Genomic DNA, 72,089 nt, shown 5'->3' on the forward strand with positions numbered 1-72,089 from the left:
TCTTACAATTACCGTTAAGAAAAAATAAGAAATAAAAAAGTGTCGCATTGCATTATAATGATATCCATCCTTTATTTGCTGTCTACTTTTGTGTTTGTCGAAGTTGTATTAATATTTTTATTAATAATAAGGTAAAATAACTGGAAAATGATTAAATTAATAGATTAATCATAAACACGTCATTCGGCGCAAACCGAGCCGCATTAGAGAGCAAACGAAAAATACGTCGACGTAGTATGCAGTGATTTAACCTAAAAATTTTTAACTTCTTAACAACAGATTGCTAACCTCAAAATATGTAATTAAATATAATTACTTAAAACAGTTTCAAAGTTTTGTTCATATTTACCAACTGATGAACAATGGCATTTTTAAATTTTTAAAAAGATTTGATCCATTTTGTATAACAGGCCACATGTTAGAGAATTTTTTCAGATTTTTCGATCGTAAAATGTGATCACAAAAAATAGAGAACGTAAAAACAAAACGGAAAGTTGCAAATTTTTCGGAAATGACACATCTTGTCTTCGCCATTTTAATTCTATCGGAGGATATTGCCAAAAGCAGCAATCTCTGATGTTGTCAGCAATCTCTGCCAGATTTTTTGTGGGGGTGAAACAATATTATAAAAAATAAAAACCAAACTTTCGACATTTTCTCCATACTTAACTTGGTTAAGTATAATATTGTCCACTTAATAAGTATATTATGCAGTATTAAACGGTTTTACATTTAAAGAAACGATTACTTAACTAGGAACACGAAATTCAAGATATGAAACTATGATATGCGTGATATACAAAATCTTCGTTATGATTACAACGTCGTTGGTTGATGGAGCGAGCGAGATACGAGTCTTTTGAACGTTGTGCGAGCGCCGATGAGGCTAATTTTTTTCATAAGTATTGCTCTTTCTCGATTTTTTTCAAAATTAAGTTCTTAATGTTTTAAATATATTTCGGATAAAGATATAGGCAAAAGTAATTTTTGAGCATTTTTTATTCCATCGTTTACCCGAATGTATATACTTCTTATTACAGTTTTATTTCACATTCTTTATATTAAATAGATACATGTGACTCCCATTAATATTCGGACACGATATTATTAGAAAAATTATTGCTCCCTTTTATTGTTTATGGTAGTATTATTGAATCGTTTCCTCATATAATAAAGCACTTCTTAAAGTAAGTAGAAAAATAAATTTTGTTTATTTATTGCACATGTTCTTTTGTATAACAAGCGATAAACAAGATTGTGACAGAATTTAACGTCGCAAAAATATTCGGACACAACATCTTAGATGCCAGAGTAAAATATTGTATTACATTGACGACGCCGCTAACACATATTGTTTATAAATAAATAAAAATTCGTTGTAAGAACTCGGTACCACAGAAATTATTGGTGATATCAGACGCTTTACTTGTGAAAATGGGATGAAAAGGAAGAAATACGTCTTTTGAAATCCGACAATTGGTTATTTATCACAAGGGAATGGGATCTTTTAACAATAAAGCAGAATTAATGGAAACAATCACGAAAATATGACCAGAAATTCTGACTGAATTTATGCCACACAGATGCAATGCAGTCCTCAAATCCAAGGGTTCTCCAACATCTTATTAGACTGTTATGAAAACTACAGTCAATGATACATCGCTGTTTTTCATTAAAAGTGATTATATAACTTAAGCGGCGTATGTTTCTATGCATTCGTAGGTACCGAACAATTCTATCAGAAGCTTATACTATTTCTTTCGTCCTTTCCTAATTCAATGGGATCTCGATGTTGCGAGCCATCCTTGTCCTGCTCGCCTCTAGCGTACACATGTTCGTATCTATTGTCTCGAGTCGTCTGTAAGTCATTCCTCTGACGGCTTGATTGTTCTCGTCGGAGACCCTAAACGAGAAAGCCACTTGAAGGTGCCATAAAATAGTATTCCCTGCAATTGCTGTCAAGGACGGAAGGACTGTCCTGAAACTATGCTTATCGTAAACGAGAATTTCGAAGCATTGCACAGCATATGGTGTATCTCGACGTATTTCGTTTCTTTTTTATGAAACCATTTCTAAATAAACCATAGACCTTTCCTAATATATTAAAGAATTTTGTCAGCTTCTTCTTTGTTGAAAATTGTGGTTCAAAATAATGAGGAAGAAAAATAATTGATATGTTTCTTTCTTTTTCGCAGGAATAGAGAAAAGACTGTTCCTCAATACATAATCTATTGCAATCAGTGTTTCAAATTTTTCAGATTTTCTGGTAGGGTTTGATCGTATTAGTCTACTTGGACTAAATGATATTAACGAAACTAAGGGAATCGTGAAAATAATATAAAATTTCGAGTTACTGCAGTAGCTGTGTGTGTGTGTGTGCAATGTAATTTAAGTTGTAATTTTTTCCATAATTTAAATATTTAATCTTTTTAACTTACTTCTAATAAACGAATTTTATTATGTCTGACGGTGCATTATTTTTTAATACAATATTAATCGATCTCGTAGTAATATGACTGAAACTTTTGGATCGATTAAATATATGTACTACTCGATTAAAAACATCTAGCATTTAACATTTTCAACTATTTCATCATAAATACTGTACGATATTTTTGCAGTATAATTTATGCTGAAATTCATTTGCATCTTGTAATTGCGAAACAAATGACAACCTAGCAGAGTTGTACATTATTTAGATAATAAATTATAGAAATGTTACGAAGAAAAGATATTTCTTCATCTTTATGCAATATTGTGGAGGGTCCTAATAAAATAAGTATCTTTATTCGATGTGTTTGAAATAAATAATTTTATTAGTCGAGAATTTGTCCGACAAATAAAAATACCACTTAATTATCAACACGTAACTACATTGTTCCAGAACAAAAACAAATCAATATTCATAGAATCGTTTTTCAAATAAAGATAGGAAAGTGTCGAATATGTGGATGCTTGGTCTCAAGTTTCCGATTATGCTCTCTAGTTTTCATTTCGGGGTAATACAGTATCTAACAAAAAGATAACATACTTTAAAACTAATGTAATTTTTATTTATGTAACATTACAACTAAAATACTGTTTCTATATAAATTGGCAAAATACCACTATAAACATACACAAATGAAATAAAATTGCATTTCGCAAGTGTAAACAATTTTATTTAAAAAAAGAGAATTTTTATGCAAATACAGTCGGACAAAATGTTAGCACACTTAACTAAAAATTATGTATGTCAATAAATCAAGCAATAATATTGAATGCCTAATGTTTTGTGGCTTCATCTTTCCACTTATTAACAGTCGTCATTATCTACGAAGTTTCTTTATTAGTTTTTTGTTCTAATTGTTTCTTATCATCTTAAATACATTTTTATCATTCGGCAATCTTTTGAAATTATCTGCCATTTGCATAATGCATGGTTATGATTTTCGCAACAATTTTCAACGATATGATCTTGCTGATTAATCCTCGAGAAAAAAATTCGCGGCATCACCCTGTTGAAAAATATGTACAGGGTATTCCTGAAACTATATACAAGCGGTCACCGGGTTATTCTTCATAAAAAAGAAATGAAAAAGATATAGAGTGACTTCTTTTTTTTTAGGATTTCGTTTTTGAGAAAACCAGGTTTTAAACCTTGCTTTGTACATACGCTTTTCCGGCTATAAGCGATGTACAGCGCTTAGCAAATTTTCAATCTCGATTTTCTCGAAAACTAAATCCTAAACAAAAAAATATTTTATTTTACACTTTTTTCATGTTTTTTTTTATTTGGAATTACATGGAGTCGCAACATAATTCTTAGTGAAATATGCCATCATTATTTTCCACCGTATTTCCAAAAAAATTCTTTTTTTCTAAGTAAAATTGTTTAAACTGGCGTAACGTAATTTTATTTTATTTGTGTATGTTCATAACAGTAATTTACAAATCTATATAGTATTAGAATCTCGGCTATTACCTTAAATAAATCTAAATTACGTTAATTTTAAAGTGTGCTATCTATTCGTCCGGCACTGTAGCTCGTTGAGTTTCTTCTTCTTTGAGCTTCTTCACATGTCGCGAAGTAAAGATATTTTTCTATCAGAAAGTATCAGTGCACATTTCTTTTTACATCCATTTCCAATACATACATTTTTTATTCAAAGCGTATTTATTCGTGGCGTTGAATATAATTTTCATCTTTTATCTTTATCTTTATATGAAGGCTACGAATAGATTTGCGGATAACTTTTGCCAGAATTTTGAAGATTCAAACTTTTACATTCTTGAATATACCTTCATAAAGCAGAGATTGAAAACAATTATGACATCGGTTTCAGTTCGTGAAAGAATTATGGAGAATCCAAAAATTCTCATCAAACAGTTTCCATTGTTTAATGATGGAAATAAACAAAAAGCACAATACCGCGTATCCAATTAAATAATGATATTTTATTCGAAGTATGCACACGTGCTATTTTATGTCCTTTATATCCGTTTATGTAACTGCGACAGGCTGACTAGAACGCGCTGTTTGACCCATCAATTGAAACAAAAAACTCAACGCACACAAAATAACTGCCGAGTAGCGACGATGTCTTCGAGCACCAAGGAGAAATGTGATAGTTGAATGCCGACATTTAAAATCGATATTATGTATATAGGTCCATAACTGTTAATTTTCAGTTCTGTATGATAGCCAGATAGGATTAGTATGTCACTTACTGTGCCCATTAAAGTGGCGTCTGAAGTTTTCGATAAATTATATGATTTTCTATGTTGATGTCTTTTATGTTGTTGATGTCATATATGTTGATGTCTTTTACATAACTACTAATTTTATTATAATTGAAATATATAAGGAACATAAAATATTTAACAAAATATAAATAGTAGTTTTCGATCGAGTTACTGTGCCTTGTAAGAATGAAAAGTTTACTACTGCGTGCTATTTGAGCCGTTCAGTGCATACATCGATTAACTCCACTTTCTGAAAAATCTTAAATTTATGTGTCAAAGCACTTGCTATAGTCATAACTTTTTATATTTATAATAACTTCCCTGTGTAATAAAAATTAACACCATTAAACGGCAACATTTTTTTGGCCATTGAAAAATAAGTAATTTATTTCAGAAGTCATTTTGATTTACTCCATACCCTAATGTAATCGTTGCTTTATTGTCATGCATCAACGCTTTGTTTTAAACAGCCGAAGATGCTTTCCCCCCTCTCAATAATATTGGTAATAAAATCGCATCGACAAACAGATTAAAAAAAAGCGCAATGCAAACGGTAGTTAGTATAACAGTGATCTCGCACGCTGAATGTTACTGTCTACTTCACCATTACTGCACGGCCTACATATTTTCTTGGTCTTTTCATCATTACTCCCAGATTGTTTTTAAAGAAATAAATATTATACCGTTATAACCAAGATGAGTGAGACTAATAACAACGTGGATGACGAAAACAGTGATGGTTCTTCAATACGATTTATTAACAGAAAGTGTGGTTCAAGAAGACGTTTATCGTTTTCCTCGGATTCATCTGATTGCAACAGTACAAATTTCGCAACAAACACGTTGATCGGGAGGAAAAGAAGTTGTAATCCTGATAAATGGACACGAAATTTACAAAAGCATAACAGAACAAAAGGTTTGGCATATAGGAATAGGGGAGGAAATTTAATACCTGCAAAAACATTTGTCGATATAAAATGCAGATGCCGCCAAAAGTGCAACCAAAAAATTTTTTCAAATGAGAGAGAGACTGCCATGAAGGCATTTTATAGATTACATAGTCAGCTTGACCAAAATATTTTCTTAAGAGGTTGTATTAAAGTCAACGAAATAAAAAGAAGGCGCCCCACGAATGAAACTAAAGAACGAAGATCACATTCTTTTACATATTACTTTCGAAAAGACACACGTGATATTCTCGTTTGCAAAAAATATTTTAGAGACACTTATCAGGTGAGCGATGGGCGGATATACAAATGTTGTCCTAAAGAACAAGTTACATCTTTGGTTGATACCGTAGTCACTACACTAGAGCTCATAATCCAAGACGACAATATTTAGATCCTGACTTAAATATTAAGAAGATGTGTGAACTATACGTCACAGAATGTGAAAAGGAAAATGTAGTACCAGTGAAAGAAAAGTATTACTATAATGTGTTCTCTACAAAATTTAATTTACATTTTAAACAACCATCAAAGGATACGTGTCAAAATTGTGATGCTTTGCAAATAAAAATTCAATCCTCAGACGGTGAGGCAAAGAAGATGGCAGAAATTGAAAAGGAAACTCACTTAGAAGAGGCTAAACGGGCTCGCAGCCAAATGGCTGCCGACCGAATGGCAACATCAGAAAAAGTTTTCTTATTTTCTTTCGACTTGGAAGAAGCTTTGTCCTTTCCCAAGCTGACCACATCCGTAGCTTATTATAAGCGTAATTTATGTGTTTATAATTTCGGATGTCATGAATTCATTAAAAATATAAGCCACATGTTTGTTTGGCCAGAAACTGAAGGATCTCGTGGGTCTCAAGAAATTTCATCTTGTCTAATAAAGTACATAAAGACTTACGCTACAAACTTTGAAAAAATAATAACATATTCGGATTCGTGTACCGGGCAAAACAGAAATATTAAAACTGTCTTAAGTTTATTGAAACTTGTTCAGAGTATGGAAATAAGAGCTGAGTCAATTGAAATGAAATTTTTGGTAAGTGGGCACAGCTATTTGCCTAATGACTCAGATTTTGCCATTATTGAGTCACGTGCGAAAAAAATCAAAACATTTTTTCACCAGATGATTGGTACAATATAATCAAAACATGTAAAAAGAAAGCTCCATTTCATCTAATCCAAATGACCCACCAAGATATTTTTTCAACAAAACCTTTAGAACAATCAATCATTAACAGAAAAGTAACCGTCACAGGCTTTCCAGTAAATTGGCTTAAAATACGCTGGATAAAATTAGAAAGGTCCAAACCCCATCTCATACAATTCAAATGTGATTATAATGAAGATACAGAATTTAAAGCCATTAATTTAAGAAAATCTGTATCAGGTAGACCGCAAAGTTTGAAAAATATATATCAGCCTTTATTATATCCTAAAGGCAGAACTGTGACAAGGGAAAAATGGAGAGACATGATGGACCTGCTAAAATACATTCCTCCTGTTGAACATGATTACTATAAAAACTTGACAACAAATCGAAATGACGAATCCTCACATCCAGCTGATGAAGAAGACATTATTTATAATATTTCTGATGAATTAATTACAAATAATATAATATAACAGAACTGTGAACATTCATGTTTATGCAAAAGCTGTAATAAAAATATATAATAACTAACTTTTTCTGTAATAAAAAACTTAAAAATTTAAAGACTGAATTTAACTTTACTACTTTTTTTCAGTTGCCAAATTGATTAACTCCACCAGTCACATAAAAGCTGTAACATTACTGACGATTATTTTTTGGCTATTCTTTCTTATTAATTTTATACAGCGTCAGATGAAAGCTATATCTGTATTTATGCACTCTACATTATATGTGTGAATCTATATTATAACAGGAATTTTAGAAAACAATGTACATCGTTTCATCGCGTTTCTCAACTTTTTCTTTTATGGAGTTAAGCGATATGTGCACTGAACGGTTCATTTACTGAGCCTTTTCTAGTTATCATCTGCACACTCATCTAATTACTATATGTCAATCTCTGTGCACTGATCTAATCACTATAAAGAGTGCTAGGTAAATACTAAAGTTCGAAAATTGTATGAGCTTTGGGTATCATAATTTATTACACATGTTCAGTACAATCACGTATAGCGTATACACATTTCACGGACAAAAAAAGTAATCTTAAATGTAACACGTAGTTTGCTATAAGAGGGCTCAGTCTAGACTGTTTTTCTGCAATTTGGTAGAGTTTTTTGAATATAATAATTTATTTTTTTGTTTTGTGGAAAACATGATTTTTGTATTTTTTTTATCTTTATTTGCAAAGTGATTAGTAAGTCTTTTAACAAAATCAGGAAAGAAGGAAATTCTGCGGCTGGAAGAAAAAACACTGAATGTCACATGTTTTCACTTTCGAGATGTTTGTCCTTTAAAGTTCTTACAGAAACCAATTTCTTTCTTGGTTTTCCATTTATTGAGCTTATCGTATTTGCATAAACTGAAATTTCTTGAAATTGTAACATGTTGCGGTGTTCTCTACAGTCACTGAATTATGCCGCGAGATCTAGGACGCTCGGAGCGTGGGCTGAGTCGAATGGTGCCGGCCCTGAGCAACGGCGAGTGCGCGTAGGGTTTGTGCGTCGTGCCGAGCCGTGAGTCTGGGGAGTGGGGAATGCCTCGTTTCTGGCTGAGGAAGCGATCTGCCGAGAACGAGGATCACTGTCGCGTAGACCGTAGCGTTGGGTATTTGGAAGAAATAAGTGTAACTGTGACAATTCGAGCCGAGATTAATTCATACGAAATGAAGGAAGATAGCCGCTAAAGACCATAGGGCAGCAGGCGAAATAATAAAGGACAGTGCTGGCAACAACTGGCAGCGACCGTTCCAAAGATATGGCAAGACTAGTGACCGGCCAGAAGCCGCATTCGTAACTGGGAATTTCTGATCAGTTTTTCGGTAAGTCTCATTATCAGTACGAATTTCTTCATTTACATTTCAATGGCTCGGACACCTTCTCTCGGATGGGCTAATTATTCGCCAGTGCAAATTATTACACGCCACGTGCGTTACGCATATGGCGTCTCGAGAAAGCTTGCGAAACTGGAAGCACGTGTCTTCCACGTGGGCAATCGGTTCTTGCGGATATATGGCGTCGCGGCCATATTTATTTATATTAATATTCGGACAACTTTTAAAACGCCATAACTTGCTTAGAACTGGACTGAACAACTTGAATTTTGTTATTGCTTAGAATGATTAAAGAAAATAATATATGACGAAATATATATAACGATGATTTAAGAAATGCATTTCGTAGATCTCGGTAATTTATATGCATGTTGAAAATTTCAGCGGAATCGGTTGACTTTGGTATAAGCGGTAAACAATTAAAGATCGCAAAAATCGCAGTTTTGTCCTGATTTTTAATATTTCTGTCCAATAATTGTGAGAAAGTTGCTGTTTTAAAATTTGTTTAATGCTCGTAACTATGACCTTGCGTTAACTGATTTCGATGAAATTTTCGGCATGCATGTAACTTATCGAGATCTACAATTCCTAATATATTTTCTTTGCAATATGTAAGCTTATTTTCTAATAAAATGTCGCTTTATGGGCATGTCTTGTATTTATTTCTTTATTTCTAGATATCTGAAACTGTTTCTTAAGTTGTTTAATGTAAGTATTGTATAACATACTGTATAGCGTACCTGATTATACATTCACTTCAGATTGATCCTCTATAACTTGAGATATTATTTTATTGTCGTTAAGAATATGAAATCCTTTATCATTTCCATCATTTTTAATCACATTTTCTACATCGCACTCTACGCAGTGTGAAATGCACCTTGCAACATTATATATATATAACTTTGTGATTACGGTTTGTTCGCTATCTGATCTTTCATGCAAAGATGAATTACTTTCACCGACTTTTAGAAGCTGTTATTCATTTTTATTCCTCTATTCGTGTTTGCTGCATCATCTTCTTTGCATTTTAATATGTTATCTTTATAATTTTTTTATGATATATACAGTAAATCTACCAATGTTATATTTACGAGACAAGAGATTAATTGTTTCTGAAGCGTCTATTAATTTCAAATTTTTCTTCAATACAAAGCACCACTCTTTTTCTCTTTTCGTTTGATTTGTGTGAAGACGTAATGAGAATATAGTTTCTGGACGAATCACATAGATACAAGTAACTGAATTAAATCGTTACTTATCTTACATTCTATGCAGGAAGACTATGCTAGAATTTCTAACTAAGAAACAAAAACAGTGTGTTGTATAATGGGTATGTCGCGTAGACTGGAGTTGGATAAGAGGAGCATCGTTCCTGACATCCAATTGTTGGTAACGGGTTACTATGTTGGATAAACACAGTCCAGATAAACGGTGTTTTACTAGTTCTTGTACTAGTTGTTCTATCATTAGTATTTATTTAAGATTGATGTCGTTTTTAAATCTCTATTTTATACGATTTTAAGATTTGTTTATAGTATGTATTTTTTTTGTTGCAACTTGAATGTCCGAATTATATATAATATATATTATATATTATCAAATATTTCAAGATTTAATGAAAAGTATTTGTTTAATATAATGTTTTACATGTAGTGTATAAACAAGGATTCGGACCTGGACAAACTAATCTAAATTGGAATCGAAATTGCGTAGGAACCGTATTTTATTAGGCTTCCCTCAATTTATTTTCTTTATTACATCACCGCCCAATGCTTCATCCTGTAGCAAATGATAAAATGTCATGGTTAATAGTAAATCAAAGACCTATGCATATAAACTGTGAATCGTTTAATAGAGTTCGATGATGTACCTGCGCTGTTGTCTGTTTTTGAGTTGAAGTAAATTACCTCTCAGATGTTATACCAACAGAACTTTTATGATTTTCATTATTTTTATCGGTTTCTTTGCTTTTGTTACATGCTCCACTGCCATTAGCTTTATCTGTTTTTTCCGCTTCTTCTTCATCGTTACTACTACTGACAATAACTATTATCTCGTCATTATTGAAGGGTTTTACCGGTCTATTAGCAAATAATGTTTGCATCTATAAAATAGCATGCGATTATCCAATCTGTCAAATCTGATAGTATATTATCATTTTTAAATGAGTTTGTTTGCAAGTATACATATACTTCTGTCTTTTCTTTTTGTGCTTCCTCCTTTCTCTTATCACAATAATTTTTAATTTCTTTCCTGATATTTCCAATATCTGCAGTTGTTTCAGTAGTTTCCAAACATAGCACAAGTTCTTTTATTTCACGACTATATGTAAAGAATTAATTGTAACAATACAATCGAGCTTATAATGGCAAATCAATATTTTGAAATATTACATTGTATATGCTTGACCTCTGTAGGTTATTAAAAGCGTTAGTGTTATTTTTGTTAACAAATTTACCTAATGCTTTATTTAGATCATTCACTGTTAGTATTGTTCATAGGTTTTTATTTTCAACCAAACTGGTGTCCTTTTAGTTTTGCTTGTATGTGGTTTCCACAAAACCTTAATTCTCCTAATTAAAAAACCAAACACAAATTTTACCTTCGAGCATCTTGTAGAATATCGCAATTTTTGTTTACCTCAGTATAGCTCATAATGTCAGTCGTATCCTGGAGTACTTACCGGAACTTCTTGTTTTACAGAATACAATTAATTCGTGAGAATTAGCAACTTTATCACAATATTTCTGTGCCAATCTAAAATACACATATTATTTATTTCCATTTATTAGAATCTTACCTGGTCGAATCGAACCGTTCTTTATCTTTCAAGTAAATTACTTTCAATCGAATATACGGCAAGACCGGTTGCTTCAATTCATTTTCTATGCGTCGGTCGACGATATTAAAAACTGATTCTGATAGCAATCTATCATTGTTACTTTTTATATTTGTATCATTAAGGACCAGAGTGTCAAACACAAATGGTCTAACGGTTTTTAATTTCAATTTCTTCAACTTAAACTTATTACCGTTTACGCTAAGTATGACAATGTGTTTGGCCTTTGATTCGCCTTCGCATAAAGAAATCGCAATCTGTAAGTGCGTTTCTTAAGCAGTAGTTTCTTATTTTTCATGCATCATAATTAATAAATAAATCTAAAAATATACCTGTTTGAGAAATGTAGTATTGTCTTTTAGAGTTAAACACGTGTGTGATACAACATTCCTGTTCCCCTCCCCACACGACAAAGTCAACAAAAGAGGGAAGGTGGGCTTCCGAAGTATATCCACGTTTAAGACATGGTGCACGTTTTTTATGTAAAACAAACAAATTAAAGCATTTCACCTATGAATGAAAATCATTTGCAATAAAAAAAAATGGAAAGACCTCTCAATACATATATGGATCTCATAAGTTCACCTTAAAATCGTTCAACATCCGTATTAATTTATCATCGTTCATGCAGCTTAAACCAAAAATTGCAACATGGGTATTACCCATTTTTATCATCAGTGGAGGAATGATCATTTTAGGGGTGGCTGTCCATTTTCCAAAATAATTTATGAAACCAGACACAGACAACAAGTCCATTTGGCCCATTTATTCCACAACCTATAATTTTGATTATAATTACTAATGGCTGAATCAATGTTGAAAAATCACTGTACTTAAACTATTGATATTATATTTCTTACTTGGATGGTCGTTTTTCCCGTGAATGGAAAATATTAGCATGTCAATATTAAAATTTGGATCCTAAAAATTTACAGTTTTAAAAGTACAGTGTGGGAATGTTAATTCTGGCTCGCTCAAAAATTGGATGTTAATTGCTCTGATGAAAAAACAATCATTAATATTTGTCGTACTTCAAATACCATCTTATATTGATATTATCATATCTTGCTAACCTGGGACCCATACAGTATTTATTTAACAATTCCATACATTTTAATTCATCAGAAGTTGTTGGTTTCGCATCGTGAAATAAATCTCCACAATGAAATATAAGGTCTACATTTTTTTCCTTGCTACATTGAAGTATTTCTTCAAAAGTATTAATGCTCTCATCCGATGACTCTCCTGCTTGTATAAATTAATTATTTGCAGTATATATGTGCGTGTGTTGCTGTCAACGGTCATGATGCTACCACTGAGTAACCACATCAATGGCCTTGCCATTTTTTAATTACTGTAATGTCTCCAGTTACATTTCGAAATATGTATTCTTCGATGCATTCTCGGCATCGACTAGCGTTTGATGTTTCCAGGATTACAGAACCATATCCTTCACAATGACAATCTGCCTCACTTCTGTGGTTTCCTGCGATGATATGCCAGCAGCCTTCAGGAAATAATTCTCTTTCTTCTGCTGCCACTCGAGACCAACATTTTTCACACAATTTGTATTCTTCAGCTTCAAACACGAGTTGCATTTTCCTTATACATTGGCATATTAAGAGATCCTCGTGCACCTCTGGATAATCAGCGGGATTTACTTCATCCTGAAATTGATTCCAATTTTTAATTTGTGTCGGACGAACTATCGAAGACGAAGGAGTGTTTTAATTTATCCTGATGTTTCGCGATTAGGTGTCCGGTCGCATCTGTTTTTAAAATTGCATTATTTATATCCGACATCTACTATCTCGTATGGCCCGATGTAACATGGATCGAATTTACTTGTTTCAGGTTCTTTTTACACATGGACGTATTACTCCACCATAAGTTATGTCGGATTAGCTCACTTATCGTAATTCCCGAAGATTAATTCGTGGGGTGTGAAATTCGTAGCTTCGTGGACGGAGGTATTTATATGAAATCATGGCAAATGGTAAGTAGAGGTCCCATTCTTCATATGACTCGATGTATTGTTTTAGATGTTCTGTTAATACAATATATGGCTCCTTTTTAACGATCCATCTCGGCAACATGTAGCATTAGTTTCCCAAGAAACTAGTGTTTTCATCTATCGAAATGGATTTTGGTGTCTCACGTATTGCAATGAAATGACTCGCGGACGCGTCAGCTATTATCATGGCTTTAATATCTGATAAAGCAACTGCTAACCAATACTTTTTTAAATTGTCTCGCATAGTTAAAATGTAGCGATTTCCATTGATTGTTTTTGGAAGTAGTCCAAATGTGTCGATGGCAAGTTCGTCAAAAGGTTCCAGAGATGTGTCCGTAATAATCACGGGTTGACGGGTTTTGTTCTGATAAGTGAACGAATGAATTCTTGTGAATCTTTTCTCATTTCGGGGCAGTGATATTTTTCTTTTAACCCTTTCGTTACGGAGGACCTGGCCGCGGTTATACATTCGTGGAACGAGGAAGTTTTTCGCAAGAGTGGTTGCTCTGTCCGACAGCGTAAACCGCGAAAACATGTTTTGCGGCATTCATAGAAATCTCGAGCGTGATTGACACTAAACTTTTCATTCGGACCGCGACATCGGTGACTGACGCGGAATTTAACGTGTTTGAAAAACATTTCTAAAATGTTTATACTGCTTAGTCGTAACCTAAACCAATCCTCGGCAGAAAACCGATTTCGACGGTATCTTATCTCGCCGATCAGACGGAAGGACAGACAACAAAACAGGCATGGCGCTTAACGTTTTAAAATCATATCTTTTTCTTTACAGTACATTAATTAAAGTAAATGGCATTGATATAAATAATATGGTCCAATATTACAAAATTAAAATAAATAACAAAATTAATAGTGTAACATAATAAATAATAAAACTAATAGTGAAATATAATCAACGACAAAACTAATAGTGTAACTTGGTGTGATAGTTTTCGAAACAAGGGGAAACGCGCAAGCCCACATTACATTGTTCGCACTGATACTTGGATTCACGTCTCACACCACCAGCCGCACATACAACACATCTTCGTTTTCGATCTTTTTTCCCCGACTGATATATCGAAGGAAAATGTCCCCCTGTGAGCCGATGATATTCATGATTCTTGTGTTATTTTTCTAATATTTCCTTAATCAACTGAAGGTGAAATTTCGCCATTGGGATTTGTTTTTTTGTGGTGTGCTTATATAGGCAGTATGCGTTTTGGGCTTTAGGACAATTTCATTTTTTCTTGACTTCTTAGGTACTTCTGCAAATTCTGCGGTTTGGATAGTGAAAAGCATATAAAATTTCTTTCTATCAAACCATTTCATTGCAAACAGATTTTCAGATGAGCGGAACACTGCCTTTCCTTTTTTCAATTTATCAGTTATTTTAAGCATCTCTTTCCGTCTTCTTTGCACAGTGCCACAAGCGTTCGTACTTTTTTCGTGGGGTAGGTTGAACAATATGGGACTGGAAAACCAGTTATCCAGATAAATACAATAGTCTTAGTTACCAACCCAATGGCCTTTGTTTAGAAAAGGTTGCAAAAGCGACATTACAAAGTTCCCTGGCTTTCCAATATATTGATATTCGGTAGCTACAGTAGCACTAGCCCCACAATAAATGATTATATCTTGGATATAATCCGTCTTGCAGTCACAAAGTGGGAATGATTTTATACCAAACCTACTCCTTTTCGAGGGAATATATTGTTTAAATGAGAGACGGCCTTTGTAGAGGAGTAGACTTTCGTCTATACATAACCGCTGGTATGGCTGAAATGCATTGATAAAAAGATGTTCGTAGCATTTCCACTACTTCATTTATTTTGTATAAACGATCAGCAGTGCGACCGACTATGTCCGTAAAATGCAACACTTTCAATAATGAAAAGTAGCGATCTCTACTCATAATTTGACTGAATATATCGCTTCGGAGAAGCTTATCTTTAGACCAATATTCATTTAAGGATAGCTTTTTGGTTCGCGTCATTAATAACGACGCAGCAATAAAACAATATAATTCATCCACTTCCATCCCTTCTGAACCCTTCTGTCGACACCAGTAATTGTTTGTTTTTTCCACAATAAATTTAACTAAATCTTCAGAAAAAAGTAGTCTGAAGTAATCCAAAATTCTCGACGAACGATTTAAATTGTTCCCAACTACTCCCGAATGATGTGGCGTAACATCATGAATTTTTGGACTGAGCTTCTTTGATGTCCATTTGATGCTAGAAGGAGTATCAATTCGTACTTCAGGCTCTTCTGCTTCTTCAGATTCTGAGGTGCTAAGTACACGTGCTCGATTGTTCCTCCTTTTGCGAAATGCTAAATTATATTGATTTTCTTCATCAGAATCTCTTTTGGAATCAATGATTTCTTTTATTCATTGTTCTCCTTTCAAGCGTTTTACACTCATCCTGAAGGGAACTAAATTCAAATTGTAAGTTATACATTAAAAAAATTAACGATATAAGCAAACATTCCAATTTGTTTTTCGTAGCTTATCTATATATTATAAAACATATATAATTAAGGCACGCTGTTGACTGTTACTAATTATATATTATAATGGAACGATTAGAACAGCCGGGAATTTTAAACACAGAATAGTAAAGTAATGTGTACTATAGAGAGTAATCATACCCACATAACTTTCCGTTGGTGCTGTTCACGGTGTCCACATAAAGTGCCCACATAACTTTCCGTGGATGCCGCCAATAGGCGGCGGTAGTACCGAAAGGGTTAATTGATTTAAGGTTTCCGTTACACCCTTGTGACCTGCGATTAATCTACTGCAAGCTTCTCCTATTAATTTTCATCGAATTTCATCTGCTGGTGTGACAATGTTATTCGTGTTCGTAGGTTGTGGCAAAACTGGGCTAATATCTGGTTCGTCTCCATCAGTTGAACTGCTGTTCTCCTGGGATTTAGATTCGCAATCAGGTATAGACTAAGTTATACTTGGTTCACTGATCTTGGCAGGTGAGATTATTGGTAGATGTAATGGCGTAGATGAGGCTCCTGGGAGATTGTAGATGAGTGGTGTTTGCATCATTGTTTCTTCTAATCTTGGCTTCGCTGTTATCACAGTTTCATCTATTGAATTGCGTTTGCAAAAGATGCTTGGGTCGTCGATTTGGTTATTTGGATATTTGGACGTTTGGCTCTCATCGAGAGTGTGGGTTGTGGATGTCTTAAATGAATTTAACGCTGTCTTAAATTCCCACGTTTTCGACGTTATGTTCGACGTTCTTTTCCTGTGGCTGAATAATTATTCTTGAGCGAATTTAAAGTACGTGAAAGATAAGCTATGAAAAATATGTCAGGAATGTTCTTCGTATGTCACACTTCCAGTGAGCATTTTCTATGACTTCAATCAACTTTCTACTTGACATTATTAAAACCCCAGAGTAACCATGAGAAGAAAATAAAATAAAACATTTGTCTACAAACTCCTATTAAAATTTGGACGAAACACGCAATAGAAATTACAAAAATATTAGTTTGTATAATTGCCTAAGTATTCTCCATGTTTTTTATTATGTTGACTTATATGACTAGACATTTTCGGAATAATAGAGAATGTTACCTTTCATCTTTTGTAATACACTGGTTTACACTAACCGATGATTTTCGAAAAAGGATTTCATAATTTTGGTATTTTAAATAATGTTGTACACATAATAAATCACCTCATAGGTGTACTTTAAAAGTAGCTGAAAAAATTCTTTTTAATGATAATATAATAATTTAAATCTCTGTAGTTTCGGGAAAATACTCTTTATATTATACTATGTTGTAATACCACATAGTGTTTGTTTTAATTAGTTTTATTTAATCTGATCTTATTTTTATTAATAAATATTTAGCGTTATTTATGAAACTTACATTTATAGGATAGTAATGCATAAATGCCAGCTGAAAACGTGATCATTTTCTTATATCATTATACTCGAGGTAGGAAAGTTAATTCTTAATTCTATCAATTCAAACGAATTCTGCAGTATTTATGGAGTATTTTTTGTTTCCAATAGATCATTTTGGACATATGTTGCACAATGTAGTCATCGAGACGAGTTTTTATATTTTTTCGATCGGATGTATAATTTACACATTTTTGTCCCGATGTCGCGTTCAGTTATGGTTCGTGAAAGAAATTATTCGTAATAAGACTTAATTCTGTTTGTACTATGCACAGTATTGAACTATAAGAATTATACATATATCTGTTTGAACTGTTCAAACGAACACGGTAACATACAGTGTATTTGTATGTATGATAATAAGTTTGCTCGAAAAAATTTGAACGCAAATTGTTATATTAATTTTAATGTACAATTCATAACTCCTACTATCGTATAGTTTAAAGCTAACGAGAAGACTTTTGCGACGAACATGCCCGCGCTGTTTATAGTCATCTCCTCGTCAAATCTGAATAGTGCATATAGCGGCTTGAGTACGAATCATGCATAATTAAAGTGTGGATAGTAAAGTATTATTATACTACTTTCATGCTTACTATAGCGAAGACAACCTGCAAAATTGACATCACTTTTTTCATCACTTTTTTAAATCGTGGGTTTAAACATCAATGTAGAGTATTATCAGAATCTGAATCATAATGTTTTATGTGAAATATTATATAATAGAATGAACCATCTACATCTCACAGTTGTATGTATTTACGTAACCGGAGGATGAAGTTTTGGAAATATGTAGTACCCGGGAAGGCTCATAAAGTGCAGAAATAAGTTAAATGTTCGACAATTTCCAAAATTACTAGTTTATTATTCTTCTCAAATTTCCAAATATGTTGCAAATGTATCTTTTCGTTGGGAAGGATGAATTGGAGGAAGGATTGGAAGGATGAATTGGATAGTGGACTGTATGGTAAAAAACGCTGGTGTAATAACGCTAAATATGTTTTAACCAATAAGATTCGTACAGAGGAGGTTATAGATGATATACAATAGAATGATGAAATGTGACGATGTGTCGTGAAGGTCATGAATGATACGATTAAGCGATCAATTTATGGCTACAAAGCTGTATCGAAATTTGCAAGCGCAATCGGTTGTAGCGAAGCTAGGCTGCAAGCGCAAAAGTATTACAAGCGTAACGTGAATCGCGTGCACAATAGCAGAGAAGAATTACAAGCGTAACTATATGTATCTACGTAACAGTAGCTGCTAACTCATGACAAATGAAAACTAACCACGGTCGCGGTGTGAGGGCCTATTTATTTCGTTGTGAATATTGAAAACTAAGCAGAACTGAATGTTCGTTACAGTGTACGATGGCAATGCCCTAACGAACAACGTTGCATGGGAAACGACGGAAAATAAATAATGGTCGCGCTAGAATTCTTATGCATCGATCCAAGTGATACCAGTAAAGAGGAGGTAATCGGCTGGCGATTTAAAATTGATCGATTTGATTTTAGACACACGAGACTATTTTCTTCAGCGTACTGGATCTGTATTGGAAAATTTATAGTTGGGTCGGGTTGTTGCTTGACAAATTTCCAATATTCGGAATCAGCAACGGAATCGCCAACATCTAATTTCACCACAAATGAAGAGTTGCATTAAATGGAACATTCAGATTGAGAATACTCCATTTTTTATTACTGCAGAGCTGTGCATTCTTGGTAGTTTGCAGGTCATTTCTTGTACTCTACGCGCCCGAAATAACTAAATGAGTTTCTGTAGTGGTTATGATATAGAGGAAGAAAAGCAGTGCAACACCCACTCTTATGTTATTCATCGAAACCAAATTATTCGAAATGCATTAATGATACTACTGCAGCTTGGTTTCAGTAGTCGAAGAAAACTATGGCTGGGCTATTAATTATCTCATATCTTTCGATATTGGAGCGATGCTTCCCTAAGTATTAATTATAGGTAAATATAGCCATTTTCAAAGCATGTTCACAACTATCAATCTCAATTTCCAAAGTATTTGGAAATTTGGTTCCATAATTTCAAATAGTGTGATATACATAACCAGAAATGTAACCTGCAGTGGATACATTCTCAATAAACGGGCAACAAATATTAATCGCATAATGAAAAATACCAAGATTGCACGATTCCTACTAAACATTCAAGTGGAAATTTAGAAAGCAGGAATTTGTTTGCTTGAAGATTTACGGCTTTAATCGTCACCAAAAACCGATTGGATCAATATGGAGATTGAGTGATGCAGTTTTCATGTCAAGATTCACGTCAGTGTTCAGCAGATATCTAGAAGACTGGTTCTTCTGCTTGAGACTTTGTATGGCGCGATTGCGGAAGTAATCAACAAGAAAAGGAAGACTACATTGATCTGAATTTCGATGTACTTTTGGAGCAAGGATTTGAGATTTGATGTTGGATCTTTCATACCGAACTTTCCTGAATTTGGTTAACAGTCTGAAACATTTACTTCTCGGGGTGAACAGGATCGGAAGTGATTGTGCGAAGTCGTGTATATTATCTATGAATCAAATTGTGCAGTAATGGCACTAAACGTCATGTAGAAGCAAACTTGAAATCTGAATCGGTAATTTTTATTTACACGTCATTATTTGCTGTTGCTTTCCATTAGTTAAAAACTTGCAACCATGTTTGGATAACAAGCAATACAGCTTCAGAGGATTGATTGCCTTGCTACTTATTTCTACATTCAAATCCTACTGTCACTAGAGATATTGCTTTCTTGAGTACGTTGATCAATTTACCGTCTGCTTCCGATTCTGACACGATTAAATCAAATACTCTAGATTTATAAAAATCCATGTTTATATGATCAATTTGGAACATTCATTCGATGAAATTGATAATGCAGATTTTCTAGTTGTAGCAAATTTTGCGAGGATATAACCTTGTTGTCTATTAAGTAAGCTAGAGTAGGTATGTCGAATCTTTTCGAGCAAACTCAAGCATTTATAGTATTACAGAGTTAATGCAATTAATAAACTTATTCCTGAGGTTTTTCATAGTAGTGTTATTGGTTTAAATAGGTCTATGATTTATATCGAACAGTATTTATCGCAGTTATTCTTGTGAAATGGAATCGCGTTGTATATTATGTGTTTGAGTACGAACGCTGTGTATTTCGAACCTGCAATTTGGTACTATCACTGATTGTGAGACACTGCATTGGTTTAGGTTGAAGTACGGAAAAGACTCGGTCAGGAAAGTAATTTTTCATTCTTATTGGAGGTTTTGTAAACGTTTTTAAAAAAGACAGAAATGGTAAATGTTTATTGTTTACATAACAGTGCAATAGATTTCTCGCAATATTTTGGGTCGTAACATTCCAATTTCAAAAAATCCTTCTCGCTAACATTGTTTCTATGTGAAATGAAGTTATTTGCATAATTTGGGCTTGATCGAGTTTCGGAAATGCGTTCGAGACTAGTTTCGGAATGACAATATTTTTTAAGTAATTTTGACATTTTCGAATTTTGTGAACCTCATAGATTATTTAAAACATTATATTTTATTTAGGACAGTAATTTAAATTGTTAGAATATTCAAAAATCTTATTTCTCTATAATCAAAAATAATAAATTATCTTTGATATAATTAATCAAGTTAATGCGAATGAACTCCTGGGGCGAATTTTACTTCTCTATTATATCGTATTCTATAGATGCTATTTTTATCGTTGCTATATAGGATGCTCTTTTCTACTGGTACGTTTCGAAATGTGGTTCTGATGTTTTCATGACACTCAACAACTATCTGCTACCATCACGGAAGTTGTCGAGTCGTCTCATCGGATACAGATAACGGCTTTGATTGTGGTAGGCTTCAGCGAGGTTCGTCGTGATTTGGTAGAATGACATCATCCATTGGTTCGTTGAATTCCAAGAAATTTCTGAGAATTTACCTTGTCTTGGTACTGGAATTTTAAAGTCTAATGAACATTCGTTGATACGTAATACATATGTGGCATTATTGTTAATTGTACCGTTATTTGTTAATTAAATTTAGATCTTACATGTGCAATTTTCAATTTGTTAGTGTGTACTATACGTAGATTACCTCCAATTAGTATTTCTATTCGGCAAGATTTCTACAACTTTGTGTGGACTACTATATTGGTTACAAAATTTTCCTATTTTAGACTCTTTCATAAGTTAAATTAAATCTAATGGTTTATAAACTTCTTTAATTTGCAAATTTGAATTTTGTCGTCGTTTTCTATTTAACATTTCATCATGATTTTTAGGACTAGAATTTATTATATCGTTCGTCGATAATTGTTCGACAGGGATTTCAGGTTGTGACGGTGCTTCTTGAGCTTCGGGAGTTGGGATGCGTAGATTATCTTCTCTTTGAAGATAATCAATATTATCGTTTTGATAATCTTGAGAAGACAGATCGACATCGAAAGTTAATGGTTCGCTATTGTGTTCGTCGCGGCCTAAATCATTTTGCGGGATATTTTCGGAGGGAACGTTCTTTACGGCAGACTTTTGAATGTCGTTCGCGCTGAAATTTTCGAGGAACTTTACATCGCGCGCGATTTCTACCCGTTTTGCATCCTTATTTCATATTCGATATCCCTTCGAACATTCGGAATACCCGACGAAAGTCCCCTTTCGCGAAGGTGGTTCAAACTTCCCTTTATTCGGATCGTTATTTAGAAAATAGACGTCGCATCTGAAATCGCGAAAGTGTTTAACGACGGGCAGCTTCCCGTAAAGCCTCTCAAAAGGAGATTTTCTGGCTGTAGCTCTTGACGGACATCGATTACGAATATGATTCGCCGTCGATACGGCTTCTGCCCAATAAGATCGCGGTAGACCGGATTGCGCGATTAGACATCTCGCCGTTTCTACTATCGTCCGATTCTTCCACTCGGCTACCCCGTTTTGCTGTGGATTGTATGCGACCGATAACCTACGTTTAATCACGTTATCGCTTAAGAACTTATCAAACCGCGAATTTATATACTCCTTCCCATTATCCGATTGTAGGAATTTCATCTTGCGACCGGTCTGATTTTATATATAGTTCTTGAATTCTCGGAACGCATCAAATACTTGGTCCTTTGACCTTATAAACCGAACTTCGCACCACCTAGAATAATCGTCAATGAACGTGACGAAATATCTGTTACCTGCGTGTGAGTGCGTTCGCATGGGGCCGCAGACATCGCTGTGAATTATTTCTAAGACTTCCGTCGCACGCTTCGATTGTTCCGCAAACGGCGTTTGCGTCATCTTATTTTCGATACAAATTTCGCAACACAATGTCCGTTTAAAATCTTCAACGTTGCCACTCGGTATGATGCACTTCCGCCTCGCTTCCAGTAGATCCTGTTGATTTAAATGTCCAAGCCGCCTGTGCCATATCTCGAGCTCGTTGTTCCGTTGCGACTTCGCTGCGTCCTCGTCTGCTGCCATGGCCCTGTGTGTGGACCCTTTTTTCGTCACGTAATATAGGCCATTTTTACGAATGGCGGTCAAATTGTTATTGCCTTTACCATCGATGACTTTGGCTTGATCTTTTGTGAAAAGCACTCTGTATCCACGATCCGTTATTTTCCCGACCGATAACAGGTTTGTTCTTAGGTCCGGTACTTGCAGAGCGTCTTCTAGCGTCAAGTTCTTTTCTGAACCCCTTTCATCGATAACTACGCGCAAAGTTCCACTCGCGTTAATGTTTGTCGACGCATTGTTTGCAAGATTTAATTTTCCATGCAGCCTTTTGTCGATATATTCGAAGCTATTTAGATCCTTGCACAGGTGAGGCGTGCTGCCACTATCCGTCGCTCACCCCGTTATTCACTCGTGTTATTTCGCATTTTTGCCCGAATTCCGACGTTGTGTAGAAGGAGATATCGCTGCTAGCACCTTTAGCCGAGTGTCTCGTGTTTCTACCCTTGCGGCACTCGGATGCTATATGGCCGAATTTCCGACATCGAAAACATTTCGGTTTTGAGCGGTCCTCATCGGTATATTTTCCGCAGCTCTGTTATAATTATTTTTCCCATAATTTGGTCTTACACGTCTTCCGGCAACCATAGCGTTAGGCACTGTGTCACACGATTCATTTTTGCGTGCGTCGCTTTCTTCGATGATCTTAATTCGAAGAGTATCGGGAGGTGGCAACTCATCACGCGACTCAATTGCACAGCGTAAAATTTCGAAACTCTGTGGCAAACTAAACAGCAACAAAATTGCCAGCAAATCTGCGTTGATATCCACGTCCATTTCGTGTAGTTTGTCGACAGTATCAAAGAATTTCCTGAGGTGTTCGCGAACATCTTCGCCCTCGTTCATGCGCGTAGCTTTACGCGCAGGCCCCCGTGATTGATAGATCTGCTCGAGTTTCCGCCATACCTCGTTCGATGTTCTACAATCCTTTATTTGTTTTAATTCCGACGGATTGATCGACAGTATTATATCAGATTTTGTCTTTTTTTTTTTTTTTTTAAAGTAAGTTTATTTTTCTCATTTCAGTCATAATATACAGAAAATAATCCTACTCAAAAATACTTTTAACATTAATAATAAAAATTTTGATAGCCATTAGTTATCAATTTGGATAAACTCTATAGCTAGCTATGGTAATATGATATGTTTTAGGCACGTTATTAGGGCGAGAGATTTATATGCTATCAGTCTTGTATCGTTAGTTGTTAGTAAAAGAAAAGGAAGAGTCTTAAAAAAACTTTTACCATCTATCTTAAATATGACTTAGGCTAATTAAAACATAAATAAATAAGGCAGTAGGTGTGGGGTGAGGAGTTGGGATGGGTGGGTTAGGGTTCGGAGGATCTATTTACAAGGGAACTTAAAACTAATGTTGCTGTTAAGCATTTTGCGCTATTTAAGGATTGTATACAGGTCTTAAGACAATCACTGATAATAACTAATGACCTTTGTTTTTCCGGAACTTAGTCTATTTTTTCACTTTTTACGGGTTCTTCTGCGGAGTTCGTCAATGTGCCTGGCGTCGTTAGCTAGCTAGGAGTAATCTTTGTTTAGTCTATCCCTGTCCATTTTGTCCTTGATAGAGAGTGCTGTTGAGTAGTTGGATTGTTATCGTATGTATTTGTTGTCGTCTGGATTGATTTTCTTATTAGCGGAGTGTCTATTCCTATGGTAGATTATGGGTAAGTTATGTTGATCTTGGATTATTCCATTATGGTCACAGAAGAGGAACAGCTCTGGGGTATGTAACCTGAGCTTAACTTGTTGGGGGTCGTCTCTTCTTCCGTTTTCATTGTGTCTATTATTATTTGATTTTTGGTGTGGCCAATCCTGCTGAAGTAATTTCGGATGAGTTTTAAGTTGAAGCAGTCTATTCTTGGTATATCAGCTTTTGTGTATATTTTAATGTTACTGATTCTTTTGGTGTAATTTGATTCAGCTGTTCTATATCGGCCGAGGCATGTTCTTAAGCATGATCTTTCAAATCTTCTTATTTTTTCTATAATTGTTGGCCCGGTGTTCCAGAATATGGGTGCGGCATACGTTAATATGGGTCTAACTAATAGCTGGTAGCAAATAAGTTTGGCTTTGGTGGAAAGATTTTTGTTGTAGAAAAGTCTAGAGTTAGCTTTGAAGGTTCTTCTGGCTTTGTCCAGTTGCGTAATGTGGTGTTTGTTCAGTCTTAGTAGATGATCCAGTTGTACTCCTAGATATTTTACTAGCTTTTTGGGGGGGATTTCAACAGTTTCGTTAGTGTGAATGTTTTTAGCTGTGATTGTTGCTTTTTCTATCTTTACTACGTTTGAGTATTTGATTTGTTTTACCGGTCTGCGGAAGAATATTAGCTCACTTTTGGTGGGATTAATTTTCAAGTTCCAGTTTTTATAGTAGTCAGTGATGTGGTTTAATGTCATTTGTAGTGAGTTTTTGATTTGTCCTACGTCCGTGTCAGCTTTGTAGATTATTAAGTCGTCCGCGTAGGCAATCGAGTGTAGTCTGTCTACGGTGTTGAGTCCGAATTCGTTTATAACTTCGCTATTATAAATGTTGAAGAGTATTGGTGATGTTACTGTTCCTTGTTGTAGGCCTTCTGAGATTTTGAATGTGGTGGTAGACATTTTCGTTCCGTCCCATATGCGGAACGTTTTTCCTTTGGTCATATTTGCTATTAGTAGGATTAGTCCTGCTGGAAATTGGTATTTGTCTAGTTTATGAATTAGCCCATTATGCCAAACTGAATAGAATGCTTTTTCAAGGTCTAGCAATATTGCCCCCACTGTCAGTCCGTTGTGTAGGTAATTGTTGAGGTCAGAAGTTAATTTGTGAATTGCGTGTGTGGTAGAAAGTTTATTCTTAAATCCGAATTGGTTATCTGGTATAATATTGTGTTCAAATGTTCGTAGTGAGACTAATGGGTCTGTAGCTTTGTGGCTCTTCTGGGTTTTTACCTTTTTTTAGTATCGGTAGGATTTTAGCTTGTTTCCATCTGTTTGGGTAATAGGCGTGGTCAATTGCATTATTAAAGAGTATCGTGTATTCTATTATGATGGTTGTCGGTAGATTTTTGATGGCAATTGATGGGATGTTGTCCAGCCCTGACGAAGTCTTATTATTTAGCTTTTTGATAATTTCGCTTACTTCACTGCAAGAAATGAAATGATTGGTTTCTTTATCCAGGTGTACTGGCCTGTATGCTGGGTTAGCGTCTGTGAATGTTGTAAAAGTTGCCTTTGTATCTGTCATTCTTTTTGCTATTTTGCTGTATTTGTCTGTTGTTTCGTCGTATCTTGGTGAATTTATTCTTTCCAGATACTTTCCTATTATCTCGAGTTTAGTAATCGGATCTGTAATGTAAAGTTCGTTGTTGTCGGTCCTGTCTGGTAAAGTTTTCGCTACTTCTTTGTTAAATTCGTTTTTGTTAATATTAAGTCTGAGGTTTTCGATGCTAATGTGTTTTTGTGGTCTCAGTATCCTGTTAATGGTCGGGAAAAATTCATTGGCGTTCTTGAAGTTTATATTTTTAATGATGGAGGCCCAGTATGCGGTTGCAGCTTTAGAGATTTCAATGTGGAGTTTTTTATTGAGTATTTTTATTGTCCGTTTAATTCTGTTTGTCTCTTGTCTGCTGTGCTTGCTCGAGCTTTGGTACCTGATGAAATACAACTTTGATACTAGGAATGACTTTGCCGCGTGTAGTTTTTTTTAGTGTTATTGCTAATGTATTTTTGACAATAATTTGTATTGCTAGGTTTATTTGTTGAGACTATTTCTTTAATTGTTTTTGTGATAAGCAGTTCGAGGTAGCTGATACCTTCGTCTATTTCATTTATCGCGAGATTCCTATTATCCGGTAGTTTATTTTTTAGGTACTTATCGGCCCGTTTGGCGTATTTTCGCCAATTAGTTTTTTTATAGTTGAATGAGTGGGGTTTAGGAGGAGTTGGTGTTATTCCTTGGAACAGTGTGGTTGGTTCTATTGCGAATGTTAGTGCATTATGATCGCTATCGTATGGGTTTGTCCTTATTTTGTTGTTGTTGAGGTTCAGTATTTCTAATCTGCTGTCTGTTATGCAGTAATCCAGGAAAGAGTTTGCTTTGGTGTACGTAGGGTTGGCAGCTGCGTAGATTGTTGTTTAATGTGATATACTGTTGTCGACCTCCCATTGTAGTAATCGTCTGCCCCTTTCATTCGTGTTTGAATCACCCCATTGTGTATTTCTGGCGTTTATGTCGCCGGCTATGATGAAGAAACTGTTTTCGTTGTCCAGATGAAAGTCTTTGTAAAGTTGTTCGAACTCGATTATGAATGTGTTTTTTGTGGATTGTGGGGCGTATATGCTGAAGATGAGTAATGTTTTTTTTGAGTTTACTATTATTTTTATCACTGTGTATTCTATGATTCTATTTTTCTTTGAGTTTGGGTATGGGACCATGGTGTAATTGATGTTGTTTTTTATAACTATTGCAGTACCTCCGCCTCTCGAGTTTGGAGCTCTGTCTGTCCTAATTATGTCGTAGTTGTTTAATTTCAGTTTGTGTTTGTTGTTAAGTTTGGCTTCTGAGATCAGTATAATGTCGTGTTTGTAAGCTTCAATATATTTTTGTAAGTCTAGTCTTTTCTTAATTGTGCACAGTGAATTTACATTTATCGCTGATATTTTGATTGGGTTGCTGGTGGTTGTGTGAGCCATTACTCGATTGACCATTGTGCTAAGTAATCGATTCTCAGTGTATTTTGGGTGATTTTATTATTGAAATCGACTAGTTGCTCTTTGATTTCGTCTAAGCTACTTCTGAATATATCGAGTATTTGGCTTATATTTATGTTGTTGTGGTTATTATTGTCCGTTACTTGAAATTGTGTTCTTTCGTTGCTGTTGGTCAGCATTCTTGGGGGGGGGGAGGTGAGCCTTTCGTTTCTGGTGTGTGTTTCGGGTTGTGCCATATGTTGTGTGTATGGAATTCTATTGTTTTTTGTGATGTTTGCGTATGAAATACTCGGGTCAATTTGTCTGTGAATTTTTTGTGTTTTTTCGAAAGCTTTTCTGTTTTTGTTTTCGTGTTCTTGCTTCTTCATGTTCATTATCATAAACATATATGGGCAGCCCAGGTAAGAGGCCGGGTGCCCATTTTCCCCGCAGTTAGCACATTTTAGCACGTTTTTATTACCTGATTTCTCGATTTTGCATTTTCCCGGTTTATGGCTTTGTGCGCATTTGACGCACCTGTACTCCATGTTGCAGTTAGACCTGGCGTGACCTACTCTTTGGCAGTTTTTGCATTGGAAAATTTTAGGCTTTCTAAGCCTTTCCCATCTTATTGATTGGCTTAGCAGTTTTTTGATTTTGAGTAGCTCCGGATGATTGCTATTTTTGTCTATTTGCACTATAAAATGGTATTTATTGCTATTTGTGCGGTCAAATTGTAGTTTGTTAATTTTGGTTATGCTTATGTTATTGATTTTGAGTTCTAATGCAGCCATTACCTCAGCTTCATTGAAGCCCCCTCGAATGCCCTTAAGGACGAATGATTTGTTTTTAAGATGGCTTGGGGTGAAGGAGTGGAATTGGAGGTTATTTTCCTTCAGGATTTCCATGCTTTTAACCACTTGCGGTGCAAAGAAATTCTCGGTTGCGCGTGCCAGAACAATCGAGCGGGAATCACTTCGCGGCGCGTTCAGCGGGTGAGTTCCAGAAGAGAATATAAAGAGGCAGAAGGATAAAATTACATCTGTATCAATACTAAATTTATTTATTAATAATCTTGTAGGGTGTGATACTTTTCAAAACAACTTGGAATGTGTAACGCTACAAGACATGTTTTACACTCCCATATAGTTTCACTCCGTTTTTTATGTTTAGCGCATACTACGCACCTCCGTTGTGGATTTTTTTTGGCGTTTGTAGGTGGTATATTTCTTGGGAAATGTCCCCATTGCTTCGCTTGTAAGCGACTCGGAGCATTTCCAGCAGACATCCTTCCACGTCTTTGGTAATCAGGAAGACATACTGTTTCTAAAATCTGTTCGGCTACATCGATTCGAAACTTCGAAAAAGAATACTTTTTACATTTTGGTATTTCCATTTTTTTGCAATATAAAATATATGAATTGAGCAGTGCCATATCTGCTACGTAAAAAAATATTTTTTTATAAGTTTTAACGTATTTTCTCATTAATTTAAAAGATGATAAATAACTATCTTGCAGATCCACTCCACCCATACCCTCATTGTACTCCAAAACGATGTTAGGCTTTGTTGTAAGGCTATTATTATTTTTCCACCTCTTTTTTTCCACTTCGATCATCTCAATTTTTGTATGTTTCGTGGACATTACATATATGTCTTTTTTGTCTTTCCATTTTGCAACCAAAATTCCATTACAGGAGCGCGATATCACGTCAGAACGTTTTAGTTTTGCAGCTGCGAGTTCTTTAGGCATATTCTTCCTATTGCATCTCACTGTTCCTGTGGCATTAATTTTTCTAGACTGTAACTTTTGAAATAGGCTTGGCGAAGAATACCAATTGTCCAAAAATAGAGTATGCCCGTAACCAGTTAGTACTGTGGACATAAGCATTGTGACGCTTTCGGAGACACCTACATTCGCATTTCTGTCTAAATCTTGACCAGTGTAGATTTTGAATTTAATGCAATAACCCGATTTGGATTCACATAACTTATAAAATTTCACTCCAAAACGTGCTCTTTTGGACGGATTATACTGTTTGTACGAGATCCGACCCGTGTACTTCATTAGCGACTCATCTAACGAAATGTATTCCGCGGGAGTGCAAATATTTTGAAATTTCTCATTAAAATAATCGATTACACTCCGCACTTTACATAAACGATCGTCATTATCGTTTACAACTTCGTTATCAGTAAAGTGCAAAAAGCGCGAAATTTGTGCAAATCTCCAATAGGGCATTGTTTTTCGAAATATTGGTGTCTCGATTACGCTTCTTTTAGACCAATATGACTGCACAGTAGATTTTTTGACTTGGGACATCAAAATGCACAAAGCAAAATACGCATGTACTTCATCTATATTGGTGTCCCACCAAATGTCTTCAAATTTTCGTAATTTGCGGTTTTCATTTTGTAGTGTTTGACTGGCGTAACGATTAATTTCTGTCACAATAATTTTCCAAAAGTCTTCTGCTAATACTTCTCTTGTCATTTGTAAAGCTGTGACATTTTGCCCAACAAGAATATGTATTCTAGATATTCTTGAATATTCCCATACTTGCGTTATATTTTCCGCGTCTTTCCAAATCCATTCCTGGGATGAAACATTCCTTTCTCTATTCTCATTCTGAACATCTTCCTCGTCGTCAGATATAATTCTACGCCGATTCCGACGTGGAAAAACAATTTGTTCTAAATCACTGTCAGATTCTACATTGTCTTGTCTTTTCCGTTTATTTATAGAAATAACATCACTGGCTTCGCTATCACTTTCCATTTTACAGTCTGGGGTCAATACTAATAACTTTACACGATGAAGAGCAAGCAGAAACTGTGCCTCGGTAAAGAATTTTATTGAACAGTGGACATGCCACGCACGTCATTTATCTTTCTGTAACAATAGCCCAACGACGTGCGTAACACGTCGCTGGCGTTCCGGTAACAAAAGCATGTTGACGTGCGTGGCACGTCTTTCCACCACAAGTGGTTAAAGTGAGCAGACTCATCACTGGCGTTGAGCCTCACAGTATCTTCGTCTAGTTGTTTTACCATAAATGACTCTGTGTTAAGTTTATTTTCTGAAATCAATGCTATTATAGCTTTTATCTTTGATTTTGTTATATATATTGGTGGCATTCTGCCCTTCCCTTTTGGTGTGGTGACATTTTCGGGAGTCCCCTGCGTTTCTTTGTTCTCAGCGCACTCTGCCGCGAGGAGATTGTAAAGGGTGTCCCAAAATTCACGCAAGAAATAATTTTGATAGAAAACACAGGTTTATAATTAAAAATTGTAAATTTTTTATTGATTTATATAGTATACAGGGTTATGTATGGAATAGCATATCGGGTAAATGGCCTCCACGACTTTGCTGGCACATACGCACTCTTTTGTTGAAATTTTCCATGATTGTTTTGCATAAATGTGGCTGAATTTCGTTGATACAGCGCTCAATTTCCTCCTTCAAGGCGTGGGTGGTCGTGGGCTTGTTGACATAAACCTTAGACTTCAAAAAACCCCAAAGAAAAAGATCCAACGGCGTTAAATCGCATGATCTGGGCGGCCAATTCTGATCACCAAAACGGGAAATTACACGACCAGGAAATGACTCATGCAGTAATTGAATTGTTTCTCGGGCTGTATGGCATGTTGCACCGTCTTGTTGAAACCACATGCCGTCCACATCCATGTCTTGCAATTTTGGCACAAAAAACTGCATTATCATGTCGCGATAGCGAGCACCATTAACCGTTATTGTCTGACCAGCTGCATTTTCGAAGAAGAATGGTCCGATGATGCCTCCAACCCAAAATCCGCACCAAACAGTGACACGTTGTGGATGCATTTGTTTCTCAACAATCACTTGTGGATTTTCTGAACCCCAAATGCGACAATATTGTCGATTAACAAAGCCATCCAGATGAAAATGAGCCTCATCGCTGAAGATGATTTTGTTCGAAAAATCAGCATCCACTTTTTGTTGTTCCATAATCCATTCAACGAACTCTCTTCGCTGTGCGTGGTCAGTAGGCTTCAGTTCTTGAGTCAATTGAACTTTGTAAGCATGAAGATGCAATTCTTGACCACGGCGCCGAATTGATGTTCCTGGACTCTCAGCAACACTCTCTCGAACTGCTTCAATGTTTTGTGTTGAACGACTTGTTGAAGGACGGCCAGACTGTTTAACCCATTCGCGGCGGAGCGCTCTGAAATGAGTTGCGCTCTAAGCAGCCGATGCCAGATCGACCGCGCGGACAAAATACGCGAGTCGTTCCGAACGCGGTGTGCGGAGCTGATTTTGCTGGTCATTTCTCTAACGCGGCTGGCCGGCACGCCGATCAAACAATAATATTAATAATAATAACAATTTTAGTAATGTTTAACAATCTTTAATAATCTTAGATAATTTTTAATAATATTCCTTTGTGTGGTACAATCTAAAGCAGGGTTCAATACATAAACCAACTTTACAGTCTTTACATTCAAATCGAGTTTCGGTTCGCTTTTTGTGTTTGCTGCAAACCACAAATTTCCGCCGACCGTTCTGCCGCTTTCCTGTGGGATTGATATATTTGGATGGAAAATGTGTTTGAACCAAACGTAACAGATTATCTTTGGATGCAGTTTGGCCTCCAGACTTATTGTTACATATATTTTTATTTGAATATTTGAGTAGAATTTCTCTAATGAGACGTAAATGAAATTTCGCAAATGTTATATTCTGTTTTGACGTAATTTTGTAAAGTATGTAAGTATTGTAAATCGAAAGGTCCACCATATGGGAAAATAATTTCTTATACCATTTTAGAGTTTTACGAATAGTATTAATGGAATTTAAAATCATATCCGTTTTATCAACTGCTCCCATAACGCGATTATAGTCTACTACGACAGTTGGTTTTAGAATTGGTCTTCCCGTTTTAATATCATTTCTTTTTGTTTCTGTATACTCAGCAGAATGATAACTTGATAACATTAGCACTTTTCTTTTGTCCATCCATTTTAGTGCTAATAATTTATCCGTAGATTGAAATGCAACTTCGCCTTTGCATAATTTATTGGATATATTAGGCATTCCACGTCTGGTTTTCTTCACGGTTCCAAATGCATGTGTCCTATTGTGATGTAAGAGAGAAAATAATGCCGGGCTTGAATACCAGTTATCGGTGACCAAAACATGACCCTTATTTAGATACGGTTCCATCAACGTCATGACAATATTTCCTGATTTTCAAATTTCTGCTAAATTATTGTTTGTTATATCCGTGCGCGCTCCACAATAGACAATAAAATCTTGGATATATCCAGTATAACAGTCACAAATAACATACGACTTGATGCCAAATCTGTTTCGTTTCGAAGGTATATATTGCTTGAAGAAACATCGTCCTTTGAAAAGCAGCAAGCTTTCGTCGATGCATAAATACTTGTACGGCTAAAATGCTCGTGAAAAAGAATTTCGCAGTCTGTCGATGATGCTCCGAATTTTTATTAGCACGTCTTGATTTGTTGTTTTATTGTTATCATGAAAGTGCAGCATTTGTAATAGAGATTTATACCTGTCTTTTGTCATTATTCTTGGAAAATTTTCCGTTCGTAATAACTCGTCGGTTGAACAATATTCTTCTATTGATACTTTTCTTACTCTTGACATTAACATCGACAGAGCAAAAAATCGATACATTTCGGTAACTGTTGTATTTTTTCATGCCAACAATCGTGAGTGCCTACTGCGTACAGTTTTCGTAGTATAATAAGCATTGCTTTCTCTTACAATATGTTCAACCATATTTTCGGAAAGCCAAATTTTGTGCGCTCCAAAGGAATTGCCGCGGATCGATGTCTGGTAATTCCTCAATGTTCTCAGAATCTGATTCCGAACTACTTGGCATGCATTTGGAATTCTACCTTTGTATCCAATTTCTCTAAACATTTCAGACAGGTCAGAATCCGATGAAAATTCCATATCATCGTAGCTCATATTCGTCGTCCATTTATCCATGATTAGGGCAAAATTTGTGGATAATTATATTTGATTATGTAAAAAAAATCTTTGCACAAGAAGCGTATGCTGCTAGCACGTCAAAAACAAACGACTTAATGGACATTATTGGGCAGTTGTTGATAACAAACGAACGGTGCTTTCTTTCGAAGAGAGCGGCTCCGGATGGGCACCATCTGGCGCTGTTCGTTCGCAGCGGGTAAATTTGCCTGAGCGCCATCAGGCGCTGTTCGCTGAGAGTGAGCATCTATAGATGAGCGCCTAAAGGCGCTGTTCGCCGCGAAAGGGTTAAATCTGGGGCCGAAGTTGACGCCTAGGTATCTGACGGTCTTCTCCATTGCTATTGATCCATTCCCGATCTTGATCGTGGGAGGGCGCCTGATGTCAAGGAGTCCCTTGAGAAGGATCATTTCCGTTTTAGAGTCCGACAGATGCAGCTTGTGTTGCTTGCACCAGTCGGCTATGGTCTTCGTGGTAGCATTGCCTCTGACCTCGAGTTCCCTCCTGGAGTCGCCAGGGATCAGGACCAGGAGGTCGTCGGCATATGCTATGGTAATTATGTTGCAGCGAGCCAGAGTGTTTAGAAAACCGTCAAGCACCAGGTTCCAAAACCTCGGTCCCAGGACTGAGCCATGCGGGCAACCCTTTGTCACCCCTTTTTCTGCAATGTTATTATTGTTCTTGATCTGCACAGACCTCCCCGAGAGATAACTCTGGATAAGCCTGTACAGATTCGCCGGACAGTTGCGCTTCTTCAGGTTGTCCAGGGTTGAGGGCCACCAGACATTGTCGAATGCGCCAGCTATGTCGAATAGTATTCCAATCACGTATCTCTCTCGGCTTTATGAAGTGATCCGCCTGACTCTCACAATTGCTTCCTCCGTGGATCTGGCTGGACGGAAGCCGAATTGCTGGTCAGAGGTATGTGGGTGATTCTCAAAGATGCCTTTTAGTCTTCCTGCTATTAGCCTCTCCAGAACCTTGCTAAGGACCGGGAGGAGGCATACAGACCTGTAGGATTTGGGGTTGGCGGGGTCCTTTTCTTCGTTCTTCAGAAGAACTTTGACGTCCCTCCGCTTCCACCTTACCGGAAATGTCGCCGATGAGAGACACGTGTTGTACATATGTGTGATTTTCGCGTGTAGTATGGGCAAGGCCCTTTGTACTACTTCCGGTTCCATTGCGTCAATGCCTGGGGCCTTCCCCCTTTTCAGTTTCCGGATGGCCGTGTCGATCTCTGAAATGGTGAATGGAGTGGTGTCAGTAGTGTTGGGCGATTCGAAAACGGTGGACCGAAGTCGCCTGTGCTGTTGCGACTCAGTGCTCGTTTCATCATCAGGTACGAGGCTGCTCAGAAGCAGCGCAGCAGTGTCTTGCCATGTCATTGTGTGTGTGTGTGCTGTTGTCTGTGAGGTTGTTGCAAGCTTTAGCGGCGTGGACTTTCCTGGTTTGTAGTCTATAGACTACTCCCCAGGGGTCTTTATTCCCCTCAGTTGTCACAACGGAGAGGAGACAGATCGGTCGGTAGGACTTCGGGGCCTTCACGTCCTTGCCCTCTCCCTTCAGGAGCATTCTGAGGGAGCCCACCTTCCTTGTGGGGGGAAAGACGCCCCAACGAAGGCACCCGTTGAATAGACGAACTAGCTGTCCTAACATTACTTTCGCGGCGGCCTTCAGCGCTCGGACCTCGATGAGGTCCGGTCCTGGTGCCTTGTCATTTCCGAATGTATGGATCGCATCCACGACCTCGTCCGGTGAAAACGGAGAGGCGTCCGCGGTGTTTGGCGCGATTCGCACGTTCTCCCTAATCTCTCGCTGCGCGGGCGTGTCGTCTTCCGGCAGGTCGTCCGGGACGTGTGCTTCCAGAAGTTTGTTGGCTGTCTCTATCGCACTCGTGGTATTGTCGTTGACTCGCCGGACGGTGCTGAGCACCCTCTCGACACGGAGCTTGTTCGCTTGCAGCTTGTACACGAAGCCCCAAGGATCCGTGTTCCCGTACGACGATACAAAGTTTCGCCAACTCTCGAGTTTCGCCCTCTTCACCTCTCTGCTGTAGTTCCGCAACGAAGTGCGGTACTCCAGCAGTTTTTGGAGGCGTGAGGACTCATCTCTTTCCTTCTGGAAGGCACGTCTCTGTCGGTAGACAGCCTTCTTCATGACCGTAAGCCCTTTCGTCCACCACGGATTGGACTTCCTGAATCTACGCTTTCTCGGCATTGACGCGGTGCAGGCATCTGTAATGATGTCTGTGAGCGTTTCTGCCATTCCTATTGTTTCCTCCGCTGACTCCAGGCTCAGGGCTTCGAGCCTCGATCGTGAAAGATCGGACAGGATCTCGGAGAATCGTTCCCAGTCGGCCCGACGAGTGTCGAACCGAGAGTTCGCGACACCGCGAACGCTACGAATCTATTCTCAACTGAGGTTTCGAGTAACCTCAGGAGACCGTCGAACATAAGGTTCCAGCACGCGGGGCCGAGGACGGAAACTTGCGGGCATCCTCTTGTCGCGCGCTTGGAGATCCTTTCTGTTCCTACCGTGAGACTGACCTTAGGGTCCTCGAAGTAATTGGAGATTACCTCGAAGACGTTGCGCGGACAGTCTCGATCCCTAAGACTACCTAACACTAGGGGCCACCAGACATTGTCGAAGGCTCCGGAAATGTCGAAGAGTAGTGCGATCACATGCCGATGTTCGGTGTCATCGACCATGCGGCGCAACTCGACAATTGCATCTTCAGTCGACTTTCCGCGCGTAAACCCGTACTGTCTGCTGGAGATGCGTCCCGTCGCCATCGCCGTCTGCTCTAGTCTGCTCTTAAGGAGCTTTTCACATGTTTTCCCGATCACGGAGAGGAGGCATATCGGTCGGTAGGACTTTGGGTCCTTCTCGTCCTTTCCTTCGCCTTTCAGGAGGATTCTCAGAAAGCCCACCTTCCAGGCGGAGGGGAAGGCGCCCCATCGAAGGCACCCATTGAATAATCGCGCGAGTTCCCCGAGGATTGTTTTCGCGGTGACCTTCAAGACTTGTACCTCAATGAGGTCCGGTCCTGGCGCCTTTTTGTTACCGAAGGAACGAATCGCTCCGGCCACCTCCCATAAGGAGAAGGGCGGGGCGTCGGCGGTATTCGGGGCGATTCGCGCCTCTTTCCGGAGAACCCTTTGTGTCGGCGAGTCGAGTTCAGGTCGGTTGTCAGGGACGTGGGCTTCCAGAAGCTCGCTGGCGGTTTCTAAAGCACCGGTGGTACTTTTATTGTTGCGCCGGAGTGTGCTTATTACTTTCTCTACACGGAGTTTATTCGCCTGAAGCTTGTATACGATGCCCCAGGGTTCCGTGTTCCCGTTCTACGTCACGAAATTTTGCCAGCTTTCCTGTTTCGCCCTCTTCACCTCCCTGCTGTAGTTCCGCAACGAAGTACGGTACTCCTGCAGTTTTTGGAGGCAGGAGGGTTCGTCTATCGTCTTCTGGAAGGCACGCCTCTGCCTGTACACGGCCTTTTTTAGCTTAGTTAGCTCTTTTGTCCACCACGGGTTGGACTTCCTAAATTTCCTTTTTCTAGGCATTGACGCGGTGCAGGCGTCAGTGATGACGGCTGTGAGCGTCTCTGCCATTCTACCTACATCTTCCACCGACCCCAAACTCAGGACTTCGAGCCTCGACCGTGAGTGATCGGACAGGGCCACCGAGAACCGCTCCCAATCCGCTCGACGAGTGTCGAACCGAGAGTTCGCTGCTCCCTGATTTCCCGTCCCGGCCCTAGGTGCCCGCAGCCGGATGTCGATGGCGTTATGATCGCTAGTCGCCCATTCGCTTCTTATTCTCCATTCTCTGATATATTTGGGCCATGGAGGGGGATGCCAAGGTAACGTCGATGTATGACGATCCTTTTGGCGTCCAGAAGGTGGGTGGTTGACTAGCGTCGCTAGCTACAGTTAATCTAAACGCGGAGACTAATCTTTCTAACTGCGCTCCCCTCTCGTCTGTGCTGTGCGGGCTCCAGAGCGAGGATTGCGCGTTCGCGTCGACTGAAATTATTATTCTCTTCCCCCTCAATGCCAGGAGTACCGTCTCCAAATGCTTGAGGTGCTTCTCTATCTCATCTTGTTGTTGGAAATAATAAGACACCGCGTAGAAGGAGAAGCCGGGGGCCAGCACTTCCGCACATGCGCAGTGCGGATTACTGAGCTGCGAGATAAAAGTGACCTCAAAGTGAGGGTTGGGGATGGCGACAGCGGCCCATGGGGAGTTGGTTTTCACCGTCGCCACCCTCACTCCGGTCCCTAATCCGTTTACCCTTTATTCTGCGCCTTGTCTGCTGACGTGTAGTTCCTGCAGGAGCAGGACGTCCAGCCGCTTTTGCGCTATAAGTTCCCTAACTTCGCCCGTTACTACAGCTGAACGTCGTATGTTCAGCTGTAGGATCCTAACTCCCGTGGTTACATTCGCGATCGCGGGGCCGCGGTTTCTCGTTGGGGCTGGGGGGACGCGGGGGTTGGTTTTCCTAATATTCCCTATATTCACAGCGTCGCACCTTACGAGGTGGACGCGGACGGCGCGAAGACCGATCCCGTCCAATTGTTTATCCGAATCTACTCCTGTTGCATTGCCTAGGTCGTTACCGATGTCCCTCCTAATCCTAGCGGTTAATTCCGACGGGAGTCCCTGTGTCCGAGGCCCTAGCTTTGTATTTTGTGTCTGGCATTAATGGTTTTCTGAAAAATAACTTCCCGCCTTCGTCCTTTCTCGTTCGTTTTCCGTTCTCATGTCCGTCTGAATAGCATTGGTTCCCGTTACTTTGCTCTTCCTCTTTTGTCTTTTGTCTTTCGCTCCTTTTATCTTTTGTCTTTCGCTCCCTTGGGCTCTTCCGACCTTTCGAACCCTTTGTTTTCTTCTGGGTGTTATTACCCAGTCGGGGCACTACTCCCCTTTTGTTTGGGTGTTACTTCCCTTTTTTTTCTTTTATGGGCTCCACCCTGCCCATGGGCTCCCTCAGGCCCGATATCACCTGGCCTAGGCCCTACAAACACTTTTGGCTCTGGAAGGTGAGGTTGCCGACCCTCAAGCGTAGACACACAGTCAGGCCCCAGTCCTTTCGCAGCGGCAGCATTGGTTTCCCCGAAGTAGTAGCTAGAAGGTGGAATATTCCTTTTTTTTTGTTTGCTACGTCCTTCGGGGTACTCATAGCAGGAACCACGGGGAGGTCGCTGCTTGTTAGCCATGCGCCTCTAACCCATTAACGCCCAAAATGAAACTGCAGTATATTTTTCTATTGTTTTTCTATTTATTAGTCCATAAGGGATAAACTATGCTATATAAGAAGATAAAATGAAAAAAATATATTTACATATCAAGTTTTAGGGGTGTACTCAGCCGTGTACAATGGGCGCTTTAGGAGTGAAATTGTTTGAAACAAGGTCGTTCAACACATAGCGTTTTCAAACATATTTCGCAACGCCAGCGAATTCTTTGGTGACAGATAACACATCGCAATGGGTTTTCCATCCGTTCAGGATTATGACCATTATTGTTCCGACCCCCTAGTGCCGCTGAGGATGACGGACGGCTCTTAGTTTTCGTTGCACGTAAATAAGTCCGTGCAATAATTCGTCTGAAAGATAACTGGTCCATGTAAGTTATCTCTTGTTTAGTTTTACTGAGCAAAACATGTAGTCGCCAAGCATTTGATATCGCCATATCTAACAAATAGGTAAATATAACCCACCACCACTTTTTTCCTTTTATTGAAATCCGATAAAGGCTGATAGACTGATCCATTTGGTCAACTCCACCCATTCCTTTATTATAGTTGACAAACATTTTAGGTATATTTACGTCAACCTTTTGCTTTCTGATGTTACACCATCGTTTGACTTTGCCCAGAGGCTCTATGTCATCAAAATTAGTTCCCATTGTAACGACATTATTGTCCTTCCAACGTACCATAGTTATCTCATTCTTTGTATCAAAACTATAATCATATTCCGCCCTAGGCTTCTTCTTCATATTTTTTACTGTGATCAGGGGACATTTCTTCGTCCGATTCTCTCGAACGGTTCCAGTACTTCTAAAACCTAGTCTACCCAAATCGAGCAACAATTGATGATTGGTAAAAAAATTATCGAAATATACGATATGCTCTTTAGGAACTACAGGCATTTTAGCCAATAAAGATTTCACGACTCTCGCACCAAGGGTATCATTAGAAGGTTCTGTGGATTTTCCACAATAAACATCAAACGCGTAGCAACAACCATCTGAACCTGTCGCAGCCCAATTGCGATAACCAAATCTTACAGGCTTTCCTTGTATAAATTGTTTTGATGGATGACGCCCAAAATATTTGATCATGGACTCGTCCACAGACAAGCTTTCATGAAATACACCCCACTGACTAGAGTTTCGCTGAATCAAATCGCATAATGATCTGAGTTTGATCATTTTATCTTTCGAACCATCTATTAGACCTTTATCCACAAAATGAAGATTTCTTTTTATCTCCAAAAACCTATTGCGTGACATACAATTAGCAATCAATGGAACACCAAGGTCTTCATCCAAACTCCAGTAAGCACGTTCAGATGGCAATTCATGGTAACCGGTCAGTATCAGTACACCAAAAAATTTTTTCAAACATGCACTATCAAGTTCAAAACCATGCCTATTATTTTGATTAGCGTACAAGACACTGTTAGTTGTTATCAAATCCATTACGTCCTGATCAAATATTTTTTCAAACAACATTACGGGATTGCAGTCTGCTAAGCTTTCAACAACGTATTTTTGTCTCTTTTGTATGATATCGGTAATTTCATAAGTAGAACTATAGGTTGGCTGAGTTTTCCACCATACAGGTAAATGTACATCACATTTTTTGGCACGTTTTGCAGGAATAGGTCTTAGCGGCTCATCATCACTGTCGCTCAATTCCGAAACATCGTAGTCAGGATGACGCCGACCTACCTCAATAGTCCCTGGAACGTCCATAGGGAATCTTGAAGCCGCCAAATTATCTTCATTACCTTCTTCCTCATCACTCACCACAGCCGGATCTGGTGGCACTAATACCATATCGTACTCTTCATCATTGCTTTCATCAGCCATAATTGATTCCAAGGCTTCCTCCAGTCTCTTATAGCTGGTAAATACGTTCCGATTGGCCATTTCAACTTATAAGTAATACTGTAAACAAAACGAAATTTTAGTACGAATCTGCCCGCTGTACCCGCCTGTGTACAGCAAATGAAACAAACCCTACTTTACAAGTTTTGTAATAACCTTTAATTCTTATGTTATTATTACCAACACAAATAAATAGACTCCATAAAACTAAAAAAAGAAGTTGAAATATTTCACTATTTTTGATAAAAACCAACAAAATAATCTTACCTTGTATGTCGTGTCTGGACTCCGTATTTTATTACACAATAAGTGAAATTTGTTTTCGCGACACCGCCTATTTTTATTTATTATATGGTAACTAGTGTCATCTAGATTTGTAATTTCTAACTACTTTCAACACTTACCACAGATAAAATACATAATTTATCGATTAAGTAGTTGTACCTGTGCAGGTACAGAGGGCGGTAATGGGCTAATCCGGCCGACACAATCCTGCACTTTTTGGCGTTCGTAATCGGCCCAGAAAAGAGATAGCACCTCAGGCGGTCGCCGACTGGTCGCACCCGCCTGAGAGATACATTAGCAACTCCCGCCAGTAGATAGGGACATTTAATTGTCTACTTTTATTTCGAGCGATAAGGCTTACTCCGGTTCAGGCCATACCGAAGCTGCCGAATGCAGCTTATACTGGCGAAGTAGATAGGGACATCTAATGTCTACAGTAATTGAGCAACAGGGCCGAGGCCGGCTCTGGCCGGGCGAAGCAGCGCTTGCTTATGCCAGTCGATGTTATGCAGCTGAAACCACTGCGAAGGGAGAGGTCCGCATCCGGAAACTGCGAACGTCGTGCTCGGAAAAACCCCTTCCTCACCATTTACGGTTCATCGGAGAGGAAGATCGTCCCACAAAGGGGGTAACTCACTTAGCCATTCCCCCGGCGGCTCGGCCCCGAGGGGGGTCGAGTCGCCGGGAGAATGTTTCCAGCGGGGGCCATGTGGAGGCGGAGTTACCAGCGTAACGCTCGATCTCTTACAGGTTCTCCATTTGAGAGATTTGCGGCGGCCGTCGTCGCGACTCGCTGGGGAGCGGCTCGCGAGGACATTCTCCGCGGGTTACCCCGGAACACCGTTGTCTAGGACATTAAGTCTCTAGTGATTTAACGTGCAGCTCCTGCCCAAAGGCTTATCCACACGGCCCCCGGGCGCGGGATTGGGATATCGCCCAATCAGCGGGTCCTCGAGGGACTACCGGTATACTCCCAAGATGTAGGTCCTGTGAGCAGACAACCGGTGGTGCCGAGCGACTTTCCACGCTCTACCGTCTCTGGAGGACGGTGCCCGAGCTGTACCATGCGCAGCTCACCCGCCGAAGCCCCCGGAAAGGAGCCTCTGACCAGCATTCAGCCTTACCACTGCCCCCGCGATGGTCCTACCCATGACCGGGCCGAGGCAAGCCTCGGGGGCGCCCGGTCCCCGCGGTACCAGTCGTGATCACTGGTTGGATCTTTCGTAGCAAAGCTACTACCAATTTGGGAGGCCTACACTCCCGGCATTGGTCGGCCAGCGCTTCGGGTTCGTGGTGTCGCTACTCACCAAAGGTCCTTACAGGAATCAGCCGGCAGGACCCGACAAGTCGTATCCTACCGACCTTTCAACCTGCAGGGAACCCCCCTGCGCCTCGGATACGCCAGGCTTCACCCGTCCACCGTTTCGGCAACCTTCATCCTTTTCCTCGCAAACATATTCTTAGCCATCTCACTAAAACATTCATATGTTGCCCTATCACCCAACACACTCGCCACATCCACACTTCCATCCTCACACACTTTCACACCGCTTTCATTCAACCTTCGGAGGTCGTCGTACCATTTACACCTAACCAAAACGTGCTTCCAGTCCTCATTTCCTTCATTACATCCACACATCCTAGTTTCACACAATCCACGTTCCCATAAAAAGTCATTCATACTTCCATGCCCAGTCATCATGAAACATACATACAAACTCGGTTCAAACTCAACATTCTTCCATGCAAAATGCACATTCTTTATATATTCATACGTTACCCGTCCTTTCTCACTTGCATGCCATCTTCGCTGCCACACCTCTCTCATTCTTTCATTCATAAATTTTTCTTTCTCACTCTCATCCATTCCAGCCATTTCATTATCACTCAATAACTCATTCTCTCCTACATTCACATCATGCTTCACTTTCCATATCATGCCTCTCCTTCCACACTCCAGGTCCCAGGGGAGTGTACCCATGAGGACCTGCATGGCTTCGGTCGAGACAGTCCTGCACACATTCAAACAGGCATACAAAACTATTCTTTGACATTTATTCATAATTTCTCTTGCATACTTGTGTCTCATCATATCTGCCGTAGAGACCTAGAAATCGAGGGTCAACGAGTTGTTGACCTGATCCTAGGTTGGTGCAGATCAGCAAAGCTAGAGATCTCCGAAAATAAATCCGAGGCGATTGTCCTGCGCAGCGGATATATCGAGAGAGATAGAATAGGCCGACGGGGAGGATCGCGCCCAGACCGAAAACGAACGGCAGTCCGCGCTTCCAAGTTAGACTTAGTCAAAAGGCCACCGACCATTCGGATCGGAAATAAGTCCTTGAAATTCAAACCCTTCGTCAAGTACCTCGGCGTCCACTTTGATAGGGGCATGGGTGTTCGAACCCACTGCAACTATATAAGTGACAAGGTCGGCTCGCGCTTCGCGAAGCTGGGTAGAATGGCAAGGCGTGAATGAGGGCTCCGCTTCGGGGCGCTCTCCGCCGTGTACCGTGGGGTTTTCATCCCGGTGGCAACGTACGCTGCCGCCGGGTGGGCCGACCGGTGCACGGAGGGGGAGCTCAAGGTACTGAGAGCTGTACAGCGCCGTGCTCTCATCGCGATGACCGGCGCATATCGCCGGGCATCGTGGGACAGCATGTGCGTGGTGGCCGGTGCTATACCCATTGACGTTAAGCTCAGGCAAACCAAAGCCTTGTACGAGACGCGCAAAGGTAAAGACGCCAGACTAGGTAGCATCGTCGTTCCGGCGGGGGCCGACGATGCAAAACATAGGTTAGCGGTCGAGGCGTACAAGGTGTGGCAATCCATGTGGAATTCTTCCCACAAGGGCCGCACCACCTACGCCTTCTTCAAAAACATAGAGGAGAGAGTGGCGGCCAAGTGGACGAAACCGAACCACTACACCACGCAAGTCCTCACCGGCCACGGAAACTTCCAGACGTGCCTACGCGCGTACGGAGTTTCCGACGGTGAGGAGTGCGCGTGTGGTCACGGATCGGACACGGTCGATCACTTCCTCCTCGACTGTCCTAATTTCGACCCGCAAAGAGAAGCCCTCCGCGAGGTAGTACCAGCCGGAGACTGGAAATGGCCGGAAGCGGCACAACACTTCGTGTCGTCTCCAGAGGCATTCCAGGTCTTCTCCGACTTCTGTAGGGAAGCCCTTTGGCTAAAGGGCTTCATGTAGGCAACCCCGAACACCTGTACTCCCCAGGACCCGGAAGGGGACGACTTATGTCCCCATCAACAACAACCCCAAACCCCTACCCATCCCTCCCAACTCCCATCCTTCCTCCAAGGTCTTCGCTTAGTGGACGCGAGGCGTCGCGTCACGAGTTCGCCTCCCCGTGGTTCCCCGTGGGCGCTAGCGAGAGGAGGGTAAAACCAGAATCTCGCTAGCGGCTAAAGAACTCGTCCATTGCAAACGGCTCAATGGCACGTGCGGATTTTTCCTTGGCCCCTCTCCTTGACAGTGGTTGGACTGGGGGTAGATGGCCGCTTAGCTGTGTATGCCCGTAAGGGCGAGGTAACATATCCGCGTCACCCTCGCGGTGACCGGATTCACACTAGATGTCTCATCATATCACACCATACACTTGCACCATACATCACACACGCTTCAAACAGACCTTTGTATATCACTCTCATGCCTTTCTTCCTCATTCCCCACTCACGTTTCATTACTCTACTCATTTACCCAACCACTTTCGTTATCTTTTCCTTCAATTGGTTCAAATGTTTTTTAAATTGCATTCTCTCGCTCATCCATATACCCAAATATTTTACACATTCAACTCGCTTCATAGCTTTCTCATTCATACGCACATTCGGACTTCTTGTATATGCCAAATTCCCTTTCATCATCATCATTACACTCTTACTTTCAGTCACATTCACTCCCACATGTTTTCCCCATTCACAAACAATTTTCATCCATTCTGTTCCCTTCCTTTCCAGTTCCACTCGATTACGTCCTTCAACCATCAATACTAAATCATCCGCATACGCAACGCACTTACATCCTTCCATATTCAGTTTCGTCAGAAAATCATCCATCATAAGGTTCCATATAAACGGTCCACCTATGGAGCCCTGTGGACATCCACGCTCTACATGCTTCCATACTATTTCATTCACTCCAGTCATACAAACCATTCGATCCTTAAAGTACTCCTTCCATAACCCAATCTCATCACATTCAATCTGTCTTAACTTTCCAATCACGCGACTCCATTCTAAATTATCAAACGCTCCTTTAAAATCAATAAACATTCCCAGTACATACTTACAGTTACTCTGATGCACACATTCTTTCACTTTCAGCCACGCAGTTTCAGTCGATCTTCCTTTCATAAATCCCTGTTGCGCTTCATTCATTCTTCCACTCATCTTTTGTTCTAACCTTTTAACCATAATTTTTTCTAGTATTTTCCCTAGTACTGATAATAAGCATATCGGCCTATAAGAACCAGGATCACTCTTGACTTTATCGGGAGACTTTAGTAACACAATCAGACGCGCTTTCTTCCATTCACTCGGAAATGTATCCGCTCTCAGGCACAAATCATACATACTTTTGATCCGTTCCGGAATCGCTCGTCACACTTTCCTCATCATTTCCGCATTTATACCATCGAGTCCAGGTGCCTTTCCCAGTCTCATTTCTCCTATTCCTCTCTCTATTTCATTCCATTCAAATTTTTTCTCATTCTCTTCATTCACATCATTATTCACTACACTAGTGTTATCACTCATTACTTCATCCCTACCATTCATTTCCGATGCCGGGAAGAGATGGTCCATTATCGCACTTGCACTTTCACTCCATGTTGCAGTCATTGTTCCATTTACATACACATTATTCAAACATTCATTTCGATCTTTCCCGCGACATACTCGGTAAACGGGGCCCCACGGGTCCTCGTTACTCCATTTACTCACAAATTGCTTCCAACTTTCTTCCTTCACTCTGCAGATCTCCTTCTTGTACTCATTCACGCCTCTCTTATACTCCAACACTTTTTCATTCACATTCTCTCCTCGTCGTCGAGCAATCTGCATTTTCTTTCGCATATTCCTTACATTCTTCTTCATTCTCTCTAACTTTTCCGTCCACCACATAATCTTTCTCTTCCTTTCTTTCTGATGTGTCTTCAACCACTTATCATTCGCACTATAAATCCACTGCAACATTTCGGCCACCAACTCATCCGCACTTTTTCCATTCGTCGTATTTAGTTCACTCATAATCGCACTTTCTCTTAGATCACTCATAATCGCACTTTCTCTTAGATCATTCATATACCCTTGCCAATCAACGTTCTTACAAGTCCACCTCCTCCCAGCATCGAAACGTTCCATTCGCTCTTCATCACTTGTCATTTTAATACTCACAACATTATGGTCACTTATTCCCCATCCACACTCCACTTTCCATTCAAACTGACACCTGGCACACGAATCACTCACAACAGTCACGTCTATATCACTCTGTCCATTTGGGCCTGAGAACGTGTACCACTCACTCGGCTCGTTTATCACTTGCATTCCATTCGCTATCACCCATTCTTCTAGTTCTCGTCCACGCATTTCATTTTCTCTCGAGCGGCCAGCTCCCTTACTGTACCATAAGGGAGACACAGCATTCGCATCCATGCCAAACACAATCTTTCTTCCTCGTAAACACTCACACACTGCGTCCATGTATCTAAGATACCCCTCTATATCTTCACCATATCTACAATACACGGACACCACATACAGCTCACCAAAGTCTCCCTTCAGCCATACACACACTCCATATTCATTTGTACATTCATTCACACAAACAGCTTCTATACATACGTCATTTACAACTATAGCTGATCCAACCCGTTCACTCTTGTTCATAAACACTTTCATACTACCTGGCAATCCTTTCACACACCCATCTGTAAACACATATGGCTCTTGTAGCATTGCCACACTTATCCTTTTTTCATTCATGCTCACACCCAGATCACACATCACCGTATACGCCCGCTGACAGTTACACTGTATCATACTCAAACTGCCTCTACTCGTAACTAATTCTCATTCTCTCTCGTTCAGCCACACGCAGATATTCCGGACACTGTTCAGACATAACCGAGTGGTCGCACTCATTCCCTTTCAAACGACAATTACGACATACATACTTATCTCTTTCGCAATTCATTCTCACATGCCCTTTTTCACAACATTTCTGACATAAATTCTCCTTTTCTTTACATTCTTTGGCAATATGCCCAAACCCACAACATTTGAAACACCTCATTACACTCACATTTTCTTTAAACTTACATGCTCTCCATTTCACATACACGCGTCCTTCTTCAAATAATTTATTCATCATTTTCACATTCATTTCCACTATTACGCTTCCTACACTCACATCCTTTTTACTCCTCCTACTTACTACTCGTACTTTTTCCTGAAACTCATCCATACTCATACAGTCCTTCAAATTTTTCTCATACAACTCATTCATAAAATCTTCTCCTGCTATTTCGTTTGGGACATCGAATATCATGATCTTCGGCCCAATTTTTCTCGGCATCTCGACCTTCAACCCCACTTTGGAAAACTTCTCACAGTCTCGCACTTTCTTTAACTCATCCATACTGACTGTCTCGATAGCCAATCCACCGCTTCTAATATTTCGTACCGCTTTCACCCTCACATTCAGTTCCTTACTTACTTCAATCATCACCTTCTCTCTCACTTGCTCACTGGTCATTTTTACCTTGTCATCTTTTGGTTTCACAATTACCGCATACTTCTTCTCTTTTGTTTCATTCACTCTACTTTTTTCCTTCTGCCTTATCACATTCACTCCAGCAACATTTGCATACGTCTTACTTGATGTAACAGGCACACTTGCGTTTTTCACACATTCTTCTAATCTTCCTTTTAGTCTCTCATTCTCGCATATCAGCCTCATCATGCATTCTTCATACTCACTCACACAGTTCAATACGAGTTCACTCACACCTTTCGACACGCGATTTGATTAATTAAATATGCATTTCCTCAATTTCTCACCCACTGTTCTCATACACATCATCTCATTCGCTTCCGCATCCCGGACATTCGTTGTTTCACACACACTCATATTTGACCTCATACTTCTTTCATCCTCATCACTCGACTCATTCTCTGCTATTTTTCGCCTCTTGCTCAGACTCCTACTGGTACTTCCTCTTCCCGTTTCAGAATTTCTTCCTCTTTCAGCACTTCCCGGCTCCCTATTGCTACTTTCTCCTACCTCCTCACTCCTTCCCTACCCCAAAATAGTCTCTAAGTTAATTTTTGAATTTTTTTTTCTCATAATGTTCCCACGAGTATGGGGGATATACGGTCAACCTGGGCAGAGCCCCCTATGCCCAGGCAAGGCTATGTACAACTAAACTTCGCCCGGCGTTCAGAGGTTGGTCGCTAGTGGCTGGTGCACCCACCAGTCACACCCCGATGCCATCGATCGGGGTGTACCCCATCGCCGCGCACCATAGCTTAGGGTTAGGGATTTTTTAGAGAGGTTGTCATCCTTGCGGTCCGGCCGGTTAAGGCAAGACCCCCGGGCCCGTGAAACATGACCACGGGCTTACGGTATGAGGTTCAATTTTAGTCTGGCCTCTCACCTCAAGCCACTCCGGTTAGGTTAGATCTGCCAGGGAATCAAGTTCCCCGCCGGCACAGCCTTGTGGATCATCGAGGCTCGCAAGCCCCCCCACCACGACAAGGTACGAACCACGGGGGGGGGGGGTGTTGTCTAGGACAGTTGGTACCTGCGATTCCGGCGGTAGCCTGGTGGGTGTTTGGGGGGGGGTTAGTCTTAGGTGGATGGCTGGGGCGGTCTAGCCCTTTTACCCGTGAGGTTTTTGCTCTGGTCCTCCACACATAACTCCTTCTGGCTCTTGTGGTTGTCTGCGCGGGGTCCGGGGGCGGGCAGCTTGATGGCTGCCTACCACTGCGGGTGCTGGGACCTGGGGGCGGGGGTCGGGGGGGTGACGGGGGTCTGGCGTCGATAATGAGGTCATCTCTGAGCTTCATCACTTTGACCGCGAAACTGGCAAAGTGTGGAAAGTTACTTTTGCTGGCTAGCTCATAGAGATGACATGGCCAGGGGGTGTTGTTTGCTCGCAATTTGAGTGCGAGCTCCACCCTGTGGTCGTGGACGGAGGAGCATTCGAAGATAATGTGTCTGACAGTGTCGGTGGCACCGCAGGCACACGCGTCGTCTGACGATATCCTGAGGGAGTGTAGCTTCTTTTTAATACGTCCATGCCCCGTGAGGAGCTGGATCACATAGAAGTTGATGGCTTTAAGGTGCACTCTTTCGTGCGTGCTGCTGAAGAAGTCGTGGGTGATACGACCGTTGGTCGACTCATCCGACTCCTTCTGCCAAGTAGCCAGGGTTTGTTCTTTGATAGAACTAGCTATTTCTGAGATTATTGTGGGGGATGTATTCGGTTGGTGGGGGGTATGGTGTAGCTCGCCAATGGTGAAGGGTTGGTTATTCCTGAGATGGAAGAGGGCTTTGCGCTCCCTAAGAATTAGGTCTAGGGGGAGGGGGGGCTCCGGCAACGATGGACAGGGCGTCGAGTGAGGTGGTGCGATAGGCGCGGGTGGTACGGATAAGGACGAATCTCTGTGATTGTCTCAGCTTCCTGACATGCCATTTGTTGAGCCTATCGGCCCAACTGGCGGCTGCGTAAGTTACGATGGGGACGTGGAGGCCTTTGTAGAGAGTCCTCATGCTATTCTGGTTAAGACCCCAGTGGGTCTTGGCTATGCGAGAGAGTTGGTTAAATATGGTCTTGCTTCTGCCCGCCACGTAGTTAACGTGCGGGGTGATGTTGAAGCGGGGGCCGAAATGTACACCCAGATACCGGATTGAAGCCGGCATCTTGAGTGAGCAGTTATCTATTCGAATGGTAGGGGGTCTGCGGGTGTCAAGGAAGCCTTTCGCGAGGAAGATTACGGACTTGGCTTTTGACAGCTCAAGTTTGTTCCGTCGATACCATGCGGATATGATGTCTGTGATAACGGCGGATCTGGACTCTATTTCTTTTCTACTGTTGCCGGAAACGGTGACTGCAAGGTCGTCGGCGTAGGCCGTTGCGTCGTAGCAGCAACGGTGGATGGCGGTGAGGAGGTCGTCGAAAACGACATTCCATAGATAGGGACCGAGGACTGAGCCTTGCGGGCAGCCCTTGGCGACCCTCTTGGAGACTACGGAGCTGTTTGAGGAGATAATGGCTGATCTGTTAGACAGGTAGTCTTGTATTAACCTGTAGAGATTGCTAGGGCAGCTTCTCGCTTTGAGCTGCTGGAGGATGGCGGGCCACCAGACGTTGTCAAAAGCGCCGCTGATGTCGAATAGGAGGGCGACCGCGTATTTTTCGTTGCTGTTCTGGGTGGACTCGCGTAGTTGGAGGATGGCGTGCTCGGTGGAGAGCCCAGTTTTGAACCCGAACTGAGAGGTGGAAGCTAGGGGATGACTGTTGAAGAGGTTCGACAGTCTGTCGGCGATGAGCCTTTCAAGGGTTTTGCTAATGATAGGTAGGAGGCAGATAGGCCCGTACGATTTTGGGTCAGTTCTGGGCTTCTCGGTGCTCTTTAGAAGGTCCTTTACGACTCCTGTCTTCCAGATGCTGGGGAATTTGCCATGGGCGAGACAGCTGTTGAACAAGAGAGTGATTTCCTGATGGAGGTGGCGCCAGGCACGCTTGAGGGTGACTGCCTCCATCGGGTCCTGGCCGGGGTCTTTATTATTTTTGATGCGTTTGATAGCGCTTGAGACCTCCTCCATCTCGAAGAAGGGGGCGTTGGGGGTGTCGGGGGTGGTGTTCGCGAGTTGGCGGACTTCCGCGTGGAAGGCGGAGTCCGTCTGAGGGGTGTCATCGGGCATCAGAGCGTGGAGGAGAGCCCTACTCGATTCCTCCCAGGAGGTGGTTTGGCCGTTTTCGGTGGAGATGGAGACCGGGAAGTCCTCGGCGCGGACTTTGCCCGTGACCGTTTTATATGGGATGCCCCAAGGGTTGGCATTGCCCTGTTCCGTTACGAAATCTCTCCAGCTTTGGAGTTTGGATTTGCGGATGGTGGCGGTGTACCTGTTTCTGAGTTGCCTGTACTGGGCCTTCAGGATTTCTTTACGAGCGGAGTTGGGTTCTGTTTGGTAGATTCTCTTCGTGTGGCGGACCTCGGATCTGAGGGTTGTGAACTGGGGAGTCCACCACGGGACTGATCTCGGGAATCTGGTCTTCTTTGGGATCGCGGAATTGGAGGCTGAAGAGATTATTTGATGGACGTCCGCGCTAAGGATATCGGGGTCAACTGCATAGTGGTCGTCTGGGAGGGGGGGGGGGGGTATTCCGCTGTGAGAGCTGGGATAATTCTATCGAAATCCTCCCAGTTGGCTCTCTTGGTGTTGTATCGGGATTGGGGGGGGGGCGGTGGCAGTGGGCATGGGGGCACAGATCAGGAAAGTGATCAGATTGTGATCGCTTGTTGACCTGTCTAGGTGGACAGTCCACGAAGAGACGTGGCTGAAGAGGCTGTGTGTGGCGAGCGTGAGGTCGATATTGGATCGACTGTGGGCGTTATCGAAAGTGGGGGTGTTGGCGGGTTCGTTGACTATCCCTAGTCGGGATTGGGCAATGAAGTCCTCCATGATTTCGCCTCTCTCGTCAGAGGATGGGTTATGCCAGAGTGGCGATTTGGCGTTGCAGTCTGCGAGGATCAGGACGTTACGGTTTTGGATGGTATGTAGGATGGTTTCGAGGTGGTGAAGGAAGGGCTGGATGTCGTCACTGTACTGGAAGTACCTGTTGACGACGATGAGTTTCAGATCGTGAAATGTGATTTCTGCGCATATGCAATGTGTGTTGCTCAGCGCTTCTATTTCGAGAACGGTTAGGAAGGGGTTTCTGACTACAAGCGCCGCCTTGGGAAGGTCGGGAACCGAGAGGCTGGAGAACCTTTTGCGGTCGGTGATTACCCGGGAGTTCGGTCCGAAGCTACTGAGGGCGTTATTGAAGGAGTAGGGCTCCTGGATCGTGAGAATGTCGATTCCTTCCTCGAAGGCGCAGACTTTTAACTACTCGAGTGCCGATCTGGAGTTCTGCGCGTTGACCTGGCCTATCCTAATTACGGGCTTAGATTGGGGGGGTGAGGTTTACAAACCATAATCCGTACGTGAGAGTACCTGATTTATGGCCGCAACGTAGGCTGGGCATTGCCTGTCGGTGACCGAGTGGGTGGAGGGTTTGCCGGTTTTGTGGCAATTGTGACAGCGGGCTGGTTTGGGCTTGTTGGGGCAGGTCTTAAATGAGTGGCCCTGCTCGGCGCAGTGGCCACAGATGTCTTTCTCGGCGCGACAGAATTTGGTGGTGTGACCGAAACTGTGGCACTTATAACACCGGGTGGCCGCGATGTAGTCGTTGACCCGGCAACAACTCCATCCGACATATACGCGTTCTTTTTTGATAAGGAAGTCGCGGGCCTGCTTGGATACCTCGAGTATCCAGTTGCTCTTATCTTTAGTCCTGTCTCCGGACTTGAACGCGAGCTTGATCTGCTGGGAGAGAGCTTTTTCCGGGACGTCTAAATTCTGGCTGACTATGACTCGAAAGGTGGCCTCGTCACTTTCCAGCTGAGGGACGTCATAAAGGATGATCCTGGGGTTACGTCTGAGGGGGGCGCCGACTATGAGGCCTGCAGCTTTGAGCTGGGCGTTGTTGCGGAGGGTGTTGATGTCAGAGTCTTTCGGGGACTCGACCAGGATGCCGTTCCCCTGGATTTTTCTGATGCTCTTAATCTGGAGCTTACAATCCGCGGGGGAGACCAGCTTGAGGACCGTTTCTTTTGTCTTGTCGCTAGACTCAAAGGACTTAGGGTCCTGCGGGAGGATGGTGATGGCGCTGGGGGGGGGTTCTGCCTCAGGTTCGAGAGAGCGGCCGTCTTTGATCGGACCCCGACTCTCTCGGCGTAAGTAGTGGGCCGAGAGGGTTCTTTCGGGGCTTGACAGTTCTCTGTGACAGACACGAGGGTTTTTCTCTGCTGTCTGTTCTCGGACCTGATGGCATTTATTTGGCCTTCCAGGTTGCTGCAGCGGAGCAGGGCCTCGCCGAGTATGCTCTGCAACTTAGCAACCTTGGAGGCAATGAACTGGGACGCGTCTGGGTATAGGCCGTTATCCTGGTCCATAAGGAACCGCATAAGGGCCATAGTGATCTTTTCGGACTTAAGCCGTGGGTCGTTAGCGGTGGGGTCGGGTACGGGGGCCGCTTTGGTCGGGTTGTCGCTGCACGGGGCAGGATTTGGGGCGGGAAGACCGGGGGTGGGGAGGGAGCAACGGATCTTTTCGCGGCCTTGTTGGGTTTGCGGGGGAGGACTGCTGCGAGGGGGGGTATCGGAGTCATTGTCCGACTGTATGCGGCGCTTACTTTTCCGGTTCCGGCTGATCACCTTCTGGTATCCCTCGGAGTCCGACGCCTCTGTGTCCATCATGCTGATGGACGATGGCGGGCGGGGGTGGGGCGGGGTGGCGGTTCCTGAGCTGGCCTCCGGCCTGGGGAGGCTAGTAGATAGGGACAGCTAGTGTCTATTAATGAGAGCATTCATGAGGCCGTAGCCTGCTCTGACGGTACGAAGTGTGATATCACTTATGACCGTCGATGGAAAAGTAGCGGTGAACAGCTGCGAAGGAACCGGGACTTAGATCCATCGCGCCCTCGCTGTTTAAGTTCATTGGACCGGGGAGTCAGAAGACCCGGTCTTAACTCTCTGTCGGCTGCAAGGAGTTGTATGTCTGCTTTAAGTATTTCGCCGGCGATAATAATATGAAAGTAGTGAATGGTCGATCTGCTAGGCGACCGCGTTGGCGGGTGCTCGGCACCGCACGCCAACCGCTACAACGGCTTTCTTGCCGCGTTGTCACCCCCAAAGTGCCACACGACAGTAATAGTACAGCGTGTTAGGCCAGCGGGTGGCTATTTACGTATTTGCTTCTGTATAATTTATAGAGCTGACTGCTGAACCCAACACAGCCAGCTCGTGTCATAAAAGTAGTTTGGCACCGCTCGACAAACCAAAGGGTTGCGGATGCATTCTACCCAGACAAATCTAACTAATATTTCCAGTATTTTGCATGTAGCAGGAGCTAATGCTGCAAAAGCTTTTAAAGATTTATATGACTCTTGGTTTGATGCAAGAGGAAATCAAACACAGCGTTTAAAACATTTTATTGAAGGCGAAGTTGAGGGAAGTAACTTTACGTTGCATAACTTGTCTAGCATATTAAGTAGAGCAGGAGGCAAGGCTAAAGGTGCTTTTCAAGAGTTGCACAGCGTTTGTTTTAATAGCAAAGGACAGAGAACAGAGCTTTTAGAGGACTTCTACAACGCAGGTTTTAGACCAAGTAACTTATCCTCTATACTATGTGGGAGCTCATGCTTCTTTTACTTTGAAACAACTTTTTTTTTATTATCGTGGGGGAAATCTGCTGGTCAGACACCCCCGTCCCGCCCGAAGGGCGGGACGGGGGTAGTGCGGGGTTCGACCCGCTAAAACCCCCACGGCGGCCTAGGGCGCTGGCGATTAGCGGGGGAGCCACGGCAACTCTCAAGAACACGACCGCGGCTCCCCCTCGCCTGGCCGGCCACCAGGATGGAGCGGTGGCCGGCCGCGTCCCGGGGGGAGATTAATCCTCCCCCCATGAACATCTTGATTCGGCGGAGCGGGGGACCGCACCCCACACCGCCTCGTCATGACGGCCGCACCGGCGGCCGTCGGGGGCGACGACTTTATTTCGTCGCCTCCACTTCGAAAAGGACATCCTCGGTTGGCGGGCGGCGGGCAATTAAACCAGAGATCTGGTACACCCGCCGCCCGCCTATTCTCAGCTGCTCGGGGGGGGGGGGGCTCTAGGCGTGGGCGCACACGCCGCACCCCCCGCTCACGGCGACCCCGCTCGGCAGCCTCCTTCTGCAACATTACATGTTCGCAGAAGGCTATGGTTGCCGCCCATTTTGTCGGGCTCTCCAGCATGGCCCCAACTAAGCTGGAGAGAGCGAGGTCGCGACCAACTTCCCTTCTTAGGACTCGGCGCAGCACTGAAAAGGCGGGGCATACCTCCAGTGTATGCTGCGCCGAGTCCTCCTCAGCGCCACAGTGGTGGCACACCGTCGTCGCTTCCCGACCGATGCGACACAGGTAAACACCGTAGCAGCCATGCCCGGTGAACACCTGCGTCGCACGGTAGGAGAGCCTGCCAAACCGCCTCTCCCGCCACGAGGTGAAGTGTGGCAGGAGAGCCCCAGGGACACGCTCGCCGGCATGGGAGCAAAGCTCCGCATGCCATCTGGCGAGCGCTAATCCCCGGGCCTGGAGCTCGAAGCACTCGACCGCCTCCCGCTCCGGCGGGTCCCGCCGAGCCCGGCCGGCGATGCATAGGCGCGCATCGCCGCCTGCAGCTCGAAGGGAATTTCTCCCGCCAGAGCAAGCGCCGCCACGGTAGACGTGGTGCGGTAGCCTCTTATGAGGCGAAGGGCCATCTGCCTCTGAAGCCGGCGCAACAACAGTGTGTTGCGCCGGTTTGTCCTCACGGACGGCGCCCAAATCGGGGCGCCGTATAAGATCATGGACCGCACCACGCCCAGGTATAGGCGGCGCACCATATCGTCCGGCCCTCCGAGATTGGGCAACAGGCGGCCTAACGCAGCCGCCGTCCTCTCAACTCGGGGGACGAGGCGGCCGAAATGCGCTCCGAACCTCCAGTGGCTGTCGAGGATCAGTCCGAGATACTTGATCTCAGACTTGACCTCGACGCAGGCTTCTCCAACCCGGATCCACGATCCGGCCGGTGGCCGCGACCGAGGCCGTCCAAACCAGACGGCCTCGGCCTTCTCCGGGGCCATCTTCAGCCCCAGATCGTGGATCCTCGCGACGACGGCTGCCACCGCAACCTCCGCTCGTCGGATGGTCCTCTCGAAGGTGTCCCCGACGGTGACCACCAACGTGTCGTCTGCATAGCAGACAAGGGTGGCACCGTCGGGCAGGGAGGCCTTCTCCAGGACCGCGTTATACCCCAGGTCCCACAGGAGTGGTCATAGCACGGACCCCTGCGGGACCCCGCAGTCCACCTCCCTCCGAATCACCCCGTACCGGCCCGGGTATTCTACCCACCTGTCCCGCAGGTAGGCCCCGCTCACCCGCCTCAGATAGGGAGGCACCTGATGCCCGACCAGGGCCTCCCTAATGGCGGACCAGGGCAGGGTGTTAAACGCATTGACGATGTCAATCAACACCGCCAAGCACACCTCGCCCCGTGCCACGGCATTGTCCGAGAGGGACTTAAGACGATCGATTGCGTCGATCGTCGACCGCCCCTCCCGGAAGCCGAACTGGCAGTCCGCTACGAGAAGAAGTCTATACAGATAATAATATTAGTTATGCTAGATTATTTACTAAAGAAAATCGAAGTTTCTCTATGAATAATTACCTTAATAGTTTTGTTAAACATCTAATCTCTAAGCTTGAATCTTGCGAAAGGAAACAGATTAAAAAGGGGACGATTTAAAAACTTTTATCCGTTTAAATTTGATAGCATGGAAGAACGTGATATCATATTAAGAGACTTTTTCTTTACAAATGATAATATACAAGGGCGTGGTTTTTATCAATTTGCGCGAGATAAAATAATAAGAGATGAACTTTTAAAGCGATTAGAATTTTCGTCTGCTATGCAGACAGTAATAAAAGATAGGAAATATTGCCGGAAAGAAATAAAAGAAGCATTTTTGGATAAATTAGTATTTGCAGTTAATCAACCTAATAGAGAAGAATTGAACAGCATTATCAAAAGTGAAATGGGAAAAAATACTAAAGTTCTGAGGGCTCAGAAAAACTAAACTGAAAAGTATCGACTGTCCTGTTGACTGACTCGGGTCTCTTATTTATGTTACGTCCCCCAAAAAGGCCACGCCTGTTTTGGGGGACTCGCTGTCTTCTTTTACCCCCGTTTAGTTTGGCGGGGGAGACAGCCATCGATGAACTCTCGCTGTAGGGGCGCGCTGGCCGTTCGGCCAGGTAGGGGTACGCGGCCGGCGGCTTTCTCCGCGACCAGGCATGCAGTACATCTGGCAGTGATAAAAATTAAAGAGACAAAGGAATTTCCGGTTCTTGCAAACGTCAAGGACGTTTTCTCTCCGTCGACCCCTTGACATCTGCAAGCGGACAGTTTTATGGTTATTACGGTCGCCGACCGTGTGCCGCTACAGTTCATTTGTTCATTTGTTCATTTCTTCATTTGTTCATTTGTCAATTCTTCATTTCTTCATTTGTTCACTTGTCCATTTGTTCATTTGTTGATTTGTTTTTTTGTTCATTTGTTGATTTGTTTTTTTGTTCATTTGTCCCACTCCGACCGCCTGCGAATGGCGCAGGCGCGGCGGCTCTCTGCCGCCATCACGAGGAGCACATTTTCCTCCTCGTGGCTCTCCACCTCTGAACATCTCTCTCGAAGTGTGCGCAGGTATAGTAGGGAACCTGGACTATTTAATTTCACACTGGACCCTACATTGGTGACCCCGACGTTCGATTAAGAACCCGTTTTTCCGTGTGCATCAACGTGAACAAGGTAGAAGCCTACTGCCACCGGCCAATTGTGCAACTGGAAGGGACTGCGTGAAGCCATCGTCACCGGCGCCTTATCATCGATTTCCAGCCGGAAAACCACCTGTGGCTTCAACCACGTGGAAGGCGACGCTGGCTCCGGAGGTTCCCGGCACAATTCCGTGACGGCCTGCTCCCTGCTGAGGTAAAGCGCGAAGCCACCGTCACCGGCGCCTTCTCGACACGGTCCGCCCGTAATCATACCGTCCGGGGACCGCAGAATTTCCTGTGGCCCGGAAGACCGGGTGATACGCAGTTGCGGTGCATATTCGGTGCGGTATCGCCAGTAATTTTACCGTCCGAAGATCTCGGAACTCACCGAGACCCCGGAAATGCGCGTGTCGAATATAGTGCCGTGATTCAGCACTTTTGCGCGGTGCGGCGGCCATCTTGGTGTGCGCGTGCGAGAGGGACAGCATGGCAGCCGACGAGGGCGCGGGCGCCGCGGCATTGGACAAAATCGAGAGCTACCGCTCTCCCAAAATCCCCGCGTTTTATCGTGAGGACCCGACCTTGTGGTTCGCGGTGGTCGAGTCCACATTCCGTACGTCGCATATTACTGCGGAATCTACCATGGCGGACTTTATCGCGAGGGAGCTCGACTACGAAATCGCGGCCACGGTGAGAGACTTATGCTTGAAGGTGCCGCGTCTACCTAATGTATATACGCTCATTAAGGAACGTATAATAGCGATGTATGGCCAGTCCTCTGAGGCTAACCTATGCCGCTTGCTGAAGGGTCAAGTGCTTACGGACGGTAGACCCTCACTTACCCTTGCGAGACTAAAGAACTTAAATAACGGTGCGTGTGACGACAGCGTACTAATGAGCCTATTTATGGAACTTATCCAACCGGCTCACCGTCCGATCCTAGCTTCCACGGTGATCTCCGACCCCGATAAGCTCGCGGCGCTTGCCGATCGCTTGAACGAGTACGCCGGCCCTGAGGGCCCTTCCATTTCAGTAGCCCGTGCGCCGGCGCTTGGAGGAACTCCCGTTGCAGCAGCCCTTGCACCAGCGCCTGGGGGCCACTCTACCGCCGCGGAACCTGCGCCAAGACCAACGGCGATGGAGGTTATGTCAAGGTTATGTCAAGGTTATGTCAAGGACATAAAGAGCTGGACCGCCTGATCATCCTTGTGGGCAAAAAGGTGGCCAAGAGCGGGGTTTCACAAAGGCGTCGGTCGAGGTCGTCGGGATCACGCGGCCGTTCCCCACATAAGAGTCCGGCGCGTAAATTATGCCATGCGCATGCGAAATTTCCCCAGTCGCCCCACTCCTGCAAGCCGTGGTGCGCTAAGTACAACGAGTTCACCACGGGAAACTAAATAAACCTTCCATTGCTGGGACGGGCTTGGAAGGGAGGCGCAAGACGTCCAGATTACATGTACGCGACCACGTTACGGGCCCTGCCAATTTAAGAATCCATGGCAAGCCAACTGGTTTCCGTCTATATGCGGCCAACGGTACGACTATAGACACCTTTGGTGAATCGTTTCGGACCCTCGATTTAGGATTGCGCCGCGCTATAACCTGGAACTTTTGCATCGCGGCAGTGCCCTACGCGATTACTGGAGCGGATCTCCTCAAACATTACGGTTTGTTAGTGGATCTTCGTAGAGGCCGACTGGTCGACTCGATGACCAGCCTCTATGCCGTGACGACGGCGAAATCAGTAGTATATAGCACTGTAAGCTCCATTCTTCCGGATCCGCGCGTGAAGCATATACTCGCGGATTTCCCGGAGGTGTTTGGCATCGCTATGATGCCGCCCTCCAAGTCAGTGGACGTGTTGCACCACATCCTGACGACCGGTCCTCCTGTATCAGAGAGGGCTCGACGACTCAATCCGGACAAACTCCGCGCGGCGAAGAAGGAGTTTGAAGCGTTAGTCGCGGCCGGAATTTGCCGCCCTTCCTCAAGCCCATGGGCTAGTCCCATCCATATGGCCTTGAAGAAGGACGGCACTTGGCGCGTGTGCGGAGATTACGGGGGACTGAACAAGCAGACGATTCCGGAAAAGTATCCGACTCCCCATCTACACGATTTCTCGACTAATTTAAGCGGGAAGACGCAATAACACCCTTTGGGCTTTTTGAGTTCCTCTTCATGACATTCGGTCTGAAGAACGCTAGCCAGACTTTCCAACGCTTCCTTAATAGGATCCTGGGCGATCTGGATTTCGTATTCGTGTATATCGATGATATTTTAATTGCGTCGGAGTCGGAACAGGAACACATGCGTCACATAAATATTGTTTTGAGACGCCTGCAGGAACACCATTTAAGGATGAACCTCACGAAATGTGTTTTCGCGGTTAAGGAAATAGAATTGCTAGGTTATCTTGTCAGTCCGCAGGGCATTCGTCTCCTGGAATCAGCCGTCAAAGCCATATCGCAGTTCCAGCGGCCCAAGAGGGTCATTGACTTCCGCCGTTTCTTGGGCATGGTAAATTTCTACCGGCGGAGCATACCTCATGCGGCACGTTTGCAAGCGCCGCTTACCGAGTTCATCCGCGACTCGAAAAAGCACGATGCAGGCGAGATCAAGTGGACCAAAGAGGCTATTGATGCCTCCGTCAGAACCAGAGAAGCGCTGGTCAAAGCGGCTCTCCTGGCTCACCCTCGTTCGGGAGCGGACTTATGCATTGTCACTGACGCGTCCGATCTCGCAATGGGGGCGGTCTTTGAACAGCGGGGATTAAAATCACTGTGGGAACCCCTGGCATTCTTCTCGCGCAAGTTTTCACTCGCACAGGTAAAATACAGCGCGTATGATCGCGAGCTGACGGCGGTATTCGAGGCTATTAACCCCTTCTCGTGCCATTTAGCTTGACGAAACTCGGGCCCGAGCGATCCGCATCAACGCGCGCTAAACAGATCAGACTGATGTTTGTAAATAGTCGCAATACGATCCGAAATGTAGATGCCCGCAATACCTGTGATATATAAATTTATTATAAATTTATTATATTTTGTATATAATAATGTAGTATATAATAGCTGTTTATATGTTATTGTAGAAAATGTATAGCAGTTTTCGAATGTAGTTTGGTGCTCTCAAATATAATACACACTGCGCCTAAAAGGAAATAGCATATTATTAAAAAAAAATTTAATCAGAAAACTAAATATCTAAAAAAAAATACATACAGCTCTACAAATCCTCCACGGTATGATATGTCTTAAAACATTCCGGCAGATGTAAAGCCACTTGGCATTTCGAGCATTCCCACTTCGTTGCGCTTCGTATTTTACGTTTATAACAGACTTTGCACATTCTTGTTGGATGCTTATTTCGAGGTGTCGGATCTATACGTTTGGGGAAATGAGCCCAATATTGGGTTTGGAGTCGAAGGGGCGTTTCAGCTGATGGTTTTCCACGCATTTTGTAGTCCGGTAATTTAACAATTTGCAAAATTGCCTCTGCTATATCTACACGGTAATTAACATAAGTCTGCCGATTTCGACTGTAAATTATTTTCTTCATAATATAGGTATTGAACAGAGCCATATCTGATATGTAAAAGAAAAGTTTTCTATATCCTTTCATGACTTTTCTCATTATTGGGAAACAGGCTAACATTTGATCTTGATGGTCAACTGCACCCATACCCTTATTATATTCTATGATACATTTCGGCTTCATTACTTTCTGTAACTGTTTGTTTGATTGCTCGACCATCTCTACTGTTTTGTGTTTTGTGGAGAGCATATAAACGTCGCGCTTGTCCTTCCATCGCAAAGCTACCAAATTATTGCAACATCTCCACACGAATTCTCCTTTCTTCAAAATATGTTTTTGCATGTCTTGTGGCATATTTTTTCTGTTCTTTCGTACCGTCCCGATAACGTTTGTCTTTTGACGGTGTAATTTTAGAAACAGGTTGGGCGAAGAGTACCAGTGATCCAGGAATAAAGTGTACCCTTTATTTATTATAGATTTTGACAACTCGATAACAACATTCTCCGACGCACTCTCGTGTCGATTAGTTCTGTCCTGGCCGGTATATATTTTAAATTCATGGCAGAAACCGGTAGTTGCCTCGCACAATTTGTTAATTTTTATTTCAAACCGAGCTCTTTTTGACGGATTTAATTGTTTGTACCCTAAACGCCCTTTATATTTCATCAAGGATTCATCTATGCTAACATATTCATTGGGTGTGTAAATTTCTTTAAATTTTTGATTCCAAAAATCAATGACCGGTCTTATCTTGCGAAGTCGGTCTTTACTATCACCAGTTTCATTATCGGAGAAATGTAAAAATCTCGAAATTTGACGAAATCTCTTAAATGGCATCGTTTCTCTAAATATTGGCGTTCCTAATACAGCTCTTTTAGTCCAGTAAAATTGAATACTTGATTTTTTTACTTGACCCATCAAAATACATAGTGCAAAATAGGCCTTGATTTCGTCTAAAGTGACAGGATACCAAGTGTCGTCTACACATCGTTTTTTTCGCTCGTCGTGTATTGTTTGATCTGCGAAGCGATTTGTTTCCGTAACCAGGCTTTCCCAAAACTTCTTATAAAATGTAATAAAGAATAGGTCTAGTATTGTTGGATTGTCGCTTAAATTATTTAAGACAGACGCCTTTATTCCACGATGTTCAGAATACTTCCAAACTATTGGTGTGTTTTCTACTTTTCGCCAAATCCATGGTTGTTCTGTCGTACCTTCCTCTTCACTACTATTATCTATAATCATATGCTTTATTCGCTTTGCAACTGGCATCAACACGTCACTATCAGAAGATTCGTTATCACGGCCTTCACTAAACACTTTTGTACCTTGCATTTTGAAGGGGTTTCTTAACTTTTAATAATTGAACTGCTTCGTAACAGCAACGATAAGAATCGTGACTAACTGTTCTGAGGTACTGAGAGGAACTAACATTCATTCACGAGCGTAACGGGCAAAAAAGCAGTCCGCGAGCTCGGCTTGTTATGTTTACGTTTGGCCCAAGTATCTGTTCGCGACTCAGACTCGCGATATTTATGTTTGGCCCAAGTATCTGTTCGCGAGTCTGACTCGCGATATTCATGTTTGGGCAAAAATCTTCATCGCGAGTCTGACTCGCTAAAGTACGGGAAGGGGTTAAGTACTTCCGGCATTATGTGGAAGGCCAGGAATTCTCAATCCTGACCTACCACAAGCCGCTTATTTACGCGTTTCGACAGAAGCTCGAGAAGGCTTGTCCGCGCCAAATCCGCGAGCTCTCGTTCATCGCGCAGTTCACTACGAACATTTACTACATTCCGGGGGCGGACAACGTCGTAGCCGACGGATTGCCACGTGTCGACGCACTCCGCCTGCCCGTTGAACTCAATTTGAAAGAAATCTCCGAGCATCAGAAAACGGATGAGCAACTAAAGCAATTATGCCAATCCGCCGATGTCTCGATCAAATTAAAGATACTACTGTTCGGTTCGGACAATATACCAATATTTTATGAAATATCTGGTGAGACGATCCGCCCATACATTCCCGCGACGTTGCGAAGGACAGTTTTTGATACTGTACATAATCTGGCCCATCTGAGTGCCAGGGTTTCCGACAGATTAATTAGACAGCGGTACATTTGGCCCAACATTCACCGGGATGTTGCTCGGTGGTGCAAGCAGTGCATTAAATGTCAGCGAGCTAAAGTCTCACGGCATACTAGCTACTTGCCCGAGCACTTTGTTGCCCCGGATGGTCGATTCGACCACGTCCATTTGAACATTGTTGACCCGCTGCCCGTGTCGGACGGGTACAGTTACTGTTTAACGGTCATTGACCGATTCTCCCGTTGGGTAGAGGCTGCTCCTTTGCGGGACACTTCGGCGCAGTCGGTGGCAAGAGCGTTCTTCGAAACGTGAGTGTCGCGCTACGGGGCTCCCAAGGTCATTACTACGGACCAAGGAACCCAGTTCGAGTCGCGACTGTTCTCGACCCTGCTGTCGCTGATCGGGTGTGACCGAGTCCGGACCTCTCCCTACCATCCGGCATCCAATGGACTAATAGAACGGTGGCATCGAGCTCTGAAAGCATCGATAATGTGCCACGCGACTAAGGATTGGACACGTGTACTACCATCGGTTCTGTTAGGACTGCGTTCGCATGTCCGAGCCGATATTGGAACCTCTCTGGCCGAATTCTTGTTCGGGACCACTCTACGGCTTCCCGGGGAATTCTTCCTCTCGGGCGATACCACGACCGATCCGAATGTCTTCCTCGAGAAATTTAAGAAATACATGCGACGAGTGCGCCCCATTCCCGTCGTTCACAAAAATCTTAAACGGTCATTTGTATTCAAAGAACTAAGTTCGTGCTCGCACGTTTTTCTGCGGCACATGGCCAAAAGGGCGGTGGAACCGCCCTATTCGGGACCGCATAAAGTGGTCAAACGCAACTCCGAGAGAGTTTACGAAATCGACGTGAATGGGACGGTGCGCACCGTTTCCACCGAACATCTCAAACCGGCGTTCCTCCTTGAGGAAGACATTTATTGTGAATCTGGCCACCGCGAAGGTGGCGCAGATATGTTTCCTCGCCAATGTTGGCATATACAATGATGATTACCTACCCCCCGACGGAACACCTGCGAGGGGTCCGAACGTGGGTAAATCGCCGCCTTCGCTCATCGTTCATTAGGCTGGGTACGGAGACCCAGTCTTAACTCCGTGTCCGTGTAAGGAGTGTTCAAGTTATGAAGGTTATTAGGAGGGTTTTGCTTCGCCGCTCGACCGCGGCGGCGGGTGCCCGCCACTGCCCTCGGCAGCGACGGTACTCTGCCACATGTAATCACCCCCTTTTCCACACGACAGCAATGATTATGCAGCGTGCTGTGTTGACGAGTGACAGCTATTCTTTGCTCGTTGTGGGTATTAGGCGGCTGCCCATGGTTGGTGCCCGTCTAGGTCGGATAAGCAAGTTGCGGTTGGCGTAGCAGAGCTTCGCCAGCTACGGTAGCGGGTGTCAAGCACCTCACGCAAGCACCGCGGCCGTTCAGCTCCACAAAACCGTGATGGGTAGGAATCTATGATGGGGAAGGATGGGACTAGGCAGGGCGGGTGCCATAGCCCTTTTTTGCCGCAAATACAGACTTGCGTTGCCCGGTCTCCGCCGCGTGGAGGCGGGGTTGGACTTTGGAGACCTCCTTGAGGAAGACATCTAGTGTGAATCCGGTCACCGCGAGGGTGACGCGGATATGTTACCTCGCCCTTACGGGCATACACAGCTAAGCTGCCATCTACCCCCAGTCCAACCACTGTCAAGGAGAGGGGCCAAGGAAAAATCCGCACGTGCCATTGAGCCGTTTGCAATGGACGAGTTCTTTAGCCGCTAGCGAAATTCTGGTTTTACCCTCCTTTCGCTAGCGCCCACGGGGAACCACGGGGAGGCGAACTCGTGACGCGACGCCTCGCGTCCACTAAGCGAAGACCTAGGAGGAAGGATGGGAGTTGGGAGGGATGGGTAGGGGTTTGGGGTTGTTGATGATGGGGACGTGAGTCGTCCCCTTCCGGGTCCTGGGTGTACAGATGTCCGGGGTTTCCTACATGAAGCCCTTTAGCCAAAGGGCTTCCCTACAGAAGTCGGAGAAGACCTGGATAGCCTCTGGAGACGACACGAAGTGTTGTGCCGCTTCCGGCCATTTCCAATCTCCGGCTGGTACTACCTCGCGGAGGGCTTCTCTTTGCGGGTCGAAATTGGGACAGTCGAGGAGGAAGTGATCGACCGTGTCCGATCCGTGACCACACGCGCACTCCTCACCGTCGGAAACTCCGTACGCGCGTAGGCGCGCCTGGAAGTTTCCGTGGCCGGTGAGGACTTGCGTGGTGTAGTGGTTCGGTTTCGCCCACTTGGCCGCCACTCTCTCCTCTATGTTTTTGAAGAAGGCGTAGGTGGTGCGGCCCTTGTGGGAAGAATTCCACATGGATTGCCACACCTTGTACGCCTCGACCGCTAACCTATGTTTTGCATCGTCGGCCCCCGCCGGAACGACGATGCTACCTAGTCTGGCGTCTTTACCTTTGCGCGTCTCGTACAAGGCTTTGGTTTGCCTGAGCTTAACGTCAATGGGTGTAGCACCGGTCACCACGCACATGCTGTCCCACGATGACCGGCGGTATGCACCGGTCATCGCGATGAGAGCACGGCGCTGTGCAGCTCTCAGCACCCTGAGCTCCCCCTCCGTGCACCGATCGGCCCACCCGGCGGCAGCGTACGTTGCCACCGGGATGAAAACCCCACGGTACGCGGAGAGCGCCCCGAAGAGGAGCCCCCATTCACGCCTTGCCATTCTACCCAGCTTCGCGAAGAGCGAGCCGACCTTGTCACTTATGTAGTTGCAGTGGGTTCGAACACCCATGCCCCTATCAAAGTGGACGCCGAGGTACTTGACGAAGGGTTTGAATCTTAAGGGCTTATTTCCGATCCGAATGGTCGGTGGCTTTTTCACTAAGTCTAGCTTTGAAGCGCGGACTGCCATGCGTTTTCGGTCTGGGCGCGATCCTCCCCGTCGGCCTATCTTATCTCTCTCGATATATCCGCTGCGCAGGACAATCGCCTCGGATTTCTTCTCGGAGATCTCTAGCTTTGCTGATCTGCACCAACCTAGGATCAGATCAACAACTCGTTGACCTTCGATCTCTAGGTCTCTACGGCAGTTTCCGCCCACGAGGACGATGAGGTCGTCCGCGTAGGCGACGAATCTATTCTCGACTGAGGCCTCGAGAGACCTCAGGAGATCGTCGAACATCAGGTTCCAGCACGCCGGGCCGAGGACGGAGCCTTGTGGGCACCCCCTCGTCGCGCGCTTGGAAACTCTTTCCGTCCCGACGGTGAGACAGACTTTGCGGTCCTCGAAGTAGTTGGAGACCACTTTGAAGACGTTGCGCGGGCAGTCTCGGTCCCTAAGACTCTTCAAGACTAAGGGCCACCAGACGTTGTCGAAGGCTCCGGAAATGTCGAATAGCAGCGCTATCACATGCCGATGCTCCAGGGCATCGACCATGCGGCGCAGCTCGACAATTGCATCTTCAGTCGACTTTCCGCGCATGAAGCCGTACTGTCTGCTGGAGATGCATCCCGTTGCCATCGCCGTCTGTTCGACGGTCACTCCGCGACCCTCCATAGCGCGATTGTGTCGTCGCGCTTCCTCCAATTGTTTTTTCGCAGCATTCGCATCGTTTATTGTTTTGATCACCCCAGCGCAGCGCCATCTGTCAACGCTTCCGAAGCTCCCAAAGCGGGTAATAACAGCGGTAGAAAACCGCCTCGTTTGATGATAGGTAGAATTCATTCGATACTGTTTCTACCTTCATTCTTTTTCCTTTGACCGTTCGTCGGTCTTCCTCCTTCTTCTTCTTCTTCTTCAAACCCATACCTAATCTTATCAGAGCTGTTTTTATCAGTCTGTAACGGTATACAGAGCTGTTGTTACCAGTGTGTAACGGTATACAGAGCTGTTTTTACCAGTCTGTAAATGGTATATGGAGCTGTTATGTCAAGGTTTGTTTTATTTTTCTGTTGATTATGAAAAAAGAAAAAATGTACGTACGTCAGTTTACATGGACATGCGCTCTATCATTGGAATACGGGGAGACTGATGTCTACAGTTTCGTACGACAGTCCTTGAATGTCCGGGTTCCGACCTGCCGCACGTTCGACGATCACGATGTGATAATTCGGAAGCACGGATCATTGCTACCGAGTAGTATACGGTGCGTGATAAGCGACCCGTGAGAATGTGGTAAAACGAACGTTATGATTAGTCTGTTGGAGAGTCCGAATTGGCTGCGATTCGCAAACGTGTCCGTGTATTCGAAATCGCTGCGTCAACCAAAGTATCAATACTTGAGCAACTTGCTCTCGTCCGTGGGGGAAGTAGGTTATTGGCGTGCGGGGCAGTCGTGAGCGGCGCGGCAGTTGCAGCAAGAACGCTCGTCGAGTAATCGGGTAGGTGATGTAGGAATTTTAATATATAATAATATATATTAAAACAATAATAGATTTTTTTATAATAATAATAATTTAATAAGACATGTATTTATAATTTTTATAGAATGATTCATTATACTATAATAAACTAAGAATAATAAAAACATAAGGATGAATAATTATAGGAAATCAGAAAAAAAGTTTGATTTTGTCGGACAGTGCTAGTGGGATAGGATATGATATGTAGATAATGCGAAGTAAACAAATAATTTAAATGTAGTTCGTTTATTTAAAAAACTGATGGTGATGGAGCAATTCGTAAATAAAATGAACAACAGAAATGATAAAAACGATCCTTTTATTAATTAATAAAAATTCAAAACGTATTTACAACTCCCCCCTCCTCCCCCTCCTCGTCCTCCTCTTCCTCCTCTTCCTCCTCTTCCTCCTCTCCCTCCTCTTCCTCCTCTTCCTCCTTTTCCTTTCCGTTCTTTGCCCCTTTTTTGAGGGCCATAAATAGTTGTTTTGAACAGTTTTTTGAGCTCTCTCTGCAACGTATAAGTATATATTATTATTATAATTTGTTACTATACATATTACTATATTATATTATATATAAAAGTATTTTTCATTTACTTACATTGGCCGCCACCAGGTTTGCCAGGTTAGGCCTGGCTACCCCTCTGGCCAATTGGCCCAATATGTTCCTCCACTGGGACTGTAACATAACAGCAGAATTAGAAATATATATATTATAAATATACATTCTGTTGTGCACACTTATATTGCATATACTTACAGCCCTCCCGGACTCGTACGCGGCAGCGATTTCTCGCTGCCGCGCTAGTATTGAGTCCAGCGACTCGTTCGCGGCGGAGGTGTCCGTCGCTGCTGAGGTCGCCGTTGATGGTGCGGCGGTGTTCGCCGCTGCTGATCCGGCGGATGCGTTTTCTTCTTCTAGCTGCATTTCCTGCATTTTTTGTTCGACTTCTCGTTCCATATTTCTGCAAAAAAAATAATATTATTAAAATAAATTGCTACACAATTACTAGAACAAATTTCCATAATACTAAATTTTATCGCGTAATAAATTCGAAATAAAATCAATTGAATCGTTTGCATACCAGATGGTTCTAAAAAAACAGGATCGAAAAACGCCAAAGAGCGCGATCGCGCTCCTTCGATTACATAACTAATATTTTAACTTATATTTAACGAAAAATATTCTACATGTATATGCCCTGGCTTTTCTCAACCCAAAATCTGAAGAGCGCGAAAGTGGCTCGTGGTACGCAAACGTTTCAAAACTTTGAAATTCTAATGCCACATACATAGTTTATATATTAGTATGTACTTACTTGCAATTTCTTCGTGGTTTCTTACTCCTCCAAGAGTTCAGCGTTGAATGAAACTGCGACCCTTCGCAGCTCGAAGTTAGGCCCAGTGTCGGTCTCGGAGCCGTGTTTGTGGTGGGGGGATTTTCAGAATGGGACTACATGATGCGCCAATGGTTCAAATAGTATGATTGGTTGTCTGCCAATGGTTCAAATAGTATCATTGGTTGTCTGCCAATGGTTCAAATAATACCATTGGTTGTCTGCCAGTGGCAATGTCCAATGGTAGCATCGCAAGCATACCCTGGTCCAAATCATGATCCCACACAACGGTTGCTTTCCCTATTTCGAATTTCCCGCTACCGCTGTTTGCAGTTCGAAAATGATTTGTTTACACTTTCGTAGGCGATAAAGCTACATGTATTAGTAGTATCGTAACGTGACTCGCATTCAGCTGTTCTCTGCGTTTTTACGTCGCGTTCAGTCGTGATTTGTTCTCCAAGTGATACGGTCTAGGAGTGCAAAGCGCGCGATGTTTATTTCTTATAATTTTAGATTTTTTCTATTTCATTCTATTTCATTCTACTTCATTCTATTTTATTTTATTCAATTCTATTCTTTTTGATTCTACTTTTATATTCTACTCTATTCGGCATTGTTCTACTACATTTCATTGTAAACAATAGAAACAGATAAATTTAACAATTTCAAAAGTGTAGCGAAACGATGCCAAAGGTTGTGAATTCAATGAATTGGGAGGATGTGGTTTCTTCCCAATTGTTTAGACGTATGAAGGGGGGTGTATCGAAAAAACTGACCTTGAACACACCAAGATACAGCAAAAGAAAAATTATGAAGGAGAGGTAAGTGAGCATTTTGTTTCGTTACTATGATTTCGGTAATATGTTTCGATATAATTTAAATGGTAAGAGCAAAAGTTCTCATTACTGCTGGAAATACATTTTTTCGCTTTCTCGCTTTTGTACTTCCATTTCTCGGATTTTTATGATATTGACATATGCTGTAGTCCATATTCAATCATTAGGATGAAGTTGCAAAACAAAATCGACGGGTCGAAGTAGCTGATTAGTGTCATTTATACGTCATTTATATTTCACGTAAATTTCTGTATCATCGAAAACACTGACATCGAGATATCCCTTCCTTTTTTGGGATCTTCGACACGTACAAATGCTTTCCCGGTTGTATGGACGGATGTTCGTATTGTTTGACGAACAGATGGGGTCGAAAGGAAATTTTAGGATTATTGTCGTAAAGAAAGCTGATTGCCTTCGTGTGTCCCTAAAGAAAGAAATTAGAAGGCCGAGGATCTGGAACTCGTTGCTTTTACGAGCGGTCCTTGAGACCCGGCCGCGTACGGCACGCAGATGGGAAGGTTACAATTTCCGCGTCCGACAATTGATTGGCCCTCCCACGGTGAGGGCCCACTGCAGATATTATTTCAATACGTATTCTGCATTTGTTTGCAACAAACGTTTTCTCTTCAATCTTCTGCAAAGAGCGTAGCCGATTCAAGATGGTCAAAATTGTCCTTACAGGTTTTTCAAATGAGTACTATACCGTTCGATCTAAATAAATTGATATTATTAATTAAATAATGTGAGCCAGTCACTGTGCCGTTGAAACCATTTCGAATCATAACCTGCAGTAAGCCGTTCAATCTTTCAATTTTAATTGAACACTTGCAAATGATAACGATGACAATACAAGTAGCAACGATTTGTTGCATAGCAATACGGCCCACCGGTCATCAAAAACCTAGCTGCGCAAAATTTCAACCCGGTTGCAAGCTGTGGTCATCTCTGACTATCACGAAGTAAAATAATACAAAATTTATTGTATACGTATCTATTATTTAAAAAATATAATATTATATATTAGAGTTTAGACTTATTTAAGATGAATTTTATGTTGATTGCTAATGTGGGATTAATTTATAATAGAGTTGAATTTAATTTTTATTTTGATTTCGGTTCGAGAGATTTGAAATTATCTAATTGAATAATTGAATTTGATTTCTAATATACAGTTACGGGGTAATTTTCGTAGAAATAAATAATTGAGTTATAGCTAATTAGTACTATGATTGTAATAATATCATTTATTTTATTTAGGTTCATTTGATTGAATTATGTTGAACTGTTAATTATGAATTAATTTGCTTTGTTGGATATATATATTATTTTAATTGCGGCTAAAAAATTGGCTGTAGAATATTTTTCATACATACAATTTATGAATTCATCTAAAAATTTAAATAGTTTTCATACGAGTGAAAAGTAGAGATTAATTTTTAATATTACATGAAAGTTTGAATAAGAAATTTAAATTAAATAATGGTAAATTTAGTGCGCCAGCACCAACGGTTAAACTGCTGTTATTCGTTAATTTTAAGAATTTTTAGGGGCTTCAGTTATCTCGATAGTAAATTTTAATAATTATCTAGGTTGAATAAATTTATGTGAACCGTACAAATTACCCGCCACTTTCATTATAAATGGAATAAATCGTAACGTTGTAAAAGTATGGGAAAATGTTTTCATTAAAATTTTAGTTTAACAATAAGTGTTTCATTTACATTGAAAGGATTCTGAATGAGGAAAATTTTATTATTTGCACAAATTATAAATATTATTGATTTCTTAATTTAATATATTTGAAAAAAGAAATTACATGATTATAAGTTATAGTATTTATTTACGAATAAATTTAATGATTTTAAAATGTGTGTGCGTGTGTTGTAAAAGAAGAAAGTAATATTAGTATAAGTAAAAGTGATTTTTTCGTACTTTTTGTATCAGGGTTAATTAAAATAAAGTTAGTGTTTTTAATTATCTCGAAAGTAAAAGAGTTAATTTAATATTTCTGTTATGTATCATAATAATTATTAATACTGAATTGATGAGTTTATGTTGGAAGAAAATCCTAACTTTGGCATTGTTAGTTGTTACATTTTTTATTGGAATTTTCTTTTTCTTTTCTTTTTTACGGACATTATTATTTCATACTTTTAAATATATTTATTCATTTATCCTACAT

At 42.4% G+C, this 72,089-nt stretch overlaps 1 long non-coding RNA gene across 1 annotated transcript; it reads left to right on the top strand.

Moving 5' to 3' along the window:
• Positions 1-8,365: 8,365 nt before the first annotated feature.
• LOC143261878 (uncharacterized) lies at positions 8,366-41,062 on the top strand. Its single transcript, XR_013035890.1, has 3 exons — positions 8,366-8,649; positions 13,358-13,499; positions 40,533-41,062. It is a non-coding gene; the product is annotated as an uncharacterized LOC143261878 (long non-coding RNA).
• The last annotated feature ends 31,027 nt before the right edge of the window (positions 41,063-72,089 follow it).

This window comes from Megalopta genalis, unplaced genomic scaffold, assembly GCF_051020955.1.
Source record: "Megalopta genalis isolate 19385.01 unplaced genomic scaffold, iyMegGena1_principal scaffold0071, whole genome shotgun sequence".
Lineage (NCBI taxonomy): Eukaryota > Metazoa > Arthropoda > Insecta > Hymenoptera > Halictidae > Megalopta > Megalopta genalis.